Source organism: Cetorhinus maximus, chromosome 5, assembly GCF_964194155.1.
Source record: "Cetorhinus maximus chromosome 5, sCetMax3.hap1.1, whole genome shotgun sequence".
Classification (NCBI taxonomy): Eukaryota; Metazoa; Chordata; class Chondrichthyes; order Lamniformes; family Cetorhinidae; genus Cetorhinus; species Cetorhinus maximus.
In genome coordinates this window covers 150,617,887-150,689,975 of record NC_135883.1, presented here as the reverse complement: position 1 = coordinate 150,689,975, position 72,089 = coordinate 150,617,887, and the positions used below count along the sequence as shown (strand labels likewise).

Here is a 72,089-nt window from a genome sequence, read left to right as displayed (position 1 = left end):
CAGCTACAACATGGCATCTACCCGGTTTTATGGAAAATTGCCCAGGTACGTCCTGTACACAAAAAGCAGGACAAATCCAAACCAGCCAATTACTGCTCCATCAGTCTACTCTCGATCATCAGTAAAGTAATGGAAGGGGTCATCAACAGTGCTATCAAGCGGCACTTGCTTAGCAATAACCTGCTCACTGACGCCCAGTTTGGGTTCCGCCAGGGCCACTCAGCTCCTGACCTCATTACAGCCTTGGTTCAAACATAGACAAAAGGGCTGAACTCCAGAGGTGAGGTAAGAGTGACTGCCCTTGACATCAATGCCACATTTGATCGAGTGTGGCATCAAGGAGCCCTAGCAAAACTAAAGTCAATGAGAATCAAAAGGAAAACTCTCCATTGGTTGGAGTCATACCTAGCACAAAGGAAAATGGTTGCGGTTGTTGGAGGTCAGTCATCTCAGCTCCAGGACATCACTGCAGGGGTTCCTCAGGGTAGTGTCCTCAGCCTAACCAACTTCAGCTGCTTCATCAATGACCTTCCTTCTATTATAAGATCAGAAGTGGGGATGTTCACTGATGGTTGCACAATGTGCAGCACCATTCGTGACTCCTCAGATACTGAAGCAGTCCATGTCCAAATGCAACAAGACCTGGACAATATCCAGGCTTGGACTGACAAGTGGCAAGTAACATTCGCACCATGCAAATGTCAGGCAATAACCATCTCCAACAAGAGAGAATCCAACCATCACCCCTTGACATTCAATGGCATTACAATCACTGAATCCCCCCCACTATCAACATCCTGGAGGTTACCTTTGATCAGAAACTGAACTGGATTAGCCATATAAATACTGTGGCTACAATGGCAGGTCAGAGGCTAGGAATCCTGCGATGAGTAACCCACCTCCTGACTCCCCAAAGGCTGTCCATCATGTACAAGGCACAAGTCATGAGTGTGATGCAATACTCCTCACTTGCCTGGATGAGTGCAGCTCCAACAACACGCAAGAAGCTCGACACCATCCAGGACAAAACAGCCCGCTTGATTGGCACTGCATCCACAAACTTTCACTCCCACCGTCACCAACACACATTAGCAGTACTGTGTACCATTTACAAGATGCACTGCAGAAATTCACCACGGCTCTTTAGAAAGCACCTTCCAAACCCACAACCACTATCATCTAGAAGGACAAGAGCAGCAGATCGATGGGAACACCACCACCTGGAAGTTCCCCTCCAAGTCACTCACCATCCTGACTTGGAAATATATTGCCGTTCCTTCACTGTCGCTGGGTCAAAATCCTGGAACTCCCTCCTTAACAGCACTGTGGGTGTACCTATACTACATGGACTGCAGCGGTTCAAGAAGGCAGCTCACCACCACCTTACCAAGGGCAACTAGGGATAGACAACAAATGCTGGCCCAGCCAGTGAAGCCCACATTCTGTGAATGAATGAAAAATAAGATTGGAAAATGGCAAACGTAACTCCTTTATTCAAAAAGGGAGGCGGAAGGCAAGAAACTACAGGCCAGTTAACCACCAGTCATAGGGAAAATGTTAGAAGCTATTATTAATGATGTCATAGCAGGGAAACTTAGAGGCAATCAGGCAGAGTCAACATGGTTTCGTTAAAGGGAAATCATATTTAAACAATTTATTGGTGCTCTTTGAAGGAGTCACATGTGCTGTAGATAATGGGGAACCAGTGGATGTACTGTACTTAGATTTCCAGGAGGCTTTTGATAAAGTGCTACATCAAAAGTTACTGTGGAAAATAAAAACTCATGATGGAGGAGTAACATATTGGCATGAATATAAGATTGGCTAGCTAACAGGAAGCAGAGGGTTGGCATAAATGGGACTTTTTCTGGTTGGTAGGATGTGATGAGTGGTGTACAACAAGGATCAGTGCTGGGGCCTCAATGTTTTACAATTTATATAAATTATTTGGATGAAGGGACCAAAGGAATAGTTGTTAAATTTCCTGACGACACAAAGATAGGTGGGAATGTAAATTGTGAAAAGGATGTAAGGAGGCTACAAAGGGACATAGATAGGTCAAGTGAGTGGGCAAAGATCTGGCAAATGGAGTATAACGTGGGAAGATGTGAAATTGTTCATTTTGGCAGGACGAATAAAAAAGAAGCTTATTATCTAAATGGTGAGAGATTGCAGTGCTCTGAGATTCAGAGGGATCTGGGTGTCCTAGTGCATGAATCACAAAGGGTTAGTATGCAGGTACAGCAGGTAATTAGGAAAGCTAATAGAATGTTATCATTTACTGTGAGGGGAATTGATTACAAAAGTAGGGAGATTATGCTTCAGTTGTTCAGGGCATTGGTGAGACCACATCTGAAGTATTGTGTACTGTACTGGTCTCCTTATTTAAGGAAAGATGTAAATATGTTAAAAGCAGTTCAGAGAAGGTTTACTAGATTATTACCAGGAATGGACAGGTTGTCTTATGAAGAAAGTTTGGACAGGTTAGGCTTGTATTCACTGGAATTTTAAAAAAGTTGAATAATTTCAGTGAAGTGGAAATGTCTAACAGTTCCTCGCTCAACTCAGGTAAGGGAATTTCTCCTTTAATACCCTGGGCCAATACGGCCTCTCACTGAAAGCCCTCCTCCCCTCCTCTTACTCCCTCTTCCAATGTCTTATCATGTTCTGTGCCACCTCTGCTCATTCTTCATGTCATGTTGTAGGGCAATGGGGATTCAAACTATTGCATCCATGGGCAGGATCTTCCCACTGTCGAGGGGTTGTGCAGGAGCGGGCACGAGCGGGCGGGACGCCACCATTTTGCGTGGGCGGGCCAATTAAGACCCGCCTAGCGTGACGTCTGCCAGGGAACGCTATGTGCTCCCTGTGTGGGCGGGAGGGATTCCCTGAGCCAGGACTGCGCTCTTCTGCACACAGATCTCCCTGAGGCAAAGTGCTGCCTCAGGGACATCGACTCAGGTTTGAAACATTAAAGATGAAAAAAAAAATTACTGACATGTCCCCTCATGTGCCACTGTCACATGAGCTGGGTCATATCAATTTCTCTCATTTAGAGATTTCATAAAAATTTTAATACCCTCATGAAACCTCATCCTGCCCGTGGATGAGGTTTCATTTTTTTTTCAGAAGCCCGCCGGGGCTCCTGGCCTGCCCGCCAACCTTAAGGTTGGATGGGCAGGTCCATTGATCAGTTTTATTACTTTATTAATGGCCTTAAGTAGCCGTTGACAGGTCAGCAGGCACACAGCCAGCTCAGCTCCGTGCCCACCGACCTGAAAATGTAAATGACACGGGGTGCCGTCGGGATGCCCGCCCGGCGTCACCCCGTGTCATTTTACACGTCAGCGAGCGGGCCCCGCCCCCTGCTTGTGTCATTTTACACGTCAGCGAGCGGGCCCCGCCCCCTGCTTGCCGACCAGAAGATGCAGCCTCATGTCTGGGAGCAATGGGTTTGTGCAGAATCCTTGAAGTCAGGACAAACTCTGTCAGCACCATTCTCTGTAGACTTCAGCAACTTCAAACAACTCTGGGAACCATCAAATACTTCTAAAATTGCAGCAACAGCCAGTAGAAATTAATCAGATAGTAACCTGAATGCAATTGACAATCCCTTTAATTGGGGCTGGATGGGGGTCCTTCCTGCTTTTGAATGTATATTCAGCTGTGTGCGTTGAAAACAAGGCGTTAACTGGAGCATTGAGCTTTAGAATTGCAACGCTGGCATCAAATCAGTGTTACACTCAGATTGATATCATAATCTGCCTACCCTGCTTACTTCCAGTAGATGCTCCCAACATGCATTAACATCGTCACCAAAATGGTGTCCGGTACGGTCAGAACCAAAGATGTGCATACAAACTGTGGAAGCCATTTTTGGAGGCATACGGCACATATAGCACCAAAATACACACGCTAAGCATCCAGGTTTTAAGGCCTACCTTACTATTTATGAAGTCACAGATCGCATATGCATTTTTAGCAGCCTTCTCAACTTGTCCTGTCAAACACTTCTATATGTAAACCCCCAGGTCTCTCTTTTCCTGTATGCTTTTAAATTTGTACCATCTCATTTATATTGCCTCTCCTCATTCTTCCTATCAAAATGAATCACTTCATTATACTCTGCATTAAATTTCATCTACCATATGTTTGCTCATTTCATCAATCCTCCTGAAATCTGTTATTATCCTCCTCACTGTTTACTACATTTCTGAGTTTCATATCATCTGCAAACTGTGTAGCTTCTAAAATTATGCCTCATGTACCCAAGATCAGGCCATTAATATATGTCAAAAAGTGCTGATGCCAATCCCTGGGGAATACCACTGTTATAGTTCCCTCCAATCAAAATCAAACGTTCTCTACTATTCGCTGCTTTCTGTCCCTTAGCCAATTTTGCATCCACACAACCACTGCCATTTAATCTCATGGGCTTTAATTTTGTTAACAAGTACTTTATCAAACGCTTTTTGAAAAACTATATACTTAACATCGTCCATGCTACCCTCATCAATCCTTTTCGTTTCTTCATCAAATAATTTAGTCAAGTATGATCTGTCTTTAAAAGGCCTGTACATTGTCATTGATTAACTCATGTTTTTCCAAGTAACAACTTATTTTGTCCTGGACCTACCAAACATTCCAGTCCTCTGACATCCCTCCCATATCTAAGGAGGATTGGGAGATTGTGGTCAGAGCTTCCATTATTTTCACCCTTGCTCAGCAACTTAGGATGCATCCCATCTGGATGGGGCAATTTTTCAACTTTGAACACTGCCAACATTTTAAGTGCCTCCACTTTATCTATTTTTGCCCTATCCAATAAAGGTACTGCCTCATCCTTTACAATGAGATTGGCAGCATCCTCTAAAGACAGATGCAAAGTGTTCGTTTAGTACCTCAGCCATGCCCGCTGTCTCCACACAATCTCCCTTTTGGTCTCAAATTTAGGCAACTCTTTCATTGATCGCCCTTTTACTATTTACATGTTTATTAAAGACACTTGGGCCAAAATTTTATGTTGAATGAATGGGCGCACACCCAACCCGAAATCACATGAAATAGTGTGAGAAGATGTAGGGTGCGTGCCCTCACGCTCGCACGCAATATTACGGTCAGCTGGCGCGTGGGGAGTTGAAAGCCCGCCTGTCAACAATTAAAGGAACAATTAACACCATTAACAACCCAATTGATCCTAATTTTATTTTGCACGTGCAATTTAGTGCTCATCGTAGCAGGGTGACTAGGTGCCTCATCCATCTCTCACACTGGCAGTGGCCTCTTGAGGTCACAGCCAGTGTGTGGGCTTACAGCTCCGAGCGCAACCCCAGGGATCCCTGTTCGCCACTCTGTCAATGGATGAGGCTGTGCACTCAGTGTTCAGGATTGACGCAGTGCTCAAGCTCCTCATGGGCTCCTCCATGACAGAGACCATGGCACATAGACTCTCAGAGATCTCTTGCCAGATCTTCCTGTACATCCCACCGGACATCCCACATCTGTCGCCTGACGGACAACTCCAGAGGCACGTCATCTGTCTCAGATTCAGCATCATCCTGGCCTCCAGCAATCCTCCATTAGCTGGTGCCCTGGGCATCTCTGCCTCCGCCAGCTCCTCATGTGAATGTACCGTGCCCCCCCCCCCCCCCACAGTGCACTGCCATCTAAGCCGATGAACTAATGTCCACGATGTGCCTGTATCTGCACTGGTGTCTGGCAGAGGGTGGGACACTGGTGGATCTGTCTGCAGCTCCTCCTCAGGTGCCAAGGGAGGGTGCTCGGGGACAAAAACAGAATTACCTGGAAAAACTCAGCAGGTCTGGCAGCATCAGCGGAGAAGAAAAGAGTTGACGTTTCGAGTCCTCGAGGTTCTGGCAGCCTCTGGAGGATGGCTCATCTGAGGGATGAAGACAATATGTCAGTATTGTCAATCATCATATAGTCAATGTGCATGCTAGGTGGGCAGGTGAGACTCTGGACAACTGCATCATAGTGGTATTGTGATTGCTGGATCACTGGGGACTCTTGCTTAGAAGTGCTCATTTGAGATGAGGTGACCCTACATTGTTTGCACTCTCCACCAGTCTCACATCTGCCCACTGGACTTTTACCTTCCTCTGACACCCCGGTCTCTCCACGACCTAAGGACTTTGCTTCTTGCTGGCACTCTAGCTCGAGGGCGTCCATTTCAAATTTGGTCAGTATGAGCAGGTTGGCCACCCCATCACTTGTTCATCTGCGCTCCACAGCATTATGGCTCCTCTTCTCCTGTGCACTCATTAGTCCACCCTCTACCTTTAACACCATTCCAGCCTTGCTCCCGCACCTGACCCTGGTTGAGGAGCCCGTCAAATTTGTACATCCCACCCTTCTATGCCCCCAAGGCCAGCAGCCACATTTCCTAGCCTTGGTCGGCACAGGTTTCACGCTGGCTGGCCCTTGATTTGGCACTCTGATTCTTACATCCCTGAGCACCACAAAGGATGGCCACCCTTCACAACATCCTTCAAAGTACCATGCCAACTCAGTACTCACCCTTGCCAAGTGCAGAAGATCATTAAACTGTTTGCGGCACTGGCCTTCAGGGAGCTGCCTCTGCTGTTTTTAAATGCCCCGCTGGGTCCCCAATGGACCCGGCACCCGCCACGCTCCCGCCCCTGCTGCCAGTGCATTGCCAATGTCTGGGAGCATTTCACATTGGCCAGCCCTTACATCATGCCCGCTGACCTGAGCTGCCACCTCTGACCAGCCTTCTTTGTCCAGTGTGGTGCCTCCTCTTGTCATCCTGTGACATCAGAATGTCCTGCCTGGCACTCACTGCCTCCATTAGAGTGTGCAGGCACTCATCTGAGAACCGGGGGCAGAGTACCCAACAGCATTGCTGTCCTACTTTGCGTGCCCACCGGGTGCTGAGCCACAACTCCTGCAAATTTCAAATGTCTGTCCAATACAGCTCCCTGAGGCTCCTCAAAATCTCCTGGCAGCCTTCAGGGAGCTGCCTCTGCTATTTTTAAATGCCCCACTGGGTCCCCAATGGACTCGGCACCCGCCACGCTCCCGCCCCTGCTGCCAGTGCATCGCCAATGTCTGGGAGCATTTCACATTGGCCAGCCCTTAATTGGCCAGTCAGCGTGAAATCGCATTCAAGGTTCAATCGTGGCCGAAAACAGAAATCTCGGCCATTTCCGTGCCCGCTGATCAAACGCACCCACCAAGCACAAAATTCAGGCCTTGGGTTCCCTTTTATATGACCATTCAATCATATTCTCTTACTCTCTTTTTCCCTCTTATTTCCCTATTTCAGTTCTCCTCTATACTTTCCATATTTAGCTTAGTTCTCTACCATATTATGGGCCTGACATTTATCATGAGTCTCCTTCATCTGTTACATTTTAATCTCTATATCTTTAGTCATCCAGGGAGTTTGCTTTGGGTACTCTTCCTTTCTCTCTTGTCAGAATGTACTAGTCTGTATTCAAACTATTCATCTTTGAAGGTCTTGCATTGCTATTTACTGTTTTTATCTGTCAATCTTTGATTCCAATCCAATTGAGCCTAATTCCAATTCAGTTCACTGAAATTAGCCCTTCTCCAGTTGAGCAATTTCATGTTTAATTGTTGTTTTTCCTATTCCATAGCTGTTCTGAACTTAACAATATTTTGATCACTATTTCCTAAAAGCTTGTATACTGTAACATGCTGCACTTGCCTACTTCATTTGCCTATCTTCAGGTATTAAAGATATCAAGGGATATGGGGATAATGCAGGAAAATGGCATTGAGGCAGATCACCCATGATCTAGCTGAATGGCAGAGCAGGCTCGAGGGACCGAATGGCTTTCTCCCATTCCTTTTTCCTATGTTCCTATTTGGTGCATAATAATATACACCTGGCAGCGTAATATTTTCTCTTTTGTTCCTTAATTCTAACCAAATAGATTCTGTATTCAATCCCTCTACAATAATTTAACACTAGAAAATTACACCATTACCTAAATTACTTTGTGGCGGATAATTTTAATATAAATAACTATAACTGTCATACAATTCAGATCACAGTGCATAAACAAATCAAAAAACTGGATTAGTTGCTACATGGGAAAAAATATCTGGTATGATAAGAGGTGTGGCCCAATGGACTCTATCCATTTTTTGTTAATATATTGTGCCCACCTTGTGTTCGTTAATAGAATTTAAACGATCAGAAAATCTTCCTTGGGTGGTCAGACAGGTAACTCGAGGTAAAAAGATAATCCATGCATTTTATACAATTCTTCTGTGATTCCAAGGAAGATTATAGTACAGCCAGGGCAGCCAAGATCCTCCAGATCCTCCAGGTTGATAATGGGCACCTATATTAAACAACTTAGATAATTATGTAGTCAATTCAGCCCAATATGAATCAGTAAGCTTTCATGTGTTAACAGTTCAAAAATACAAAGGTATGCCTAAACAATTAAGTTGCAAATACATGTAACAACTTTCCTGCAGGAGCATGGTTACACCAGCTAGCCTCAAAGATTTGTAGATGCCTATTTTCCCTCAAAGACAAAGGGATCCTTTAGGAATATAATTAATTAAAAAGCAATTTCAAATTCACAATATTTTGCATAGATGAGATGAAAAAGCTTTTACCAACATTTTACTGATTGACCATTACGCTATCCTTGTCCAGATTGTTGCTAGTCAGAGCTCTCCAAGTATTGTGAAGGTATTTCTAATGCCTACAGCTGACTTTAAACCCCATGCACTATAGCATCTTATAATGGACCCTCTAAATGCTGGTTCTCCCAACGTTCAGTGGCATGAGCTTTTTAGATCTGTAAATAGAAAAAGTTATCTAAATTTGCTACACACATATGTGTTGTGTATATGTTGAGAAAATAATATCCTTGCTTAAATAGACTTTTGTTGTTGCACATATATATTGCTCCATTGGTGAACTTAATATTGTGATACTGCTTATATTGCAAGGAAATGTATTTAAATCTTGTTACAGTATTCAGATTGTAGCAAAGTTAACCACATTATGGGGTAATTTTCACAGGCAAGGGGAGTTAAATCCCCTAAAAATGACATTGGGTTATGATCCCGGCGTCATTTTGCCCACTTCCACTGGACAGGTTTGAAGGCAATTGGGGAACCCTTGTGCAGCTGTCGGGTAAGTAATTAAAATATTCTACTAGGCAATCACCGACGTACAGTAACAGCAGTGTGTACCATCTACAAGATGCACTGCAGAATTCGCCAAAGCTCCTTCGACAGCACCTTCCAAACCCACGACCACTACCATCCAGAAGGACAAGGGCAGCAGATACATGGGAACACCACCACCTGGAAGTTCCCCTCCAAGTCACTCACCATCCTGACTTGGAAATATATCGCTGTTCCTTCACTGTTGCTGGGTCAAAATCCTGGAACTCCCTTCCTAACAGCACTGTGGATGTACCTACACCACATGGACTGCAGCGGTTCAAGAAGGCAGCTCACCACCACCTCCTCAAGGGCAACTAGGGATGGGCAATAAATGCTGGCCCAGCCAGGGAATCCCACATCCTATGAATGAATTTTTAAAGATTAAGTACTCTTTTAACCAAGTATTCTGGCTTTAACAGGTAGCAGACCCATTTCCCAAGCTGTCAGCAACTCACCATGGTCACTGAGGGGAGTACGAAGCAGGGGGTGCTTCTTCAATGAAACTGACAGGCTGGGAAGGCTGAAGAGGTCCAGTCACGGCCAGATGAGAGGCTATTGTTCATTGCACTCCTCAGTGAGTGTTTTCAGTGCTTGGCAGGTTATTGCAAACTTCTTGGAAGTCACTTCACTTGTCTTGCACTTCACTCACCTTCATCTGCTCATCCCTGCTGCTGGCCTTCGCCACAACATAGGAGCAGCTTATCCAGCTCCACCTTGCACTTCTGATAAGGAACAAAATGAACAGCAACAGCACCAGCAACAGATGGAATACGAGCAGCTGCCTTCTCCTCAATCGCATGCTGCTCCACAGGGCAGAGGTGATGGACATGGGGATCTAGTTTGAAGGAGGCAAGACCCCCAACACAGGGTCTCCAGAGGATCAGCTTTCTCGACATGTGCCTCTCACCAGCTCCTCAGGAGGCTCAGGCCTTTATGGCATTGCTGACATCTGCAACCTTCTTGAACAAGGTCTCCTTCCCACTGGACCCGGTGGGCATGCATTGCCAGTGGCAGTCAAGGCTGCCCCTTAGGTCTCTGCCTCAGCCCAAGGCTACATTCTCTTCTCCTGCAAGCCAAGAGAGCAGAGAGTTATGAATGTTAATAGTGGCCATATGGATAGGAGGGAGGGGCAACATTTGTGAAGGGTGAGGCATGGGTGCAAGGGGTAAATAGGATGAGGTGAGCGTGAGTGTTGGCTGTTCAGGTTGGGATATGAGGTGCCTGTTGAGAGAGAAATGAGTGGAGCTACAAGGTGTGTTGCCCTGAGGAGTGCCGTGCAGGAAAATGCTGGGAAAGGCAGAATGTGGGGCTTGGCACCTAAAGTGTTATGCCATTCGCCTTTCCTGCCCTCCTGGGTCTTGGGTCCTCTTGGTGCACTGGCTCTAGGTTGGAGGGACACTTATGCTGCTGATTTCCTCGGTTATTTCATCCACGCCTGCTTGGTTGGAGAGGTTGTCCCCTTCCTCCCATCCTACAGAAAGATCACCCCACTGCAGTCCCTCAGATCCTACAGCAGGACTTCAAGGTTAAAGTGAAAGACCCAAGGAGCAGCCTCCCCAGATCTACTCTCCATTCCTGTGGTTGCTGCAATCTCAAAATTCCATTTGCAGGTAAGTCATTCATGTGGTGGTTTCTTTAATTAGAAACCTTTCCTTTGACAGATCCAGCGAGTGATCCCGCCTGCTCCTTCTGACTATTCAGGGAATCCGGAAGCAGAATGCTAATGCCATGGCTCAGTTAAAAAAACCACAGCAAAACCTGCTGGAGATTCCGATGGGTTCCCGACTCGCTAGTGGTCTCATCATCTCAGCAGGGCCTAAGTTTTAAAAATTCCACCCTTTATGTTTATTAATTTGAAATACGTGGATATTTTTCTCTAATATATTTCTGTCTCTTAGAAGTAAAATAAGTTGATTCTTCTCCCATGTTTCTGCTTTGCAATTACACTCCATTTATGGAGAGGAAGCTATCAGCCTATTGACTTCTCATGCTCTGGGGTAAATCTTTTAGCGTTTCTGTATAGATTCCGTCATTTAGAGTCATAGAATAGTACAGTTCAAATTAGCCCATTAAGTCTGTGCTGGCTCTTTCGAAGAGCAATTCAGATAGTCCCATTATCCTGTTCTTTCCTCCATAATCTCTGCAGTCACTTTTTCTCCTTCAAGTATTTGTGCAATTCCTTTTAGAAGGCTACTATTGAAACTGTATCCACCATCCTATCAGGCAGTGCATTCCAAATCCTAACCACTCGTTGCATGAGAAAGTTTTTCTTGAGTTTGCTGGTTCTTTTGCCAAGCACCTTAAATCTGTTTCCCCTGCTTATTAACTTTTAAAGCATCGGAAACTGTTGGATACACTACTCAAGTTGGGGCTGAACCAGTGTTTTATATAGAATTAGCATAATTTCCTGGCTTTTGTATTATGCTTTCTATTTACAAAGCCCAAGATCCTACTTGCATCACTAACTTTTTTTTATTCTTTCACAGGATGTGATGTCACTGGCTAAGCCAGCATTTTTATCGCCCATCCCTAATTGGTAACTGCTTTGTTAAACCTGTCCTGCCACTTTCAAAGGTTTGTGCACAAACAACTCCAGGGAAAGAATTTTGAGGTCGTCGGGCGGGTGTAGTGGGCGGGCCCGGGAGCGGCCAGGAAATGGCCCACCGCCCGCGATTGGCCCCCGACCGCGATTTCACGCTGGCTGGCGTGAAATGCACGCTGAAAGGCTCAGCACTGCCAGGGTGGGGGCGGGAGAAGGGCATGCGCTGAAGTCAGCGTGGGCATGGGAGAGTGCACAGTGAAAGCTCCCTAAAGGCAGAGAGCTGCCTCAGGGGGGCTGAAAAATTTGAAACCATCAAATAAAGATTTTAAATTGCGAAAGAAAATGCCCACACATCGGACTCACTCACCTAAACATATAGATTATAAAAATTCCACCCAAATGTTTTTATTTTATTTTAATTAATATTGGAAACCTCAGCCTGCCCTTGGATGAAGTTTCCTCAAAAATCTAAAGGCCGCCTGGCCGATTCGCCTGCCTGGCAACTGTAATGTTGAACAAGCAGTGGAAAATCCAGGTTAACTAATACACTAATGTCCTTAATAGGCCTTTTAATTGTTGGCGGGCACGCTGCCAACTCTTGTGTGCGCCCACCAACCAAAACATCGCGCGAGTGCACAATGGCGTCAGGACGCTCAGCCAACGTGCGCTATTTTATGCCGGGGCGTGTAGGGCGCACGTCCACACGCCAAGCGAAAACTCCTGCCCCAGGTCTCTGCTTGCGCCCTCTTTAACATTTCATCTTTTAGGATGAATGACCTCTTCTCATTCTTCCTACCAAAATGTATCACCTTCCACTCTTCCACGTTGAATTTTATCTGCCATGTATCCACCTAATTCACCAGCTTGTCTATGCCCTCTTGAAACTTATTACTATCTTCCTCACTGGCCAGTGTACTTTCAACTTGCTGTTCTTTGCTATCTTGTGTGTCCAACTATCATTAATAAATTCATGTGGCGGGTATCCTGAATTATGCTAGTTGCAACAGAGAATTTACTTGCACATGTGAAGGGGAAATCATATTTAACCAATTTATTGGAGTTCTTTGAATGAGTCACATGTGCTGTTGATAAAGGGGAACCTGTAGATGCAGCATACTAAGATTTCCAAAAGGCATTTGATAAGGTGCCACATCAAAGGTTCTTGAGAAAATAAAAGCTCATGGTATAGGAGATAAAATATTGGCGTGGAAAGAAGATTGGCTGGTTAACAGGAAACAGAAAGTAGGCATAAATGGGTTATTTTCTGGTTGGCAAGATGTGACTACTGGTGTGCCACAGGAGTCAGTGCAGGGCCCTCAACTTTTTACAGTTTATATAAATGACTTGGATGAATGGATCGAAGGTATGGCTGCTAAATTTGCTGATGACACAAAGATATGTAGAAAAGTAAATAGTGAAGAGAACATAAGGAGGCTACAAAAGGACATATATAGGTTAAGTAAGTGGGCAAAGATCTGGCAAATGGAGTATAATGTGGGTAAGTGTGAAATTGCCCATTTTGGCTGGAAGAATAAAAATGAAGCTTATTATCTAAATAGTAAGAAATTGCAGAGCTCTGGCATTCAGAGGAATCTGGGTGTCTTAGTTCATGAATCGCAAAAGGCTAGTATGCAGGTACAGAAGTAATTAGGAAAGCTAATAGAATGCTATTGTTTATTGCAAGAGGAATTGAATATAAAAGTAGGAAGTTATGCTTCAGTTGTACAGGTCACTGGTGAGATCACATCTGGAGTAGTGTACAGAATTGGTCTCCTTATTTAAGGAAGGATGTAAATGCATTAGAAGCAGTTCAGAGAAGGTTTACTAGACTAATACCAGGAATGGGCAGGTTATCCTATGAGGAAAGGTTGGACAGGCTACGTTTGTATCTGCTGGAGTTTAGAAGAGTAAGAGGCGATTCAGTTGAAACATATAAGATCCTGAGGGGTCTTAACAGGGTGGATATGGAGAGGATGTTTCCTCTTGTGGGGAATTAGGAACTAAGGGTCACTATTTAAAAATAAGCAGTTGCCCATTTAAGACAGAGATGAGAAGAAATCTTTTCTCTCAGAGGGTAGTGCGTCTTTAGACTCCCTTCCTCAAAAGGCAGTGGAAACAGTCTTTGAATGTTTTCAAAGCAGTGGTAGATAGATTCTTGATAAACAAGGGGGTGAAGGGTTACCGGGGGTAGGCGGGAGGTTACAGTCAGATCGGCCATGGTCTTATTGAATGGTGGAGCAGGCTAGAAGGGCCCAGTGGCCTATTCCTACTCCTGCTCCTAGTTTGTATGCTCATATGTCTATTGTGCCTGCATCCATTTTCAATGAATGCATTAAGACTTAAACATTAATGAAACGTTATACACAAGGAGCTTGTTGCAGGTATTGCAATTTGCACTAATGCGGCTGAAACTCAACACATGTTATGCACATACATCCACATAAATGAAGAACGTGCATTTATATAATGCGTTTCATGGCCTCAGGATATCTTAAATTCCTTTACAACCAATAAAGCACTTCTAAAGTGCATCCACTGTTGGAAGGTAGGAACTACATCAACATGGTAGCAGATATGCAGTTTAAGGATTTGTCCAAGAATTTTTTTTTTATTCATTCACTGGGCGTGGGCTTTGCTGACTGGGCCAGCATTTATTGCCCCTCCCTAATTACCTTTGAGAAGGTGGTGGTGAGCTGCCTTCTTGAACTGCTGTATGACTCATATAGTGCTGGCATGCTACAATTGAGAACCGGACTGGCACTGTGACTTAGGTTAATTGGTTCCAGCCTAAATTATGGTCTTAATTGTTACTATTTATAGTCCAGTAACGTAAGCCATTTACTCCCACGTTAAATTTTAAATTGATGCGTCCAAACTCACATTCAATATTGTAAAAAAACTCTAAACAATTAGTTTTTTTTCTACATAGTAGTAAGTGATCCTAAAAGGGAACAGCAGGCTTTGATATCAACATTATCCCTGTGAGAAAGGTCAGTCTTAGTAATAGTGTACAACAGCTACTGTTAATACCGCAATGGCAGGAGAATTCTTACTAGGAGCTGAGACAGAACTGCAATAATGTTGCATTCAAGAAATAGCTCGGGTCCTCAGGACTGTGCTGGTGCTTCCTGAAGACAGGCTTTTGCTGGGATATTGTTATTTAAATAACCCAAACTATGTTCAAATTCAAACAGTTGGAAAGGAGTTATTTCCAGTCCTGAATAATTAACAAGAAGAATTTAATTCCTGGTACCTAGCTTTAGCATTGAAGTGAGTGATCTGACACAAGGTTCTGGTTAGAACGCATTTATGTTCCCAGGTACATTAACGACTTTCATTCAACAAAGAAAGCCAAACAATATAAAGAGAAACATGAAAGGGAAACAGTTATTGGCTTTCCTTTGTGAGATATCTGGTATTGTGTCTATTTCAATAAGTAAGTTAACTTTTCAACCTTGACTCAATATATTGCCTCAAATTTAACAGGCTAACAGACAGAAATAATCCCCATAAACAGTTTAGTGCTTGATTCTGCCCTTTTATCAACCGGATGCGATTAAAATTTTATTTTGCCAAAAGGGAATAAATGCCAGAAATATTTTTTTTTTCGGTAAAATAAACCAGATATTGCATAAGGAAGTACATCCATTTAACAAAATTCAAAAACTGCTGCAGCCAGACAATTAAAACTGACTTGTAACATACAGCACAATGATAGGACTTTCTGGATTTCCAATGCAGCGTATCACAAAGCCAGGGGCACTTCTGTGTGAAACCAAGCAGAAGCCAGACATTCCACAATCACAGACTGACTTCTCTTACTGGTCAGTTTCAGAGGGACAGTGAGAGGACATTTCCACCCACATTATTATTGTAACTCTTCATACTGACTCAAAACATTGTCTTTCTCTCCACAGATGCTGTCAGACCTTCTGAGTTTTTCCAGCATTTTATGTTTTTGTTTCAGGTTTCCAGCATCTGCAGTATTTGGCCTTTACCAGTGTTCATCTAAACCAATTGTGTATCCTATTCCTTTCCAATGTACTTATCAAGCTTTCCCTTACAGGCATCTGAACTATTCATTAATCTTGACCTTTATTTTATTTTTTCTTTATTTATTCATTTGCAGGATGTGGCACGTTGCTGCGGAGGCCTTTATTTATTGACCATTCCTAATTGCCCTTGAGAAGGTGGTGGTGAGCTGCCTTCTTGAACCGCTGCAGTCCATGTGGTGTAGGTACACCCACAGTGCTGTTAGGAAGGGAGTTCCAGGATTTTGACCCAATAACAGTGAAGGAATGGCGATATAGTTCCAAGTCAGGATGGTGTATGGCTTGGAGGGGAACTTGCAGGTGATGGTGTTTCCATGCATCTGCTGCCCTTGTCCTTCTAGGTGGTAGAGGTCACAGGTTTAGAAGGTGCTGTCTAAGGAGCCTTGGTGAGTGGTTGCAGTGCATCTTGTCGATGGTACACACTACTGCCATTGTGTGTTAGTGGCGGAAGGAGTGAATGTTGAAGGTGATGGATGGGGTGCCAGTCAAACAGGCTGCGTTGTCCTGGATGGTGTCAAGCTTCTTGAGTGTTGTTGGAGGCAAGAGGGGAGTATTTTATCACACTCCTGACTTGTGCCTTGTAGATGGTGGACAGGCTTTGGGGAGTCAGGAGTTGAGTTACTTGCTGCAGAATGTTGATAGTGAGGGATTCAGCGTTGGTAATGCAATTGAATGTCATGGGAAGATGGTTAGATTCTCTCCTGTTGGAGATGGTTATTGCCTGGCTCCAGTAGGTTTGCCAACCCCCTCGCCAGAATGGATGGGACTCTACTGGAGTCAGCATCAATCTCCCAGTGGCCAAAGAAAACAAGCTGGGAGATTTTAAAACTATATTTTAAACAAATCAGTCCCATAATTCGACATTAGCAACCACCAAGAAAGGGAAAGGAACTACAACTCCCATCATCATGAGGCATTGCCATGGGGTGACATTACATCCAGTGTAGCACCTCACAATCAGAAGCATGATCCCAGAGGAACCAAGTTCCTGTAGAGACTCCCTATGAGGGCAAACAATGTGCTCCTCCTTCCTGACTTTGTCTGCACTGGAGTGCTGCTTTGAGCTGCAGTAGAGTGCTTAAGTTGGAGTTTGGTGACTGAGGGAGTTCAGTGATGAGGGAATGAGGTGATCCTTTGAGTACCGTGAGTACAGTCAGGTAAGTATTTACTGCTTTTATCGCTTATACTTTTTAAAGTCTTATTTTGTGGTTGTAACAACGAGAAGCAGGGAAGAAGGGCCCTAGAGTAATTGATTTTATTTTTAATTAAGTAGCTTCCAAAAGGTTTAATTTAATTTAAAGGAGTAAGTCATGGCAGGAGAACTCAAAGCCATGGTATGCTCCTCCTGCTCTATGTGGGAAGCTGGGAACATTTCCAGTGCCAGGTGCCAGCATGTGTGCAGGAAGTGTCTCCAGCTGCAGCTCCTGGAAGCCTGGGTTTCGGAGCTGGAGCGGCAGCTGGGGACACTGTGGAGCATCTGCGAGGCGGGGAGTATCATGTATAGCATGTAAAGAGAGGTGGTCACACTGCAGGCTAGGAGTCCACAGGCAGGAAGGGAATGGGTGACTATCAGACCTGACTTGAGGACAAGGCAGGCAGTGCAAGAATCTCCTGTAGCTATTCCCCTGCAAAACAGATATACCGCTTTGGATACTGTTGAAGGGAATAGCCTCTCAGGGGAAAGCATCAACAGCCAAATTTGTTGCACCAGAGTTGGCTCTGCTGCACAAGGGAGGAGGAAAAAGTGTGGGAATGCAATAGTTATAGGAGATTCAATTGTAAGGGGAATAATAGGTGTTTCTGTGGCCGCAAATGAAACTCCAGGATGGTATGTTGCCTCCCTGGTGCTAGGGTCAAGGATGTCTCAGAGCGGCTACAGGACATTCTGAAGGGGGAGGGTGAACAGCCAGTGGTCGTGGTACACATTGGCACAAATGACATAAGTAAAAAAAGGGATGAGGTCCTAAAAGCAGAATATAGGGAGTTAGGAAGTAAGTTGAAAAGTAGGACCTCAAAGGTAGTGATCTCAGGATTACTACCAGTGCCACGTGCTAGTCAGAGTAGAAATATCAGGATATATCAGATGACTATGTGGCTGAAGAGATGGTGTGAGGGGGAGGGTTTCAGATTCCTGGGACATTGGGACCGGTTCTGGGGGAGGTGGGACCAGTACAAACTGGACGGGTTACATCTGGGCAGGACCGGGACTGATGTCCTAGGGGGAATATTTGCTAGAGTGGTTGGGGAGTGTTTAAACTAAAATGGCAAGGGGATGGGAACCTATGCAAGGAGTCAGAAGAGGGGGAATCAAGGACAGGAACAAAAGACAGAAAGGGAATAAGAAAATTGATAGGCAGAGAAATCAAGGGCAAGAATCAAACAGGTCCTCAGTTAAAAATAGTGGGAACGGACAAGTAATGTTAAAAAGACAAGCCTTAAGGCTTTGTCCCTTAACGCGAGGAGCATTCGTAATAAAGTGGATGAATTAACCGTGTAAACTGATGTAAACAGGTATGATATTGTCGGGATTATGGAGACATGGCTGCAGGGTGACCAGGGATGCGAACTGAACATCCAGGGATATTCAGTATTTAGGAAGGACAGACAAAAAGGAAAAGGCGGTGGAGTTGCATTGCTGGTTAAAGAGGAAATTAACGCAATAGTGAGGAAAGATAATAGCTTCGACAATGTGGAATCTGTATGGGTAGAGCTGAGAAGCACTAAGGGGCAAAAAATGTTAGTGGGGGTTGTATATAGACCCCCAAACTGTAGTGGTGATGTTGGGAATGGCATTAAACAGGAAATTAGAGATGCATACAATAAAGGAACATCTGTAATTACGGGTGACTTTAATCTGCATATAGATTGGGCAAATCAAATTAGTAACAATACCATAGAGGAGGAATTCCTGGAGTGTATACGGGATGGTTTTCTGGACCAATACTTTAAGGAACCAACTAGAGAACAGGCCATCCTGGACTGGGTGTTGTGTAATGAGAAAGGAACAATTGGCAATCTAGTTGTGTGAGGCCTCTTGGGAAAGAGCGACCATAATATGATAGAATTCTACATCAAGATGTAGAGTGACGTAGCTGATTCTGAGGCTAGGGTCCTGAATCTTAATAAAGGAAACTATGATGGTATGAGGCGTGATTTGGCTATGATGGATTGGGAAACGTTACTTAAAGGGATGACGGTGGATAGGCAATGGCAAACATTCAAAGAGCGCATGGGTGAACTGCAACAATTGTTTATTCTTGTCTGGCGCAAAAGTAAAACAGATGGGCAAACCATGGCTTACAAGGGAAATTAGAGATAGTATTAGGTCCAAGGAAAAGGCATACAAATTGGCCAGAAAAAACAACCTGAGGATTGGGACCACTTTAGAATTCAGCAAAGGAAGACCAAGGGATTGGTTAAGAAGGGGAAAATAGAGTACAAGAGTAAGCTTGCGGGGAACATAAAAACTGACTGTAAAAGTTTCTATAGATATGTGAAGAGAAAAAGATTGGCAAAGATAAATGCAGAGTCAGTCTTAGTCAGAAACAGGGGAGTTTATAATAGGGGACAAAGAAATGGCTGACCAACTAAATACATCCTTTGGTTCTGTCTTCACAAAGGAGGACACAAATAACATACCAGAAATGTTGGGGAACACAGGGTTTAGCGAGAGGGAGGAACTGAAAGAAACCAGTATTAGTAGGGAAATGGTGTTGGGGAAATTGATGGGATTGAAGGCCGATAAATCCCCAGGGCCTGATAATCTACATCCCAGAGTACTTAAAGAAGTGGCCCTAGAAATAGTGGATGCATTGGTAGTCATCTTCCAAAATTCTATAGACTCTGGAACAATTCCTACAGATTGGAGGGTAGCTAATGTAACCCCACTATTTAAAAAGGGAGGCAGAGAGAAAACAGGGAATTATAGGCCAGTCAGCCTGATGTCGGTAGTGGGGAAAATTCTAGAGTCCATTATAAAAGATTTAATAGCTGAGCACTTGGAAAACAGTGGCAGAATTGGATAGAGTCAGCATGGATTTATGAAAGGGAAATCATGCTTGACAAATTTACTGGAATTTTTCGAGGATGTAATGAGTAGAGTTGATGCAGGGGAGCCAATGGATGTGGTTTATTTGGACTTTCAGAAGGCTTTCGACAAAGTCCCACATAAGAGCTTAGCATGTAAAATTAAAGCGCATGGGATTGGGGGTAGCATATTGAGATGGATAGAAAACTGGTTGGCAGACAGGAAACAAAGAGTAGGAATAAATGGGTCTTTTTCCAAATGGCAGGCGGTGACTAGTGGGGTACCACAGGGATCAGTGCTAGGACCCCAGCTATGCATAATATATATTAATGATTTAGAGGAGGAAACTAAATGTAATATCTCCAAATTTGCAGATGACACAAAGCTGGGTGAGATGGTGAGCTGTGAGGAGGATGCAAAGATGCTTCAGTGTGATTTGGACAAGCTGTGTGAGTGAGCAAATGCATGGCAGATGCAGTATAATGTAGATAAATGTGAGGTTAGGTAGCAAAAACAGGAAGGCAGATTATTATCTGAATGGCTATAATTTGAGAGAGGGGAATGTGCAATGAGACCTGGGTGTCCTCGTACACCAGTCGCTGAAGATAAGCATGCAGGTGCAGCAGGCGGTAAAGAAGGCAAATGGTATGTTGGCCTTCATAGCCAGTGGATTTGAGTACAGGAACAGGTATGTCTTGCTGCAATTGTACAGTGTACAGGGCCTTGGTGAGACCACACCTGAAATGTTGTGTGCAGTTTTGATCTCCTTATCTGAGGAAGGATGTTCTTGCTATTGAGGGAGTGCAGCGAAGGTTTACCAGACTGATTCCTGGGATGGCGGGACTGACATATGAGGAGAGATTATGTCAGTTAAGGTTATATTCGCTGGAGTTCAGAAGAATGAGGGGGATCTCATAGAAACCTATAGGGCAGGATTTTACCGTTGGCGAGCGGGGGCAGGGCTCACTCGCTGACGCGTAAAATGACGCACGGTGACATCAGGCGGAACTCCCGACGTCACCGCGCCCCATTTAAATTTTCAGGAAGGCGGGGACGCAGCAAAATCAGCTGCGCGCCCGCCGACCTGTCAATGGCCAATTGAGGCCATTGACAGATCAATTTAAGTAATTAGTGGACCTGCCCATCCAACCTTAAGGCTGGCGGGCAGGCCAGGAGCCCCAGTGGGAAGGAGAAAAAACATGAAGCCTCATCCACGGGCGGGATGAGGTTTCATATAGAGTTTTAAAAATTTTAATAAAGTTTTGTTGGAAATTATGAACATGTCCCAACTCATGTGACATTGTCACGAGGGTACATGTAAGGGAAATTTTTTTTTTCTATTTTTAATATTTTTGCACATAGAGCCGATCTCCCTGAGGCAGCACCTAGCCTCAGGGAGATGAGTGCACTCTTTTGTGCGCATGCGCAAAAGAGCGCGTTCTCGATTTTAGGAATTCTCCCCCCCCCACCCCCGCCAGCACAGGGAGCGCATAGCGCTTCCCTGCGGACGTCACGCTGGGCGGGCCTTAATTGGCCCACCCACGTAAAGTGGCACCACGCCTCCGATTGGGGGCGCAGATCGGAAACATGCCTGCATGCACCCGCCCATCAACTTCCCCCCACAGTGAGGGGAAAATTCAGCCCATAAAATTCTCACAGGACTAGACAGTGTAGATGCAGGAAGGATGTTCCCGATGGTGGGGGAGTCCAGAACCAGGGGTCACAGTCTGAGGATATGGGGTAGACCATTTAGGACTGAGATGAGGAGAAATTTCTTCACCCAGAGAGTGGTGAGCCTATGGAATTCGCTACCACAGAAAGTAGTTGAGGCCAAAACATTGTATGTTTTCAAGAAGGAGTTGGATATAGCTCTTGGGGCAATAGGGATCAAGGGATATGGGGAGAAAGCGGGAGCAGGCTATTGAGTTGGATGATCAGCCATGATCATAATGAATGGCGGAGCAGGCTCGAAGGGCCAAATGGCCTACTCCTGATCCTAGTTTCTATGTTTCTATGTTTCCCTGGAGGAGCTAGCTTGGAGACATGGGGTCTCCTGGAGCCCATGGTCAGCGATTGAGATCAGAGGTCTGGAGGAGTTGATGCCTTCCCTTCCCCAAAGTCCACAAGTCCATCTCCAGCCCAGAGTCTCACAATGTAGGGAGACCGTTGGCAGTCAATGACTTGTCTCGCTTTTTCAGGCAGAAGGCCAGGCAAATGTGTGGGTGTTTTCCCCTCCCAGAGGGTGCATTGCTCCAGGTGACCCTACAAGCTCTAAGCAGTCTGGCGGAGGACAAGTCCTCTGTGGTGACCTTCAACCTGCAGTAGGAAACTCCTCAATGAGCGGGCTGAGGAATTGCTGTTGCCCAAATGGCACAGAGGTCTGTCTCCTGGGACAAACCGGCCAGCTCCTCCTGGGAGGATACCACATGCTCTTGCATTGGGGAAAAATACAAGCAGAGCAAACATCCAGCGGGAAGCATCCTAACATTTTTTATTCGCATACAATGAAAAAGAATGAATTAAAAATATCAATGGGAAAGAAAATGGTTCATTGTTTTCATTAGGCCTTAAATTCACCATTAAACAATTTCTCCTGCATGATCCCCAGAGATACCAGCCTTAGAACCCATTTGCACCACACCTCTGGCATTCCATGATGCCACTTCCGACAGCGTCTCCCAGAATATGTCCAGCCAGAGTTGGTAACATTTGTGTAGCACAATTGCTACTTGCCAATTATCAGTCCACATCAGGGGCAGATTTGCAATGAAGCACACCGTGCAGTGGCACTGGGACTAAAAGACAGGGGGGAGCACCAAAATATTGCCATCACTATATGATAAATATTGTTACGCAATTCTCAGGCGAATACAATAAAAAAAATTATTCCGAAGTTAGGGACTGCTGCAGCAGGTCTGTTGACATTTACCTACTGCTGAGGTTAAAAATCGAAGCAAATTGGCTGATACAACATAAATGGGAAATATCAGTCAACATATGAACATAGCAACAAGGAGCAGGAGTAGGCCATTCAGCCCCTCGAGCCTGCTCCACCATCTAATAAGATCATGGCTGATCAGGTAGTAACTTGAAATCTGCATCCCACCTACCGCCGACAACCCTTGCTTACCAAGAATCTATCCACCACTTTGTTTTTCATTTAGTCTTTCCATCTCTAACGAAGTTATGAAACTTATTGTGCAAGTGTTGGGAAATCATCCCGTGGAAGCTCTAATCTTAATAATTTCTGTTTAACTGAATTGTTCATTTCAATAGAAGATCGAAGCATGAAACTTGTTTCACGACCCCGATGAAGCCAGTGCTGTTTTTTGGCAATTGCTTTTCGTTCAATCGTGTGGCCCTTGCATCCTGCCTCATTCTGCATCTTCCTGCCTCTGTGGTCGAATTATTAACAAAACTGTATTTATACTTAAGGGGTCCGTCCATTCTACCAATCTTCATTTTGGGTTCGTGGTTATCATGTGGCTTTTCAATTTCCTGCGTTTCTAAAAAAAAACCTATCAGGCCGGATGCGGTTACGATGCATTTTTCAATCTCTTCGTGTGCTGCAGAGGTGTAGTTACCAACCATTTAATCGGAACAAGGTTTACAAAATTTGTTGATACGGTGTTAATGTTTAACCTTCCAGGGGCTTAATTGGAGAGTCCTTTCCAACAGCTAGCATCAAGTATGATGGGCCGAACGACAATTCTTTCGCATAGCGTTCGTGGCTGTTCATAATGAAGCGGAATTCACTTCCTGCTTCATGCAGTGAGAGTTGTGTTTTTTGGGGGGATTAATGTACTTTATTACAACTTAAATGTTAAAACAATGCACCCATTTCTGATTATAAATCAGCTGGATGATGCCAGTCCAGCTTTATAGCAGGTAAAGTGGTGAGCAACAGGCCTTTAAGATCGATGAATTCAACATGATGAACTGCAGGCAGCAGATTTTTTTCAATTTCCAAACCATCCTTGAAGAAAACAATGTATGGAGTAAAAACAAAAAGCTAAAAGCTACTGCGGATGCTGGAAATCCAAAACAAAAACAGAATTACCTGGAAAAACTCAGCAGGTCTGGCAGCATCGGTGGAGAAGAAATCAGTTAACGTTTCGAGTCTTCATGACCCTTCGGCAGAACTGAGTATAGTTAGGAGAAAGGTGAAATATAGGAAATATAATGTATGGAGTAACACCACCTTCACGATAGTTTAACAATCCAACCATGTCATCATGGTTCATACCCTCGCCTAAGAAAAACTGATAATTTACAAAATTGGATAGAATCTCTGTAATTGGAGCACGTTACTTAAAAATAAACACCTTGGTTTTATCTGTAAATACAATTGTCAACTCTGTTTATTTGGAGTGGGCCCGCCCTGCTAAACAAACAACTGTTGGTTGTGGCCGCTGCCTATAGCTCAAAGTCACAAGAAACCCGGTCTTCCTTCAAGTGTTAGCAGCGCGTCACCGATCCGAATCGATAGTCTTGCTGTATTTGGAAGTGCCCATCCTTAAGATGTGTCAGTAACAGTAAAGGCATTGAAACACCGCTACTAAGCAAACACTGCATTGCAAAGACCAGGTACCGTACTGACCAGTTATTTGAATGCCTCATATGCATTTCACCACTTTCCCATAAACGTTTTAGGACCACGAGGAACAATTTAAAATATGTCATGTGATCTAAACAGGTTTACTGACTGACGAAAACAAAAACAAAAATACTTGGAAAAACTCAGCAGGTCTGGCAGCATCTGTGGAGAGGAGCACAGTTAACGTTCGAGTCCGCATGACTCTTCAACAGAAGGAAGGAAAGATAGAAAAGGGGTGAAATATAAGCTGGTTTAAGGTGGTGGGGGGGAGGTTGGGACAAGAGAGCTGGATACAGGGCCAGTGATAGGTGGAGATAACCAAAAGATGTCACAGACAAAAGGTCAAAGAGGTGTTGAAGGTGGTGATATTATCTAAGGAATGTGCTAATTAAGGGTAGAAAGCAGGACGAGCAAGGTACAGATAGCCCTAGTGGGGGTGGGGTGAAGGAATCGAAAAAGGCTAAAAGGTAGAGATAAAACAATGGATGGAAATACATTTAAAAATAATGGAAATAGGTGGGAGAAGAAAAATCTATATAAATTATTGGAAAAAACAAAAAGGAGGGGGAAAAATCAGAAAGGGGGTGGGGATGGAGGAGAGATTTCATGATCTAAAATTGTTGAACTCAATATTCAGTCCGGAAGGCTGTAAAGTGCCTAGTCGGAAGATGAGGTGCTGTTCCTCCAGTTTGCGTTGAGCTTCACTGGAACAATGCAGCAAGCCAAGGACGGACATGTGGGCATGAGAGCAGGGTGGAGTGTTGAAATGGCAACCTCCACCTATCACTGGCCCTCTATCCAGTTCTCTTGTCCCAACCCACCCTTTAAACCAGCTTATATTTCACCCCTTTTCTATTTTTCCATAGTTCTGTTGAAGAGTCATGCGGACTCGAAACGTTGACTGTGCTCCCTTCCACAGATGCTGTCAGACCTGCTGAGTTTTGCAAGGTATTTTTGTTTTTGTTTTGGATTTCCAGCATCCGCAGTTTTTTGCTTTTATCTTCGTGTTTAATTGACTGCCACTTCTCTTTAAGGAATGCCTACCTTGAAGAAGTTTTGTCCTTCTCTCCGTCAGGATTTCTGTATCTCTCTTTTGCCTTGTTCACCTTCATTGCTTTTCATTTCCCTCCTGGTGTTTGACAAGGTGTTTACTAAAACCCACTTTCACAGCCATATTTCCTTTCTCAGTGACTGTCTCCATCTCCGACTTACCCCACATGGATTTCAACTGAAGTTCCATCCCTCATGTTTCGAACCCACCCAGGATTACAGGTATCTCCGGGACATACAACACTCCTCGGACTGCTGTTCTCGTTGCATTCTGAGATCCACACTCAGTGCCACGCGCCGCCATATGAACACACTCAACCTCTCCCTCCAGCAGCACCGCTGCACCCTTTTTCAAAGCTGCGCATGCCCCCAGTTTCATTTTATTCTTCATCTCATCCGACGCCTCAACAAGAAACTTTGTCTCTTTCTTTCAGGTGCAAAGGAATGCAAGCTCCAACAACTCATCAACACCAACACCCATCCAGGACCCTCCACCCCTGCCTGTCCCTCTGTCCCCATCCCGTCTTCCAATCCCAGCCGTGTATTCACCAGACGCCCTGACCTTCCCCTCTCCGACGCTGAATGTTCAGTGCTCAGCAAAGGACTTAGTTTCATACCCTTACGCCCTCATCTCATTTCGGGCTCGACACGATGCTAAACTCTTCTTCCGCCACCTTCGTCTCCGTGCTCACTTCTTTGGGCAGGAGTCCTCTCCCCGATCAATGGATCCATTTACCCGCCTCCAATATTCTCCCTCCACCTGGAACCCTCCCTCTGGATTCTTACCTTCTCTTGATCTTTTCATTGAGAACTGTCGGCGTGACATTAGTTGTCTCAATGTCTCTGCTCCTCTCACCCATTCTAACCTGTCTCTCTCTGAACTTGCTGCACTCCGTTCTCTCAGGTCCAACCCTGACATTGTCATCAAACCAACTGACAAGGGCAGTGCTGTTGTTGTCTGGTGCACTGACCTCTACCTTGCAGAGGCTGAGCGTCAACTCACAGACACTTCCTCCTACCTCTCCCTGGACCATGACCCCACCACTGAACATCAAGCCATTGTTTCCAGGACTGTCACTGACCTCATCTCCTCTGGAGATCTTCCTTCCACAGCTTCCAACCTGATAGTTTCCCAACCTCGGACGGCCCGCTTCTACCTCCTACCCAAAATCCACAAACAGGACTGTCCCGGCAGACCGATTGTGTCAGCCTGTTCCTGCCCCATGGAACTCATTTCTTGCTATCTTGACTCCATTCTCTCTCCCCTTGTCCAGTCCGTTCCCACCTACATCCGTGATTCCTCTGACACCCTACATCATATCAACAATTTCCAGTTCCCTGGCCCCAACCACCTCCTCTTCACCATGGACGTCCAATCCCTCTACACCTCCATCCCCCACCAAGATGGTCTGATGGCTCTCCGCTTCTTCCTCGAACAGAGGCCCGAACAATCCCCATCCACCACTACTCTCCTCCGTCTGGCTAAACTTGTTCTCACACTGAACAATTTCTCCTTAAACTCCTCTCACTTCCTCCAGATAAAAGGTGTGGCTATGGGTACCCACATGGGCCCCAGCTATGCCTGTCTCTTTATGGGGTAAGTGGAACATTCCTTGTTCCAGTCCTACTCCAGCCTCCTCCCACAACTCTTTCTCCGGTACATCGATGATTACTTCGGTGCTGCTTCATGCTTTTGTCTGCACCTGGAAAAATTTATTAATTTTGCTTCCAATTTCCACCCCTCCATCAGTTTCACATGGTCTATCTCTGACACTTCCCTTCCCTTCCTTGACCTCTCTGTCTCAATTTCTGGTGATAGGCTGTCCACCAAATCCATTACAAGCCTACCGACTCCCACAGCTACCTCGACTACAGCTCCTCACACCCCGCTTCCTGTAAGGACTCCATCCCATTCTCTCAGTTCCTTCACCTCCGTCGTATCTGCTCTGATGATGCCACTTTCAAAAACAGTTCCTCTGACATGTCCTCCTTCTTCCTTAACCGAGGTTTTCCACCCACGGTGGTTGACAGGGCCCTCAACCGTGTCCGGCCCATCTCCCGTGCATCTGCTCTCACACCTTCTTCTCCCTCCCAGAAACATGATAGGGTCCCCCTTGTCCTCACTTATCACCCCATCAGCCTCCACATTCAAAGGATCATCCTCCGCCATTTCCGCCAACTCCAGCATGATGCCACCACCAAACACACCTTCCCTTCGCCCCCCTTGGCAGCATTCCGTAGGGATCGTTCCCTCCGTGACACCCTGGTCCACTCCTCCATCACCCCCTACACCTCAACCCCCTCCCAAGGCACCTTCCCATGCAACCGCAGAAGATGCAACACCTGCCCCTTTACTTCCCCTCTCCTCACCGTCCAAGGGCCCAAACACTCATTTCAAGTGAAGCAGCTTTCACCTGTACTTCCCTCAACTTAGTCTATTGCATTCGTTGCTTCCAATGCGGTTTCCTCTACATTGGAAAGACCAAACGCAGACTGGGTGACCGCTTTGCAGAACATCTTCGTTCTGTCCGCAAGCATTACCCAGACCTCCCTGTCGCTTGCCATTTCAACACTCCACTCTGCTCTTATGCCCACATGTCCGTCCTTGGCTTGCTGCATTGTTCCAGTGAAGCTCAACGCAAACTGGAGGAACAGCACCTCATCTTCCGACTCAGCACTTTACAGCCTTCCGGACTGAATATTGAGTTCAACAATTTTAGATCATGAACTCTCTCCTCCATCCCCACCCCCTTTCCGTTTTTTCCCCCTTCTTTTTGTCTTTTCCAATAATTTATATAGACTTTTCTTCTCCCACCTATTTCCATTATTTTTAAATGTATTTCCATCCATTGTTTTATCTCTACCTTTTAGCCTTTTTCGATTCCTTCACCCCACCTCACCCCCACTAGGGCTACCTGTACCTTGCTTGTCCTGCTTTCTACCCTTAATTAGCACATTCCTTTAGATAATATCACCACCTTCAACACCTCTTTGTCCTTTTGTCTGTAACATCTTTTGGTTATCTCCACCTATCACTGGCCCTCCAACTAGCTCTTCTTGTCCCAACCTCCTCAAAGCACCCCCCCCACCCCCCCCACCACTTAAACCAGCTTATATTTCACCCCTTTTCTATTTTTACTTCGTTCTGTTGAAGGGTCATGAGGACTCGAAACGTCAACTGTGCTCCTCTCCAACGATGCTGCCAGACCTGCTGAGTTTTTCCAGGTATTTTTGTTTTTGTTTGTGGTTAGGCTGGACTTTGAGGTGCCAGACAGAGCAATAACATGCAGCCAGTCTGCTCAAAACACCAACCTCACTCTCCAAACAATCCTTTCTGAATGTCAAATGCGACAGAATTGTTTATTATCTCTGGGGAACTTGGTCAGATCATGTTCTCCACAGTAAACTTCATTCCAGTTAATGAGCGAGTTTTTCCACGCTGAATATACATCTTATATTAGTACCTTCAGCACGAATACATAGGATTCTGGCTTGTAGAATTATTTACCATTGCCATTTTGTCTAAAACTATTGAGTAGAGAGAAATGAGGAATTGTTTAAAATGTAAAATAAAGGAATTTGACATTATGGAAGATTTCTAGCAGGTCGCGATTGTTTAGGTTTGGACTCTGGTGAGTGTGCAGAACAAGTATTCTTCAGCAAAATGGTCCTGGGAGGGGATCGAGGCCACTATATAACAATCTGGAAGTAAATAAACCTAATAATTTATCAAGACTGTGACATGTACAAATCAATGTATCAAACGAGGCTGAAGCGTGATATTTGCGACAGGCAAGTTTTAATTAAGACGAATCTGTTGATGGTACAATCTTTGATGAGGTCCTCACAGTTACCACGGCATTAGCAACTGGTGTAAGTGCTCGCTTCAGCAGCACATATACTAAAATTGGAACGATACAGAGATTAGCATGGCCCCTGCACAAGGATGACATGCAAATTCGTGAAGTGGAAAAAACAATTGATGTAAATTGTGCAAAGTGATTCACACACTCCACCAAAGTGGGTTTCATGCCATTGCTTGGCTTCTGTTCTTTTTCTTGGCTGTGTGGTGGGTGGGGGGCAAAATGAAGCAGCGCACAGGCCCCCACCAACTCTAAATCCGCCACTGGCCCAAGCCTGAATGTCGTCCAGGTCTTGCTGCATATGGACGCGAACTGCTTCTGTATCTGAGGAGTGGTGAATGGTGCTGAACATTGTGCAGTCATCGGTGAACAGCCCCACTTCTGATCTTATGATGGAGGGAAGGTCTGAAGGAGAATTTGGTCTGTAATAGTGTGGCTCTTTAACTTAGTTTAACCACAGGTTATGTCTGAACATTTCCTTCAGTAGCTCAGGGTGAAATCAAATTAATATCACAAGTGATATTGGAATTGAAAATCAGTAAATGGCAGACTAGCTAAATATTTGTTTTGCATCAGTCTTTATAGAAAATGAGGATAAAGTGCCAGAGTTAGAAAAGAAAACTGAAAATAAATAAAGGGGAGGAACTAATTAGATTTAATGTAAGTTAAAAAGTGGTAATGGAGAAAATAATAAATACTTGGATCCTCAGCATGTGATGGTATCCCTCCAAGCTATTAAAGGAACTATGTAAATAAATTGTAGATGTGTTAGTCATGATCTTCCAGAATTCTCATGATTGGAAAATTGCCAAGATTGCTCCATTATTTAAGAAAGGTGGGAAAGATAAACTAGGAAATTATAGACCTTTTAGTCTCGTGTCTGTTGGAGAGAAGTTACTCGTCCTCATCCATGCCTTTGTTTCCTCTAGACTTGAACATTCGAATGCTTTCCTGACCTAACTCCCATCTTCCACCCTCCATAGTGAATAGTTTCCATGCATAGATGATTTGGTTATTGGTATTGTAATTGGCCCTAAAAGGCGCTCTTGTTTCACAAATAAACTGGTTTACTGTGGATATTTGGAGAGCAGCAGCCCCAGAATATTATGCACCTTATTTAAGACCTTTCACTATTTTACTTACATTGTAAGGATTCGCAATTTTCCCATGACTAACCCTTATCTTGGTTCTGAGAGTATCTGTCGACAATGCTGATAGAGGATCCTTTGTTGATCATTTTGAAATATTTTAATGGAAACATACCCAAAGAGCTGTTTCTATGCCACTCCTGACTGGAAAGTGGGCTGGCAAATAATTTACTTGTAGGCCTCTACCAATTTTCTTCTTGCCTTTGAGGTTATGTCGAGCAGTGTGATTGATCAAGTCAAGGTGGTGTGTGACCTAGAAGAAAACTAGGTGCCTTTCTTGGTAGCGGTGTTCTCATGTTTCTGTTGCCCTCATTCTTCCAGCTGCTGGAGGTAGTGGTTTAAAAGGTGCTTTGAAGGAGCAATGATTGATGCAGTGCATCCTGTTGATATTACACACCGCTGCCACTGTGTGTTGGTGGTGGAGTGAGTTAATGTTGAAGGTGGTGGATGGTGTGCCAGTCAAGCGGTCTGCTTTGTCCTGGATGGCATAGAGCTTCTTGAGTGTTGTTGAATCTGCACCCATTCAGGAAAGTTGAGTGTTCCATTATGCTCTTGACTTGTGCCTTGTAGATGATGGACAGACTTTAGGGAGTCAGGTGATGAGACACTCGCCACAGAATTCCCAGCCTTTGGCGTGGAGGAGCCATAGTATTTTGTGGCTGCTCCAGTTAAGTTTCTGGTAAATAGTAACCCTGGGATGTTGATAGTGGGGGATTCAGCAATAGTAATGACACTGAATGTCATGGGGACATAGTTAGATTCTCTCTTGTTTGAGATGGTCATTGGCTGATACGTGTGGTGTGGCTGTTACTTGCCACTCATCTTCCCAAGCCTGAATGTTGTTCATGTCTTGCTGCATGCGGACAGCAGTGTCTGAGAGCTTATGAGCAGAACTGAACGTAGTGCTATCATCAGCAAACATCCTGGGCTGGATTTTACATCCAGCATGTGGGGCCCGTGGTAGATGTGGAAGTGGGTATAACATCCGCTCCTGTTCAGTCCCGTATGATTTAACATCTTGTTGGGACCTTAATTACCTTGAGGTGAGATTTCAGCCCCCACCTGGGGAAGAAGTCTCACCCCCAGAGCTGCTGGCCAATCAGATGGCTGGCAGCTCCTTGATTCAAGCAGCTCCACTGGGATTGGTGGTCATAGTTGGGACTGCAACCCATCCCCAGCAATATTCGTCATTGGATGCAAGTTAAGTGATGGGGTTCTCGCTAGGGCAAGTCGGTTAGGCACCAGGAAAGGCATCTATGGACCCTCCCTGCCTGGAAGCCTGCCTCAGAGTGTAAGATCCTGCCCCCTGTCTTCTGACCTAATGATGGAGGGAAGGTCATTGATGAAGCAACTGAAGATGGTTGGGCCCAGGACTGCCCTGAGGAACTCCTACAGCGATGTCCTCGAGCTGAGGGGATTGGCCTCCAACAACTACCACCTTCCTTATGCTAGATTTGGCCTCCTTTGGCTGAATTACTCTGAAAAATACAGCACAACCCAATAGAAACCCCAAGCCATTGTGTTTAACAATTTGAAGGTTAAATAAGAAAGAAACAAACACTTTGCATTAACGCCTTACCATGTAAAACATCTGAAAATGCTTCATACAAGTTTTGTAATGCAATGTAGCCAAATCATCAGATACTGCCGTCCACTTGCAGCAAGACATGAATAACATTCAGGCTTGGGATGATAAGTGGCAAGTAACAGCCACATCACAAATGACCATCTCAAACAAGAGAGAATCTAACTATGTCCCCAAGAAATTCAGTGTCATTACTATTGCTGAATCCCCCACTATCAACATCCTGGTGGTTACCATTTACCAGAAACTTAACTGGAGCAGCCACAAAAATACTATGGCTACTCCATGCCAAAGGCTGGGAATTCTGTGGCGAGCATCTCATCATCTGACTCCCCAAAGCCTGTCCATCATCTACAAGGTACAAGTCAAGAGCATAATGGAACACTCTCAACTTTCCTGGATGTGTGCAGATTCAATAACACTCAAGAAGCTCTATACCATCCAGGACAAAGCAGACCACTTGATTGGCACCCCATCAACCACCTTCAACATTCACTCCCTCCACCATCAACACACAGTGGCAGCGGTGTGTAATATCAACAAGATGCACTGCATCAATCATTGCTCCTTCAAAGCACCTTTCAAACCCACTACCTCCAGCAGCTGGAAGAATAAGGGAGCAGAAACCTGGGAACACCACTACCAAGAAAGGCACCTAGTTTTCTTCTAGGTCACACACCACCCTGACTTGGAAATATCTCACTGGGCGGAATCGCCCCAGATCTGCACTGAGTGTGATAGTGGCAGGACGTTTTAACCAATGACCGCAATCGTACCCTTCCCGCCGCATTAATCATGCATTCCCAGGAAACACGTCGTTTCGCTGGCGGGAGGCCTCCACTTCCTCATGCCAGTGCCATATTTAAAGTGCAGCTGCACGCACACCTCTCAGTGCTTCCAGCCTAGGACTGCTGCACAGAAGGCATGGCCCCAAAAGGCAAGAAGACTGCAGCCCCCCGATTCAGTGACGTGTCTCCTGAGACGCCTTCTGGACACCGTTGGAGCCAACCATGATGCCCTCTAACCCTGCTCTGGCCGCAGGAGGCCCATCAGTGTCACCACTCCGGCTTGGGAGGTGGTGGCAGTGGTGGTCAGTGCCAACGCCGCACAGAAGTGGTTCACCATCCAGTGCAGAAAGAGGATGAATGATCTCATCCGTGCTGCCAGGGTAAGGCAACATCTCATCACTCTAAACTCTCACACTCACAAGCCCATCACACACTCACTGGCATCTCACTCCCTGCCAGCTCAAGGGACATCCCTGCTCACTCTCTCACACACACCCTCACATCTCCACTTGGACTCATCTCCTCTGGAGACTGCCTCCTCAGCCCTCACCCTCTTGAGGCCACTTGCACAGATCAACATGTGTCCCCACACACATCCTGGGATACCGTCCTGTCCCCAGTAATTCCCTAGCCCTGCAGCCTCTTCCCTTGCCTGAGGACACCTCTCCCCCTTCCCCAAGCAAGCCCTAGCCCTGCAGCCATTGAAAAGCCACCTCTGCCTTATGGTTGGTCTAATAATTAGAGACCTGCCCATAAGCCCCCCTAAAAGTGATGTGGTGCTGCCTGTGAAGCCTGGCGATGATGACCACGAGTGCTGCCCGAAGCAAGGTGGGCAAACAAACCTCAAAGTCCTGAGTGAAGTGCAGCTCAGCAGGTGCACATCGCTTATGTTCATTTGTGAAGCACGCTGATGTGCCCAGATGATCCAGCGTGGGGTGATGATTCCCACGAGCAGGACTTATAATGATATGCAGATGTATTAAAATGACGTTCCTGACGCCTGGCAGCAGGAAACGTGGCCTGCCATTGACAGGCAGAGCAGACGTTCGCAAACTAGTTTCACGACGGTGTGAACCAATTTCTGTCCTTCCCGCCATATTGTCCGCTCACGCCTGCCATGATTTCCGACGCCAATGGGGACAGAAAATTCCGCTGTTTCTTCACTGTCACGGGGCCAAAATCCTGGAACCCCTTCTCTAACAGCATTGTGGATGTATCTACACCACAAGGACTGCAACGGTTAAAGAAGGTGGCTCACATCTATCTTCTGAAGGACAATTAAGGATGGGGAAAAGGTTCTGGCTTTGCCAGCGATGTTCACATCCCATGGGCAAATAAATAGGATTGAGGAATTTCAAGGCAAGTTGCGTTTAGGGCAAATTTAGTTTCCATGATCTTTTTGCATTGCTTCAAAAAAAAACATTGCACTAGAAGACAGGCCTTCTCATAAAACCTCACACACCCCCAGATCAAGTTAATTACCAGAAAGAGTTAAAGCTAACTGTGCCTGCTTGCAAACCTTTGAAACGGCTCATAAAGTTAAGATTTTCTTTAGATGTAAGGACACTAACAGATATATTTTAAAAGCTTTTAAATATTTTTAAAATTTACTGAGAAATTGACTGCAGTACACTAATGTAACTAATAACAGGATCTGCATAATTTTTAAAAGTTACTTTCAGTTCTTTAAAAATTGGGTTACTCACAGCTCATGAAATAGACACTCTGATTAAAAATGCGTATTCTTTTTGACAAGCCCACTTGCAGTGTATTAATAAAACTGTAACAAGGTACCTCTCTTAAATAGATCAAGGAATATTATGAATGCAATTTTCTTTTTATGTTACATTTTGAAACACTATCTAGTAGCGCTGGTTCATGGAAGATTTTATGCTTTGTGATATGCAAATGAGTTTGAGCAGAAAGTTGAGCAAAAAACAAATTCTGAAAACGAGCAGAATTTTAGCGCAGATTGCCGATTGCATCTAAAGCATAACCTCCGTTTTTGGTTTCTAAAAATGAACTGACAGAGGAAACCTTTGGCCCATCAAGTTTATTTTGCACTGATTACCCTTCACAGCATTTAACTGCCTCAAGGAGGATCTCATGTGCCTCTGTTATCTGACCCACAATACCATTCCCAAGTATGGCTCACACTTTGCATGTATATGTCCTGTCTGAAATTACTCTTTTCACAAGATAACAAGATAATCATGAATGAAATGCAATTTTTTCCCTTTTTTGTTGTTGGAATGTGATCAATGCTGACAAGGACACATTCATTGTCCATCACCAATTGTCCAGAGAAATTTGTAGTGAGCCATCAACATGAACTGCAGCAGTCCTTGGAGTAACGGTGCAGTCACAATGACATTTGGTAGGGATTCTTCAATTCTGGCCAAGCCATGATGAAGGGGCAGCATAATAAATTCAGAAATGACACCAAATTGGATAGAATAGACCTTTATTTCATGCACAAGAATTAAGACATTTCAGTATTAAAGCAGCAATTTACAGAGAAGTTAAATGATATTACCCTGCTCATCCTCTGGTTACAGCAAATAGTCTAGCTGGCTCCATCCAGTGTGGCATTTTGACCTCTACAACTAGAAGCTGCTTCATCTGTGTTATCATAACCCTTTCAGTCATGTGATGCCTGAACTATCAAAATAGTTGTGGTTATTACCTTCTCAACTTCATCTTCCCTATCAGGCAGTGTGTATATTGTCTGTTTCCTGACTCGTCTGTTTGATCAAGTTAACCTTTCCTTCCTTGGGCGTATTAAAAGAGCATGAGATGTCTCACTCACAGGCCAGATGTTTAATGTGATCAAGAGCTATCTATTTACCAGTTCTGCCTTTCTCATTGTTGCAGGTAATCACAAAATACATGCATGTCCTTATTTGATGATGACCTCTTGAGATTATGTAACTTTCAAGAGTCTTTATTTCCATGGGGAGATGGTGGTGAAGTGGCAATGTCACTGGACTAGTAAGCCAGAGGCCCAATCAAATGCTCCAGGCACATGGGTTCATAAACCCACCACAGCAGCTGCTAGAATTCAAATTCAATTTAAAAAATCTGGAATTAAATGCTAGTTTAATGGTGACCATGAAAACACACATCTACTTGACTTTCAGAAAAGAAATCTGTCGTCCTTACCTGGTCTGGCCTATGTGTCATTCTAGCCTAATGTGGTTGACTCTGAAATGGCCTAAACGACTCAGTTGTATCAAACCACATGGACTACAGCAGTTCAAGAAGGTGGTTTACCACCACTTACTCAAGGGAAATTTGGGATGGACAATGAACACTGGTCTGGTCAGTGATGCCCACATCCTGTGAAAGAATAAATACATTTTTTTTAAATGCATTTGCAGTGATTATTAGGTTTAAACTAGGTCTATCTGACAATGATAATGTTAATTTCTAAATGCTTACAACTATAAGTGCCCAAATTGGGCTAGTGTGAGACTAACAGGAGAACTTTCAGGTAATGCTCCAACTGCCTTGCTCCTCAGTGGCAGAAGGCATGAGATTGGGAGATGCTGCCAACATAACCCTGGTGAATTACTGCTTCCTGTAGATGGTACTTACTGCAGCCACAGTGCAGTGTGGTGGGCCAATCAAATAGAATGCATTGTACTGGATGTGATGAGGTTCTTGAATGGAGTCACGGGTCCATCCATCCAGGTGAGCAGTCCACTATCACATGATACACCTGACTGAGCCTAAGGATAGTATAGAAAGGCCAGGAGATGAGCCATTTATTGCATAGTGTTATAGAGTTGATTTTCCAGGCAAACTTCCTTGGTGGACACTTTATTTACAGCAACAACAACTACGTGTGTGCATCAAACTCTATAACTAAAGAAGAACTCCCTCCTAGAGGTTCCCCACGCTGCTAGCCCATTGGTTTACACAGGTCATGTGATCTTACAGCACAAGATTATTCTTAAAGCTATTCTTAAACCTACGTTTATCAGAACTATAATTACTCCTTTCTTCCCCCTTTAACTTTTCTGTACATTTTGTATTTACAAGGATGTTCATCTCATGACATTACAATATTTATACAGGTCATGCAATTAAAAATTCAGTCTTTCAGGTGGTTTCCTGGGCCATGTGGAACATCATAGCTCCACGACTTCTGATTCTTTGGCTGAAACCACATTCTCTGGAACCGCATTAACATTAGGTACCTCATTAGGCACAGGCAGTTCAGAGTCGTTGATTCCGACAGAGACATCTATCTTTGGCTGAGCAACTTCAACAGGAACCACAGGTTCAGCAATGGTTACAGGTGGAACATCATTTTGTTGGAGTATCTCCCTTTTTCTTAAATGATCCACGTGCTTACAAATGATCAGGCCCGCCACCTCCACATGGTACAACAATGGTTTGGTCACAGAGCTTACTTTACCAGTTAACCACTTAAGTCCTCTACCAAAATTCCTTACATACACTGCTTCTCCAACAGTAAATTGTCACTCATGACTATGCAAATCATGATTCGCCTTTTGGTTCCCTTGAATTTTCACCACCTTCCCCTCCAAATTGGGAAGTATCAGGCTTAGCCTTGTTTGAAGACAGTGCCTCATCAGTAATTCTGCATCCTCTTTCTATGTGTCTTCTTTCTGCCACAGAATTTAGTCTCGGCCTTCTTTTTGACTTCACTGTCCGCCAGGCTTCTCTCAGATGCAACCTCAACTTGTCTTAGTTCAGTAGTTGAGCTACCCATGACTTCATTATCTACTCGCATCTTGGAAAGTTCTATGACTTTTGCTTTCAAAACCTCTTTAGTTTCATTCAGCTGATTCTTCAGCTCTTCTGTCTCCTTCTTGTATATGTTGGCTTCCTTCTGGAACCTTGAACATTGCTGCGTCTGCTCTGTCAACTGGTTCTTCAGTTTGTTCAGAGTGACGTTAAATTCTTCCTACATCTCTTCATAATTTTCCAGAGGTACAAACTTTGACCGGAGGGATCCTTGTAACGTGTGAAGGTCTTTCAACAGGTTTTCCTTCTCTTTGCGAAGCTCGCTTGCTTCATCTTGAATTCTGTAATTCAGCAGAGTCTCTTTAAGTTTCTTTGCTGTTCTTCCATGTCGTTGTTTAAGACAGTCTTCATTTCTTCAGGTTGCTGAATGTTTACGCACTCCTTTTTCATCCAGTTGCAGTTCTTGGACTCTCCGGGCTCTTTCTGAAGAACCTTGCCTTTTCCCTTTTCCAACTCAGGAACTCTTCCAGCTTCTTTTTGAAATCTCACTGGCCAATCGAGGTTAATTTCCCTCAACCAATATTGACTAGAAGGCTTGGCCCTCTACCTTCTAATACCATCACTGGTAGTTGTACTGTTTGGCGTCTATAATGGACAGTTACTCTGGTGATATCTTTTACTTGGATTTCTTCGCCTGTGTACGTTTTCAACATGGCAGCTGTTTGTTCCAAATTGAATTGTTGATCACCTTTATTTAGATATCTGAAAATGTGTTCTCCGATTACAGTGGTAGAAGCAACTGTGTCTACTTTCATTTTTAATGGTTTACCATTCTCTTGCACTGTGGCAATAATTGGCTCTGTCTTCCCAACTTTCACGCTGACTAAAGAATAAATGTCAGATTTGGTTGTTTCCGGCTCTTCTACACTATATATTTCATTGGACTTCAATTGTTGCCTCGAAGTCTGTTTAAATCTCGCTTTTGCAATGTTTCAATACGAGTACTCTTCTGTGGCAAAAATGACACTCTACCTTTTTAAATTGCCAATCGTTAGGAGAATGATTGTTTCCATGTCAATAAAAATTAGTTTTCAACTTTGCTGCTAAGCTGTTTCCTCTCATTTTTCAGCTAGCAGGTCTGTTTCCTGCTTCACAGCAGAGTCCTGACTTTTCATGATATTTTCAGCTGACTGTTCCCGCCCAACTAGGAGAACGGCCACCATTTTGCACACCCTGAATCACTTGTGAATCCCTTACAGTGCTTTCCATCGCCAGCACTATTTCTAACGCTTTCTTAAAATCAAAATTCACTTCAGCCAGCAACCTTTGCTGAATAGCATCCTCCTGCACGTCACATACCAAAAGATCCCTGAGCATATCATTCAAGGTTTCACCGAAATCACAATATTCTGTTAGTTGTTTTAATTCCACCATGTCGGTAGCAATGGTCTCTCCCAGGGCTGTATTCCATGAATTGAACCGGAACCTCTGCATTGTGACAGAGGGCTTGGGTTGGAAATGTCTCTTATTGAGGTTTACTAATTCACTGAAAGTCTTCGAATCTGGGGCACTGGGGGCCATCAAGCTTTGAATTAAATTGTAGGTCTTGCTCCCACAAATACTCAGGAGAATCGCTCTCCTCTTTTCCTCCCTGTGATTTCATTGGGTTGAAAGAAGAAGGTAAGACGTTCTATGTATTGAGACCAGTTGTCTGTGGCTGGTTCAAAGGGATCGATTCTGCCAAAGTGTAGCGTCTCGGATGAGTATATCTTCCTTTCTTTTTAATAAACTTATGTACTCATAATCGTTGGGCGAGGGACTGTACCGGACCTGATTTATCTTCAACGTCAGTTTGTTGGAGAGTTGATTTTCCGGGCAATTTTTCTTGGTGGACACATTTAACTTTATTTAGAAGATAGCAGCAGAAACATGTGTGCATCAAATTCTATAACTAAAGAAGAACTCCCGGCTAGAGGTTCCCCGTGCTGCTAACCCATTGGTTTATAGAGATCATGTGATCTTACAGCACAGGGTTATTCTTAAAGTTACAGCCCTATGTTTATTGGAGCTATGATTACCGCACAGAGTAAAAAGAAACGGCAAGACTTGCATTTCTATAGCATCTTTCACAACCTCAAGATTTCTCAGTGCTTCAGAGCCAATGAAGTGCTTTTGAAGTGTAGTTACTGTTATACTGTAGGAAATTCGGTAATCAATTTGCACACAGCAAACTCCTACAAATATCAATGTGATAATGACCAGATAACCTGTTTTCAGTGATGTTTGTTGAAGGATAAATATTGGTCAGGGCACTGGAGGAAACTTTTCAAAAAGGTGCCTTGGAATCTTTTGCAGACATTAACACCTCATCCAAAAGAGGTCCAAGAGTGTAGCACTCCCTCAGCACTGCACTGGAGTGTCAGTCTGGGTTTTGTTTTCAACCCACCCTGTAGTCTGCTCTTGTATCCACAGTGTTGATATGGCTGGCACAGTTATCAACTTCTTCTATCTCCCTTTTTAAATATAGGAATCACTTGTGTATTGGGCGTGATGTGAAAATGAATTTCCTGAGCTCAACTCTAAATGTGCCTTTCTACAGTTTGCACCGGTATACCCTTTCTCTACTCTAATTAGTTTAAAGATATCATATTAGCATCTCATAGATGCCTCTCTTCAAAGCTGGAATTTATTTTTGTTTGTGTACTGGGAATGGATAGAACTTCAGCAATTAGTGACACTTGCTGTTTGTGTACTACAAACAACTTGATGAAGCTGCACACAAAGGGCCCTTCAAACAAAAAATCTGAACTATAAAGCTGGTCTCAGTGATGGTGCCTACGACAACTATCACGGATTGTTGTGAAAACCCATTTGGTTCACTAATGTCCTTTAGGGAATGTCAGGATAATGTGACTTGTGCATAAGTGAAATCTGTAATTTCACCAGTTGACCAAACATATACTGAACTGTTTAAAAAGGACTTTCTTAAAAGCAAGAAAATAAACTGACTAAAGATGGCTGCCACAAGTCACCTGACATCTGGGGCAAAATCATCCCAGATTTGCACAAAGTGTGGTAGCGGGCAGGTTAAACGATATTTTACCCACTGGCCGCAATGGCGGGTTTTCACGCCGTATCATTCCAAATCCACGGCATTACTTATGCATTCCTGGGAAACACGTGGTTTCCATGGCGGTCGGCTCTAATTCACCCACCATGCCATCACCTTGCTGTTTCATCACGCCAAGCACCACATTTAAAGTACAGGTGCCCTCAGTGCTTCCAGCCCAGGATGCAGCTAAGAACAAAGGCACTAAGACTGCAGCCCTCAGGCACTTTTTGGATGCTGTGGAGGCCCACTGTGATGTCCTCTACCCCTGCTCACACATTCACTGGCATCTCACTCACTGGCAGCTCAAGGGACATCACCACCCATTCTCACAAACATACCCTCACATCTCCATCTGGCCTCATCCCCTCTGGAGACTGCCTCCTCAGTCCTCACCACCTTGAGGCCACTTGCACAGATCAATCTGTGCCCCCACACACACCCTGGGACTCCTTCCTCAGTACAGCTCTCACCCTACAGCTTCTCCCCTTCCCCAAGTAAGACCGCACCCTGCAGCCATTAAAAAGCCACCCACAAATGGCTGATCTGGTAGGTAGAGACTTACCTGTGAGTCCCCCAAAAAGAGATGTGGTGCTGTCTGTGAAGCCTGATGCTGAAGATTGCGAGTGCTGACCGAAGCAAGGTAGGCAAACAAACCTTGAAGTCCCGAGCGAAGTGCAGCCTACCAAAAGCACACCTTATATATATATCCTGTTGTGAAACACATCTGCGTGTTTTCCCGCTGACATGGGTGGACAATCCAGTGGAGGCAGGCTGGCCTTATAATGATATGTTGGTGTACTACAATGAGGTTCCTGACGTCCGATAGCCGGGAATACGGCCCGTTTTGGCGGGCTGAACGGACGATCGCAAACTGGTTTCATGACATTGTGAAACCGACTGTTGGCCTTCTCACCATATTTTCCGCTCATGCCACCGAACACGCCTGAAGCTGGCGGGCACGGAAAATCCCAGCCCTGGTATTGCCAGTGACCAGTTTCTGGAAAGTTCCAATGTGAATTGCATTTCAGATGTGCCACGACACCTTCTCTGGAATTTCACACCTGAGGATGTCAAGAACCACTTCAAAGGGATTTACAGAAATGTACTGGTCACAGCATTTGCATTTCGATAAAACCACCTCTCCAGCGGAGGCAGAAAGTCTGCTAGAACAACGGTTATATGGAGACATGTTTTCCTATCTCATCAAGATAGATAATGAGATATTCAGAGGGTTAATGGCTGGGACATTACAGAATCTACTCAACCACTCCCCTGGGCCAAGAAACGAAAGCAACCATTGGTTCAGATATTAGATAAACAAATCCCTTCTGAAATCATTATGGAGAGAGAGAGGTCATGTGACTGAAGTAACCATTTTGAAATCTCACTAATGCAAGCTGCTAAAGACAGAAACAATCAGTAGGCTGGAAAAGCTGCCAATGGAGCACTAATACTCTTCCTCTCTCAAGTTAAGGCCTTATTTCTTACAGTTCAAAAAGTCCAGCAAAGAGATAGTGAATTTCCATCGAAAGGAATCTCAGGTACAAAAATCATCAACTTCTGGAAGAGATGGATTACGTTTTAAAAAGAAAATTGTCTTCGGCAACTGTAGCTACGTGGGCTTCAACTCAACTCCTGGAATCCAAAGGCGAACCTGGAAAAATTTCTGTTGCAACCACAGTGGCCAACAAAGGACTCGTAAACCGTGAACTCCCATTTTTTTTACCTTCCAGCATTGAACTTTAATTTGGCTAAGAAAGTAACTACCTACAGTATAACTTGTAAATTTTGTGTGTGTGTGTGTGTGTGAGAACGTGTGTCGCGAAAGGTCGAGATGCAGGGGTTACCTTTTTAAATATTTTGTTATCTTTATTTACGTGGGTTTTTAACTCAATAAAAATTAACCCCTTTTTGTTTTAAAAATTCAAGAAAGCCTGCCAGATTTTCTTCTTTGCAATCAGCACATAAATGGCTAGATACAGACATTGAATAACATACCTTTGTCCTTCTACCTTCACAACAAACCCTGTTACGGTCAAACTTGGAGTGGTACCATAGGGAATTTATATTTTACCCCTCCTCACATGGCCGTAACAGGCTGGAAATCTGCCATCCTTGCACAACTTGGCCTACATGTAACTCCAGATCACAGCAGTGCAGCCGACACTTAATTGCCCTCTGAAATGGTTTAGCAAGCCACTCAGTTCAAGGGCAATTAGGGATGGGCAACAAGTGCTGGCCTTGCCATTGATGCCCATATCTCGTGAAAGAATAAAGAAAAAAAGAGAAGGTGGATGTTGGGTATATTTCTCCCCCTTTTATCAGGATATTTGTATGCTGTGTCCCTGCGGATATGCTCCACTTGCAATTTCCCAATAAAATGAAGCTTGGCTTGGGTGACTGCCATAGTGCAGGAGGCGGATAATTGGTCACACCTGCGTCACAGCAACACCTAAGAGCACGTCATGGTTGATGAGCAAGTTCTTATCATAAACCAGAGGGAGTGTCACTCTGAATTTTACTTGATTTTAATAAGCTCGTCCCAGTTCTTGATGCACGCCCACACCTCTCTGAAATATATTCCCAGCACCTTCAGGTAATCTGAACAGACGGTGAAGAGGCAAAGGATTGGCCTGCTCAGTTCCCAAAAAACATGGCCTCACAATCACTGTGATTTACTCTGGCTCCCGAGGCCAGTCGGAACTGTTTGCAGATGCTCATCAATCCGTAATAGCATGTCGTCATCATCCTCCTGCAATCGAGCAACTATTAGGGCATCCACTGCATCTCCATGACAGGAAAATTCTCACAGAGGTTCTGCCATAAACCAGACTGGAGTCAAACGTTCATAGATGTAATGTGATGATCTATGGGGTCACCTCATTGCATGTTGTCATCATCTTCTGCAAATCTAACAGCTATGAGGGCCTCCCGAGCACGTCTGCCACGTCAGGCCAGTGCAAGGGCCTTAGCCCTGTCATTGTTGTCTTCGAGGACCTCCTCAACCTCATCCCTGTCGGCGTCCTCCTCATCGGAGGAGACGTGCAGTTCCTCCATCTCCTCCTCAGTCTCTCCTCTCCCTGTTGCAGTGCCAGGTTGTAAAGGGCACAGCAGGCGACAATAAAGCGTGACTATATTGCAGGGCTCCACCAGATCAGTCCAGGCTCCAGAACCTCATCTTCAGCATCCTGATGGTTTGCTCCGCTAAGCTGCAAGTTGCAGCATGAGTCCCGTTATACCCCCGCTCTGGTGCAGTCTGACGCCACCGCATGGGTGTCATCAGCCACGTCCTCTGCGAGCAGCCCTTGTCCCCGAGAAGCCATCCCTGCAGCTTCCGCGGACCCTGGAAGTTGTCGGGGATCTGTGACCGACTGAGAATATAGGAGTCATGGACACACCCTGGAAACCGTGCGAGACTAGTCCAAACCGGGATGCTGACGTTGCAAGGGGCTGTGAGCACCTTCACCAGTGACTGCTCCATAGCCAGCTCTAGCAAAGAGATTGTATAACATACCCAGTCGTCCAACTGTTCTGCAGTCCACTAAAATGCTCATTACTTTGCAGTATGTGCCTGAGGGGTGAAAAGCTCTGGAACACTTGGTGGCATTTTGATGCCTCTGCATTGCTTGAGTTGGCAGCGAAGCTAGACGCCCGACTCCAATCATGTCAATGTGGCTGCGCCTGAACTGTCTCAGCTGCAGAGGAATGGTCACTTTATACAAGGTGTCCCTAATGCGTGGCCTCTTCCCTCACCCATCTCCCCCCACCTGCTTGTGCGCTACCTTCAACCACAGAGCAGCCCTTGCTGCTGCCGCCCCAATGCATGTCAACTGCAGGGCAGCCCTTGCCACCTCCCCCCCCCCCCGCCCCCACCAAAACGTCTTAATCTTGAAACCCAACAGGCGACCCGAGCGAGTGCTCGCAATGTTACTGTGTACTCACCTCTGAGTTCCCCTCAAAGTGCTTGCCAAGTGCTTGCCCACCAAGTGCATGCAATGCTGTTGCAAAACACATTGGCATGCAATGATGCCAACGTGGGCGGACAATACAGCGTGCGGGGACAATTCTAGCGGGCAGGGCTTATAATAATATGCAGATGTATTACAATGAGGTTCCCGATGTCCGGTGGTAGGAAATGTGGCCCATCATTGGCGGGCGGAGCGAACAATCTCAAACAGGTTTCATGATGCCGTGAAGCTGAAATATCTCTCCCCCCAACTATTGTCTGCTCACATGACTGAACACGCCCAACACCAGCGGGCATGGTATATATCTCCTATATCTCCCTGCCAACTTTCTAGTCTTCCTGTGAGTGGCAGTCTGCCAGTGGAAAGCAGTGGTCAGAGAAGAACATCGGCATGATATTGGTCGATCTGACCATGCGTGCTTGAGACACCAACAGAAAGGCTGTTCTGGCACGGATGGACCTACCTAGTAAAAATATGGACCGTTTCTCAAATTTGCGTGTCATCCTTGTGCTGGGGCCATGCTAATCTTCTCTATATCTTTCCAATGTTAAAATTATTTGAGGCCAAAGTGTGCATAGTATTTCTTCATAACTTTGTCCTTTGATACTGGAGGTCAGCCTCATCATGACCCTTCCTTTCATTGCCTTGAGTGTTTTGGTGTCTTCTTTATGTTGTAGTGACCAGAATTTGACACATTACATAGGTTTAGTCCAATGACAGCAGTATGAACATAGGAACAGGATGTCTGCCACAATACCCTTGCAACAAAAAAAATCTATTGATGGTTGGGGTCATACCTAGCACAAAGGAAGATGGTTGTGGTTGTTGGGGGGTCAATCATCTCAGTTTGGCCATAAGATGTAGGAGCAGAAGTAGACCATTTGGCCCATCGAGCCTGCTCCGTCATTCAATGAGATCTGATAATCCTCAACACTTTCCTGCCTTTTCCCCCAAAACCTTTGATTCTCTTACTGACTAAAAATCTGTCTATCTCCGCTTTGAATATACTTAACAACCCAGCCTCTATAGCCTCTGGTAAAGAATTCCACAGATTAACTACCCTCTGAGAGTAGAAATTCCTTCTCATCTCTGTCTTAAATGGGCGACCCCCTACTCTGAGATTATGCCGTCTGGTCCTAGACTCTCCCACAAGGGAAAACAACCACTCAGCATCTACCCTGTCAAGCCCCCCTAAGAATCTTATATATTTCAATAAGGTCGCCTCTCATTCTTCTATACTCCAATGAGTACATACCCAACCTACTCAACCTCTCCTCATAAGAAAATCCCTCCATACCCGGGATCAACCTAGTGAACTTCTCTGGAATGCCTCCAATACGTCTTTCCTTAGATAAGGGGACCAAAACCATTCACAGTATTCTAGGTATAGTCTAACTAGTGCCTTGTATAGTTTTAGCAAGACTTCCCTATTTTTTATACCCTTTGAAATAAAGGCCAAGGTTCCATTTGCCTTCCCTTTAACCTGTTGAACTTGTATGCTAGCTTTTTGGGATTCATGCACGAGGACCCCAAATCCCTCTGTGCTGCAGCTTTCTGCAGTCTTTCTCCATTTAAATAATATTCAGCTCTCCTATTCTTCCTGCCAAAGAGCATAATCTCACATTTTCCCTCATTATATTGCATCTGCCAAGTTTTTGCCCACTCACTTAACCTGTTTATATCCCTCTGTAGATTCTTTGTGTTATCCTCACCACTTGACTTCCCACCTATTTTTGTGTCTTCTGCAAACTTGGCAATAGTACATTCATTTCCCTCATCCAAGTCATTAATATATATCCAGGATATCATTTCAGGAGTTCCTCATGGTTGTGTCCTAGGCCCAGCCATTTTAGGCTGCTTCATCAATGACCTTCCTTCCATCATAAGGTCAGAAGCGGGGATGTTCGCTGATGATTGCACAATGTTCAGCACCATTTGCGACTCCTCAAATACTGAAGCAGTCCATATCCAAATCATCAGTGAACATCCTCACTTCTGACCTTATAATGGAAGGAAGGTCATTGATGAGGCAGCTGAAGATGGTTGGGCCTAGAACAATACCATGAGGACCTCCTGCAGTGATGCCCTGGAACTGAGATGATTGACCTCCAACAACTACAATCATCTTCCTTTGTGCTAGGTATGACTCCAACCAGTGGAGAGTTTTCCCCCTGATTCCCATTGACTCCAGTTTTGCTAGGGCTCCTCGATGCAACACGGTCAAATGCTGCCTTTATGTCAAGCGCAGTCACTTTCACCTCACCTCTGGAGTTCAGCTCTTTTGTCCATGTTTGAACCAAGGCTGTAATGCGATCAGGAGCTGAGTGACCCTGGTGGAACCCAAACCGAGTTTCAGTGAGCAGATTATTGCTAAGCAAGTGCCAATTGATAGCACTGTGGATGACTCCTTCCATCACTTTACTGATGATCAAGATAGACTGACGGGAGTAATTGGACGGGTTGAATCTGTCCTGCTTTTTGTGTACAGGACTTGGGTTGTTTTCGTTGGAGCAGAGAAGACTGAGAGGCGACTTGATTGAGGTGTACAAGATTATGAGGGGCATGGACAGGGTAGATAGGGAGCAGCTGTTCCCCTTAGTTGAAGGGTCAGTCATGAGGGGACAGAAGTTCAAGGTGGGGGGCAGGAGTTTTAGGGGGGATGTGAATAAAAACCTTTTTACCCAGAGGGTGGTGACGGTCTGGAATGCGCTGCCTGGGAGGGTGGTGGAGGTGGGTTGCCTCACATCCTTTAAAAAGTATCTGGATGAGCACTTGGCACGTCATAACATTCAAGGCTATGGGCCAAGTGCTGGTAACTGGGATTAGGTAGGTAAGTCAGTTGTTTCTCACGTGTCAGTGCAGACTCGATGGGCCGAAGGGCCTCTTCTGCACTGTGTGATTCTGTGACACACCTGGACAAATTTCCCCATTGTCTTGCAGATGCCTGTGTTGTAGCTGGACTGGAACAGCTTGGCTCGGGGTGTGGGAACTTCTGGAGCACAAGTCTTCAGCACTGTTGCCGGAATAGTGTCAGGGCCCATAGACTTTGCAGCATCCAGTGCCTTCAGGTGACATCACGTGGGGTGAATCAAATTGGCTGATGACTGGCACCTGTGATGCTGGGGACCTCCGGATCAAGCTGAGATGGAGCATTCACTTGGCACTTCTGGCTGAAGGTTGTTGCAAATGCTTCAGCCTTATCTTTTGCAATAATGTGCTGAGCTCTCCCATCATTGAGAATGGGGAAGAAAGAGGGCTCCCATGGTTTCCAATGCAGCACTAGAAGCATTAGTACAAGAGGCGGAAAGGAGGAGAGAAGCAATTTTTCCACAGGGATCCAGGAGGCACCCAAGGTACACCCTGAGAAAGGAACTGGAGGAAGTGACCAGGGAGGTCAATTCCAAGTGTCTGGCCCCAAGGACCTGGCAGCAGTGTCACAAGAAGTTCAATTACCTCACACAGGTGGTCAAGGTCAGTGAATGCATCTTCATATGACATCTCCTATCCACTTCACCACCAATCTCTCATGCTGCTCAATGCACCACGTCCTCATCATTAATCCATCAGCAATCTTCTCAAGGGTGATTACGGATGGGCAATAAATGCTTGCTGAGCCAGTGGTGCCCACATCCTGTGACCAAATAAAATTTAAGAATCTCTAGTCATCAGGACTCAGACCTAACATTCAGATGCTCCATCTCACGCTCACACACCTTCCAATGCTGCCAGCTTCACATTTACCTCGTTGCTTCCACGTACCTTCAGTCATGGAGTCACATCACCTAATACATTGCAACACAATCACTGACATTCTCACAAAAGCAAAATACTGCGAACGTTGGAAGTTTGAAATAAAAACAGAAAATGCTGGAAATACTCAGTTGATCTGGCAGCATCTGTAGAGAGAGAAATGTTAACTTTTCAGGTCAATGGCCTTCCGTCCGAACTGGCTGTTGTGATGAAATTCTCTACCCCAGAGGATTGTGGATGCTCCACTGTTGAGTATATTCAAGGCTGGGACTAATAGATTTTCATGTTCTCTTAGGGAATCAAGGCATCTGTGGAAGTGGAGGGGGTTGCTGGTGGCTGTTGTTATGATATGGCAGGTGGTAATTGCTGGGCTGACCAAATCCCAAAGGGAAACTTGTTCAAGCTATCACAATAATTTGCAATTTTTATTTATTATGAGAAGGTACATGTACTGAAGTCAGAAGTAAAGATTCCACTACCACTTTTGGAGATTATAAATATTAAATTAATATATTTATTAACAAAAGAAAAGAAAACTTAAACACATAAGATTCCAGTTACATAGTTAAATTTAGTCAAACAACATTTCCCAAAGGACTTCTACTTAGCTAGACTCACAAACGAACATCCTTTTCCTGGCAACAGTCCCTATGGATTCTTAACTATAAAACATCCAGTAATATTCCCGCAAGGCACCCACCGTTGCTTTAGGAGAGGTATCTCACAGGGCTTCTTCTCCCTCTCCTCGACAATGGAAATCTAAGGCTCATAACAAAATCTTGCTTCCTGGAACAACCAGGCATTTCTCTGGGGTGGCTAGAGGCTGCTTCCTTCACAGGTTTATCTTCGCACAGCACACTCTTCAAGATCTCATGGCCACACCTCCTACAATTTTCAATCTTTCTTTAAATATGTTTTTTTCTCTTTCACCTGTAAACCCATTGTTTTTAACTTTCTTGGAAGTTACCTTTCTCAGAATATAAAAATCTTTCATGTTGTCTTTATGGCCACCATTTTCAGGAAAAATAAACTTAATAACTTTGCCTCATTCATTTATAATCTTTGCCATTGTAAAGCTTCCTTTTCTTTCTCTTTGAAATTCAACAGCTAAAAATTCAACTCCTCATTTATTTCCTAATGCAAATTCCGATTCATGTTGTATTTACGTGTATCCCATCTTAGCTTGTCCATCTCCACTTCAAATACACCTAACCCTTTGATGATTTAAACCTTGCAATCTGACTGTCTTCAGTTTAATTAAGTTATACACACACACACACTCCAAAAGTCTGCTTCACATTATCCCACAGTAATATTGGAAAAATGATATTTTCTTTACACTGTGGAAAGTGGAGTTGAGGCAGGCGATCAGCCATAATCATATTTAGTGGCGATGCAGGCTCGAGAGGCCGTATGGTCTACTCCTGCATCATTCCATTGCAGCACAGGCTGAGGCCACCAAAAACCTTGTGCAGTGAAAATGTGGACACAGTTGTGAGATCCATGCTTGTTGCCATGCAGGCTCAGTCAGCTGTCATCTCAGTGTTCAAAGCGGCTTACAGGCTCTCACGTCAGTCCAACAATCTTGCTCCAATGATTACTAGGCTTACTGAGGCTCTGCCCTTGGGGAATGGCAGTGGCTTCATGGTGCACAAATCTACTGTCCTCTGAAGCTGGCAGCATTCATTCTCCTACCATTGACACTCTACCAGTGCCCTAGCTTTGGTCTATCAGGCAGCCCAGCCCAGGCCACTGCTGCCTATGCCAAGGTGATGCAGACCGAAGCCGGACCCTCAAAACCCAGAGCTGCTCGAAATCAGCCTCCAAGACCATCTGCAGTCTCCTCCAGTGAAAGTCAGCAGCCTTCCACCAGCCAGGTTGCAGCCCCTGGGGTCACATTGTATTGGAATACTAGGACAGACAAAGGCACCTCCAAGACCTGATCGCTTAGACAGAGCTAAGCGATTCCATAACCAACGGATCAGGTCTAAGCTCTGTAGTCCTGCCACATCTAGTTGTGAACGGTGGATCAATTAAACAATTGACTGGAGGATGGGTCTCCATAAATATCCCCATCCTCAAAGATGGGGGAGCCCAGCACATCAGTACAAAATATAAGGCTGAAACATTTGCAACAATCTCCAGCCAGAAGTGCCAAGTGGATGATCCACCATGGCATCCTCTGGAGGTCCCCAGCATCACAGTTGCCAGTCTTCAGCCAATTCAATTCATTCCACATGATATCAAGAAATGGCTGAAGGCACTGGATACTGCAAAGGCTATGGGCCCTGACAACATTCCAGCAATAATACTGAAGACTTGTGCTCCAGGACTACCTGCGCCCTTAGCCAAACTGTTCCAGTACAGCTACAATACTGGCATCTATCTGGCAATATGGAAAACTGCTCAGGTATGTCCTGTCCACAAAGAGCAGGACTATTCCAACCTGGCTAATTACCACCCCATCTACTCTCGCTCATCAGCAAAGTGTCGGAAGGGGTCATCGACAATGCTATCAATTAGCACTTACTCAGCAATAACCTGCTCACTGATGCTCAGTTTGGGTTCTTCCAGGGCCATTCAAACCCTGACCTCATTACACCCTGAGTCCAAACGTGGACAAAAGAGCTGAAATCCCAAGGCGAGGTGAGAGTGACTGCCTTTGACATCAAGGCAGCATTGATTGAATGTGGCATCAAGGAGCTGTAGCAAAACTGGAGTCAATGGGAATCAGGGGAAAAACTCTCGCTGGTTGGGATCATACCCAGCACAAAGGAAGATGGTTGTGGTTATTGGAGGTCAATCATCTCTGTCCCGGGGTATCACTGCAGGAGTTCCTCAGAGTAGTGTCCTAGGCCCAACCATTTTCAGCTGCTTCATCAATGACCTTTCCTCCATCATCAGGTCAGAAGTGGGGATGTTTGCTGATGATTGCACAATGTTCAGCACCATTCACAACTCCTCAGATACTGAAGCTATCCATGTCCAAATGCAGCAAGACCTGAGCAACATTCAGGTTTAGCTTGATAAGTGGAATGTAACATTTGCGCCACACAAGTGCCATGCAATGGCCATCTCCAACAAGAGAGAATCCAACCATCTCTCCTTGACATTCAATGGCATTACCATCGCTAAATCCCCACTATCAACATCCTGGGGGCTTGCCATTGACCAGAAACTGAACTGGACTAGCCATATAAATACTGTGGCTACAATACAGGGCAGAGGCTGGAAATTCTGTGGTGAGTAACTCACCTCCTGAATCCCCAAAGCCTGTTCACCATCTACAAGGCACAAGTCAGGAATGTGATGGAATACTCTCCACTTGCCTGGATGAGTGCAGCTCCAGCAACATTCAAGAAGCTCAACACCATCAGGACAAAGTAGCCTGCTTGATTGGCAACCCATCCACCACCATCAACATCCATTCCCTCCACCACAGATGCACAGTGGCAGCAATGTGCACCATCTACATAATGCACTGTACCAACTCATCAAGGCTCCATTGACAGCACCTTCCAAACCTGCGACCTCTACCACTTAGAAAGACAAGGGCAGCAGATTCATGGGAACACCACCACCTGGAAGATCCCCTCCAAGCCACACTTGGGACTATTTCACCGTTCCTTCACTGTTGCTGGGTCAAAATCCTGGAATTCCCGCCCTAACAGTACTGTAGGTGTACATATACCACATGGGCTGCAGCGGGTGAAGAAGGTGGCTCACCACCACCTTCTCAAAGGCAATTATAGATGGGAAATGCTGGCCTAGCCAGGGAGCCCACCTCCCATGAAAGAATAAAGTAAAAGTCAGGCAGTATGAGAATGTGTAATTGTGAATAGTTCAGTTTTTTATGTATTATTAAAGGTGTTGTTGGATTAAGTTGTTTTGGAAAGGATTTTGTTGGTGCCTTTTATTTTAGGATTTTGGCCAACAGAATTCCGGTTGGGATGCAACAGATAGATTGAAACATGGAGAATTGTGAACCACATCTCAGTAGGTGCTGATGGACAAGCCCTGCCAGAGTGAAAGGACCCCGGATGCCTCCTCCCTGCCTCCTTTTATTTCCCTTTCTTGTCTTCTTCCTGAGGTGGCCTCCAAATGTCTTGTGGCAATGGCTGTGCCCTCATGATAGCGAAGATGCCGTAGACCAACATAAATTTGGACACATGCTCTGGTGAATACTAGAGGGCTTCCTCTGAGCAGTCCAGTCAGTGTAACCATTGCTTCAGTGCACCAATGGTCTTCTACATGGTGTTGCTGGTGGCAACATGGCTCTTGTTGTAAGCATCTTCTCCACGAGTGGTCATGTGGCAGAGGGTTTTATGTGCCATGTGTACAGAGAGTATCCCTTGTCTCCAAGCAGCCAGCCTCTGGTTTTTGTGGGCATGGCTGCTGCCAGGATAGCGGGCATTTACTGACATGATGTTCTGGACATTGTTGCATGATGAGTGAAGTGGTAGCCTTTGAGGTCCCTGTAACTCTTCCTGTTTAGATGTGGGACCCACAGAGCCACTTATCTGCTTTCAATGGTACCCACAAATGGTAGCCTGGCAAAGTCATATGCCCATTCTGATTGCTTCTCTCCGGTAACAGAGGAGATGATGAAGTCCCTCTCCTGGTGTATAGGATCTTTGTCATCTTCCTGATGCAATGGTAAACGGCAAACTAGGATTTGCCAGCTATCTTGCCTACATCCACATGGAAGGATCCACTTCTGTAGAAGTAGAGGGCAATGGTGATCTGCTGTGCAGCTATATGTTCTATTGAAGGAGGGGGCACAGTTCTTGCTAAATCACAGGCAGCTAAAATATTTCACCTGGCAGAGATGAAGGTAGGAAAGGAGCTCCTTGAAGACCCTTCATGGTTAGGGCCTTCTGAGGAGAACATTCCTCCTGCATCCTGTGCGCAGTTGCCCATCTCTGCAGCCTGTGCACCAGGTCCCTGTTATCCAGTATACCAAGGTAGACTGCAACTATAATACCCGTTATTCTAGCAGGTATTCTGCTGACAGGCAGAAAATTCCACTGACCTCCCAGTCTGAATGCAACAACACTCCCTTCTAAATAAGAAGTGACCTAGGTTTTGCAAAGAACACACCACAGTGTTTCTTCAGCTATCCGCTACAGTGGTGTGGGTAAAATCTAATTTGGCAGAGTAATTCAGTAAGTAAAGTGCCCTCTCTCTCACAGCTTCCATTATGCTCCTGCGTTGACTCCAATACTGACAGGGTTACTCAGTGAATAAGCTACACTCCTCTCTCACATTTCCCTCTCTGTGTGTTTATTCCAGTACTGACAGGGTTACTCAGTGAATATATTGACCTCCTCTCTCACATTTCCCTCTCTCTGTGTGTTTATTCCAGTACTGACAGGGTTACTCAGTGAATATATTGACCTCCTCTCTCACATTTCCCTCTCTCTGTGTGTTTATTCCAGTACTGACAGGGTTACTCAGTGGATAAGCTGCCCTCCTCTCTCTCATTTCCCTCTCTCTGTGCGTTTATTCCAGTACTGACAGGGTTACTCAGTGAATAAGCTGCCCTCCTCTCTCACATTTCCCTCCCTCTGTGTGTTTATTCCAGTACTCACAGGGTTACTCAGTGAATATGCTGCCCTCCTCTCTCACATTTCCCTCTCTCTGTGTTTAATCCAATACTGACAGGGTTACTCAGTGAATAAGCTACACTCCTCTCTCACATTTCCCTCTCTGTGTGTTTATTCCAGTACTGACAGGGTTACTCAGTGAATATATTGACCTCCTCTCTCACATTTCCCTCTCTCTGTGTGTTTATTCCAGTACTGACAGGGTTACTCAGTGAATAAGATGCCCTCCTCTCTCACATTTCCCTCTCTCTGTGTTTATTCCAGTATTAACAGCGTTACTCAGTGAATAAGCTGCCCTCCTCTCTCTCATTTCCCTCTCTCTGTGCGTTTATTCCAGTACTGACAGGGTTACTCAGTGAATAAGCTGCCCTCCTCTCTCACATTTCCCTCCCTCTGTGTGTTTATTCCAGTACTCACAGGGTTACTCAGTGAATATGCTGCCCTCCTCTCTCACATTTCCCTCTCTCTGTGTTTAATCCAATAGTGAAAGGGTTACTCAGTGAATAAGCTGTCCTCCTCTCTCACATTTCGCTCTCTCTGTGTGTTTATTCCAGTAGTGACAGCGTTACTCAGTGAATAAGCAGCCTCGTCTCTGACATTTCCCTCTCTCTGTGCGTTAATTTCAGTACTGACAGGGTTACTCAGTGAATAAGCAGCCTCGTCTCTTACGATTCCCTCTCTCTGTGCGTTTATTCCAGTAGTGACAGGGTTACTCAGTGAATAAGCAGCCTCGTCTCTTACATTTCCCTCTCTCTGTGCGTTTATTCCAGTACTGACAGGGTTACTCAGTGTATAAGCAGCCCTCCTCTCTCACATTTCCCTCTCTCTGTGTTTATTCCAGTATTAACAGCGTTACTCAGTGAATAAGCTGCCCCCCTCTCTCTCATTTCCCTCTCTCTGTGCTTATTCCAGTAGTGACAGGGTTACTCAGTGAATAAGCAGCCCTCCTCTCATATTTCACCCTCTGTGTTTATTCTACTACTGACAGGGTTACTCAGTGAATAAACTGCCCTCCGCTCTCATATTTCCCTCTCTCTGTGTGTTTATTCCAGTACTGACAGGGTTACTCAGTGAATAAGCTGCCCTCGTATACCACATTTTACTCTCTTTGTGTTTATCCCAGTACTAACAGGGTTACTCAGTGAATATATTGACCTCCTCTCTCACATTTTCCTCTCTCTGTGCTTATTCCAGTAGTGACAGGGTTACTCAGTGAATAAGCTGCCCTCCTCTCTCACATTTCCCTCTATCTGTGTGTTAATCCCAGTACTGACAGGGTTACTCAGTGAATAAGCTGCCCTTCTCTCTCACATTTCCGTCTCTCCGTGTGTTAATCCCAGTACTGACGGGGTTACTCAGTGAATAAGCTGCCCTCCTCTCATGTTTCACCCTCTGTGTTTATTCCAGTAGTGACAGGGTTACTCAGTGACTAAACTGCACTCCTCTCTCACATTTCCCTCTCTCTGTGTTTATTCCCATAGTGACAGGGTTACTCATTGATTAAGCCGCCCTCCTCTCTCATATTTTGCTCTCTCTGTGTTTATTCCAGTACTGACAGGGTTACTCAGTGAATAAGCAGCCTTCGTCTCTTACATTTCCCTCTCTCTGTGCGTTTATTTCAATTGTGACTGGGTTACTCAGTGAATAAACTGCCCTCGTCTCTCACATTTCCCTCTCTCTGTGCGTTTATTCCAGTACTGACAGGGTTACTCAGTGAATAAGCTGCCCTCCTCTCTCACATTTCCCTCCCTCTGTGTGTTTATTCCAGTACTCACAGGGTTACTCAGTGAATATGCTGCCCTCCTCTCTCACATTTCCCTCTCTCTGTGTTTAATCCAATAGTGAAAGGGTTACTCAGTGAATAAGCTGTCCTCCTCTCTCACATTTCCCTCTCTCTGTGTGTTTATTCCAGTAGTGACAGCGTTACTCAGTGAATAAGCAGCCTCGTCTCTGACATTTCCCTCTCTCTGTGCGTTAATTCCAGTACTGACAGGGTTACTCAGTGAATAAGCAGCCTCGTCTCTTACGATTCCCTCTCTCTGTGCGTTTATTCCAGTAGTGACAGGGTTACTCAGTGAATAAGCAGCCTCGTCTCTTACATTTCCCTCTCTCTGTGCGTTTATTCCAGTACTGACAGGGTTACTCAGTGTATAAGCAGCCCTCCTCTCTCACATTTCCCTCTCTCTGTGTTTATTCCAGTATTAACAGCGTTACTCAGTGAATAAGCTGCCCCCCTCTCTCTCATTTCCCTCTCTCTGTGCTTATTCCAGTAGTGACAGGGTTACTCAGTGAATAAGCTGCCCTCCACCCTGACATTCCCTCTCTCTGTGTTTATTCCAGTACTGACAGGGTTACTTTGTGAATAAGCTGCCCTCCTCTCTCACATTTCCCTCTCTCTGTGTTTATTCTAACAGTGACAGGGTTACTAAGTGAATAAATGACCCTCCGCTCACATATTTCCCTCTCTCTGTGTCTTTATTCCAGTACTGACAGAGTTACTCAGTGAATAAGATGCCCTCCTCTCTCACATTTCCCTCTCTCTGTGTTTATTCCAGTACTGACAGGGTTACTCAGTGAATAAACTGCTCTCCTCTCTCACATTTCCCTCTCTCTGTGCTTATTCCAGTAGTGACAGGGTTACTCAGTGAATAAGCAGCCCCCCTCTCATATTTCACCCTCTGTGTTTATTCTAGTACTGACAGGGTTACTCAGTGAATAAACTGCCCTCCGCTCTCATATTTCCCTCTCTCTGTGTGTTTATTCCAGTACTAACAGGGTTACTCAGTGAATAAGCTGCCCTCCTCCCTCCCATTTCCCTCTCTCTCTGTGTTTATTCCAGAAGTAACAGGGTTATTTAGTGAATATGCTGCCCTCCTCTCTCTCATTTCCCTCTCTCTCTGTGTTTATTCCAGTAGTAACAGGGTTACTCAGTGAATAACCTGCCTTCCTCTCTCTCATTTCCGTCTCAATGTGTGCTTATTCAGTACTGACAGGGTCACTCAGTGAATAAGCTGCCCTCCTCTCTCACATTTCCCTCTCTCTGTGTTAATTCCAGTGCTGACAGGGTTTCTCAGTGAATAAGCTGCCCTCCTCTCTCACAATTTCGTCTCTCTCAGTTTATTCCAGTAGTGATAGGGTTACTCAGTGAATAAGGTGCCCTCCTCTCTCACATTTCCCTCTCTCTGTGTTTTTATTCCAGTAGTGACAAGATTACTCAGTGAATAAGCAGCCCTCCTCTCTCACATTTCCCTCTCTCTGTGTTTTTATTCCAGCAGTGACAGGATTACTCAGTGAATAAACTGCCCTCCTCTTTCACAATTCCCTCTCTCTTAGTTTATTCCAGTAGTGGTAGGGTTACTCAGTGAATAAGCAGCCCTCCACTCTCACATTTCCCTCTATCTGCGTTAATTCCAGTAGTGACAGTGTTACTCAGTGAATAAGATGCCCTCCTCTCTCTCATTTCCCTCTCTCTGTGCTTATTCCAGCAGTGACAGGATTACTCAGTGAATAAGCTGCCCTGCTCTCTCACATTTCCCTCTCTCTGTGTTTATTCCAGTAGTTACAGGGTTACTCAGTGAATAAGCAGCCCTCCTCTCTCACAATTCCCTCTCTCTGTGTTAATTCCAGTAGTGACAGTGTTACTTAGTGAATAAGCTGCCCTCCTCTCTCACATTTCCCTCTCTCTGTGTGTTTATTCCAGTACTGACAGGGTTACTCAGTGAATAAGCAGCCCTCCTCTCTCACATTTCCCTTTCTCTGTGCTTATTCCAATAGTGACAGGGTTACTCAGTGAATAAGCTGCCCTCCTCTCTCACATTTCCCTCTCTCACTGTATTTATTCCAGGACTGACAGGGTTACTCAGTGATTAAGCTGCCCTCCTGTCTCACATTTCCCTGTCTCTGTGTTTATTCCAGTAGTGACAGGGTTACTCAGTGAATAAGCTGCCCTCATCTCTCACATTTCCCTCCCTCTGCGTGTTTATTCCAGTAGTAATAGGGTTACTCAGTGAATAAGCTTCCCTCCTCTCTCACAATTCCCTCTCTCTGTGTGTTTATTCCAGTACTGACAGGGTTACTCAGTGAATAAGCTGCCCTCCTCTCTCACATTTCCCTCCCTCTGTGTGTTTATTCCAGTACTGACAGGGTTACTCAGTGATTAAGCTGCCCTCAGCTCTCACATTTCCCTCCCTCTGTGTGTTTATTCCAGTAGTGACAGGGTTACTCAGTGAATAAGCTGCCCTCCTCTCTCACATTTCCCTCCCTCTGTGTTTATTCCAGTACTGACAGGGTTACTCAGTGAATAAGTTGCCCTCCTCTCCCACATTTACCTCTCTCTATGTTTATTCCAGTACTGACAGGTTTGCTCAGTGAATAAGCTGCCCTGCTTTCTCACATTTCCCTCTCTCTGTGCTTATTCCAGGAGTGACAGGGTTACTCAGAGAATAGGCAGCCCTCCTCTCACACATTTCCCTCTTTGTGTGTTTATTCCAGTAGTAACAGTGTTACTCAGTGGATAAGCTCCCCTGCTCTTTCACATTTCCCTCTCTCTGTGTTTATTCCAGTACTGATAGGTTTACTCAGTGAACAAGTTGCCCTCCGCTCTCAGATTTCCTTCTCTGTGTGTGTTTATTCCAGTACTAACAGGGGTACTCAGTGAATAAGCTGCACTCTCCTCTCACATTTCCCTCTCTCTGTGTTTATTCCAGTAGTGACAGGTTTACTCAGTGAATAAGCTGCCCTCCTCTCCGACATTTCCCTCTCTCTATGTTTATTCCAGTAGTGACAGGGTTACTCAGTGAATAAGCTGCCCTCCTCTCTCACAATTCCCTCTCTCTGTCTTTATTCCAGTAGTATCAGGGTTACTCAGTGAATAAGCTGCCCTCCTCTCTCAGATTTCCCTCTCTGTGTGTTTATTCCAGTAGTTACAGTGTTACTCAGTGAATAAGCTGCCCTGCATTCTCATATTTCCCACTCTCTCTGTGTTTATTCCAGTACTGACAGGGTTACTCAGTGAATAAGCTGCCCTCCACTCTCACATTTCCCTCTATCTGTGTGTTTATTCCAGTACTGACAGGGTTACTCAGTGAATAACCTGCCCTCCTCTCATATTTCACCCTCTGTGTTTATCCTAGTAGTGACAGGGCTACTCAGTGAATAATCTGCCCTCCACTCCCACATTTCCCTCTCTCTGTGTTTATTCCAGTACTGACAGGGTTATTCAGTGAATAAACTGCCCTCCTCTCTCACATTTCCGTCTCTCTGTGCATTTATTCCAGTAGTGACAGTGTTACTCAGTGAATAAGCTACCCTCCTCTCTCACATTTTCCTCTCTCTGTGTGTTTAATCCAGTAGTAACAGGGTTAAACAGTGAATAACCTGCCCTCCTCTCTCTCATTTCCATCTCTATGTGTCCTTACTCCAGTACAGACAGGGTCACTCAGTGAATAAGCTGCCCTGCACTCTCACATTTCCCTCTCTCTGTATTCATTCCCTTAGTGACAGGGTTTCTCAGTGAATAAGCTGCCCTCCTCTCTCACATTTCCCTCTCTCTGTCTGTTTATTCCAGTACTGACAGGGTTACTCAGTGAATAAGCTGCCCCCGTCTCTCACATTTCCCTCTCTCTGTGCGTTTATTCCAGTACTCACAGGGTTACTCAGTGAATATGCTGCCCTCCTCTCTCACATTTCCCTCACTCTGTGTTTAATCCAGTAGTGAAAGGGTTACTTAGCGAATAAGCTGCCCTCCTCTCTCACATTTCCCTCTCTCTGTGCGTTTATTCCAGTAGTGACAGGGTTACTCAGTGAATAAGCTGCCCTCCTCTCTCACATTTCCCTCTCTGTGCGTTTATTCCAGTAGTGACAGGGTTACTCAGTGAATAAGCAGCCTCGTCTCTTACATTTGTCTCTCTCTGTGCGTTTATTCCAGTAGTGACAGGGTTACTCAGTGAATAAGCAGCCTCGTCTCTCACATTTCCCTCTCTCTGTGTTTATTCTAACAGTGACAGGGTTACTAAGTGAATAAATGACCCTCCGCTCACATATTTCCCTCTGTCTGTGTCTTTATTCCAGTACTGACAGAGTTACTCAGTGAATAAGCTGCCCTCCTCTCCCACATTTCCCTCTCTCTGTGTTTATTCCAGTACTGACAGGGTTACTCAGTGAATAAACTGCCCTCCTCTTTCACATATACCTCTCTCTGTGCTTATTCCAGTAGTGACAGGGTTACTCAGTGAATAAGCAGCCCTCCTCTCATATTTCACCCTCTGTGTTTATTCTAGTACTGACAGTGTTACTCAATGAATAAGCTGCCCTCCTCTCTCATATTTCCCTCTCTGTGTGTTTATTCCAGTACTGACAGGGTTACTCAGTGTATAAGCTGCCCTCCTCTCTCACATTTCCTTCTCTCACTGTGTTTATTCCAGTAATGACAGGGTTACTCAGTGAATAAGCAGCCCTCCGCTCTCACAATTCCCTCTCTCTGTGTTAATTCCAGTAGTGACAGGGTTACTTAGTGAATAGACTGCCCTCATCTCTCTCATTTCCCTCTCTCTGTGTGTTTATTCCGGTAGTGACAGGGTTAATCAGTGAATAAGCAGCCTCGTCTCTTACATTTCCCTCTCTCTGTGTGTTTATTCCAGTAGTGACAGGGTTACTCAGTGAATAAGCAGCCCTCCTCTCTCACATTTCCCTCTCTCTGTGTTTATTCCAGTATTAATCGCTTTACTCAGTGAATAAGCTGCCCTCCTCTCTCTCATTTCCCACTCTATGTGCTTATTCCAGTAGTGACAGGGTTACTCAGTGAATAAGCTGTCCTCCACCCTGACATTTCCCTCTCTCTGTGTTTATTCCAGTACTGACAGGGTTGCTCAGTGAATAAGCTGCCCTCCTCTCCGACATTTCCCTCTCTCTGTGTTTATTCCAGTAGTGACACGGTTACTCAGTGAATAAACTGCCCTCCTCTCTCACATGTCCCTCTCACTGTTTATTCCAGCAGTGACAGGTTTACTCAGTGAATAAGCTGCTCTCCTCTCTCTCATTTCCCTCTCTGTGTTTATTCTAGTAGTGACAGGGTTACTCAGTGAATAAGCTGCCCTCCTCTCATATATCACCCTCTGTTTTTATACTAGTAGTGACAGGGTTACTCAGTGAGTAAGCTGCCCTCCGCTCTCATATTTCCCTCTCTCTGTGTTTATTCCAGTAGTGACTGGGTTACTCAGTGAATAAGGTGCCCTCCACTCTCACATTTCACTCTCTCTGTGTTTATTCCAGTAATGGCAGGTTTACTCAGTGAATAAGCTGCCCTCCTCTCTCACATTTCCCTCTCTCTATGTTTATTCCAGTACTGACAGGGTTACTCAGTGAATAAACTGCCCTCCTCTCTCCCATTTCCCTCTCTCTATGTTTATTCCAGTACTGACAGGGTTACTCAGTGTTTAAGCTGCCCTGCTCTCTCACTTTTCCCTCTCTCTGTGTGTTTATTCCAGTACTGAAAGGGTTACTCAGTGAATAATCTGCCCTCCACTCTCACATTTCCCTCTCTCTGTGTTTATTCCAGTAGTGACACGGTTACTCAGTGAATAAACTGCCCTCCTCTCTCACATGTCCCTCTCACTGTGTTTATTCCAGCAGTGACAGGTTTACTCAGTGAATAAGCTGCTCTCCTCTCTCTCATTTCCCTCTCTGTGTGTTTATTCTAGTAGTGACAGGGTTACTCAGTGAATAAGCAGCCTTCGTCTCTTACATTTCCGTCTCTCTGTGCGTTTATTCCAGTAGTGACAGTGTTACTCAATGAATAATCTTCCCTCCACTCTCGCATTTCCCTCTCTCTGTCTTTATTCCAGTAGTGACAGGGTTACACAGTGAAAAAGCTGCCCTCCTCTCTCACTCCGTGCTCACTTCTTTGGGCAGGAGTCCTCTCCCCGTTCAATGGATCCTTTTACCCACCTCCAATATTCTCCCTCCACTTGGACCCCTCCGTCTGGATTCTTACCTTCTCTTGATCTTTTCATTGAGAACTGTCGGCGTGACATTAGACGTCTCAATTTCTCTGCTCCCCTCACCTATTCTAACCTGTCTCTCTCTGAACTTGCTGCACTCCGTTCTCTCAAATCCAACCCTGACATTGTCATCAAACCCGCTGACAAGGGTGGTGCTGTTGTTGTCTGGCGTACTGACCTCTACCTCGCAGAGGCTGAGCGTCAACTCGCAGACACTTCCTCCTACCTCTCCATGGACCATGACCCCACCACTGAACATCAAGCCAATGTTTCCAGGACTGTTACTGACCTCATCTCCTCTGGAGATCTTCCTCCCACAGCTTCCAACCTGATAGTCTCCCAACCTCGGACGGCCCGCTTCTACCTCCTACCCAAAATCCACAAACAGGACTGTCCCGGCAGACCGATCGTGTCAGCCTGTTCCTGCCACATGGAACTCATTTCTTGCTATCTTGACTCCATTCCCTCTCCCCTTGTCCAGTCCGTTCCCACCAACATCCGTGATTCCTGTGACACCCTACGTCACATCAACAATTTCCAGTTCCCTGGCCCCAACCGCCTCCTCTTCACCATGGACGTCCAATCCCTCTACACCTCCAATCAACACCAAGATGGTCTGATGGCTCTCCGCTTCTTCCTCGAATAGAGGCCCGAACAATCCCCATCCACCACTACTCTCCTCCGTCTAGCTGAACTTGTTCTCACACTGAACAATTTCTCCTTAAACTCCTCTCACTTCCTCCAAATAAAAGGTGTGGCTATGGGTACCCACATGGGCCCCAGCTATGCCTGTCTCTTTATGGGGTATGTGGAACATTCCTTGTTCCAATTCTACTCCGGCCCCCACCCACAACTCTTTCTCCGGTACATCGATGATTACTTCGGTGCTACATCATGCTCTCGTCTGGACCTGGAAAAATTTATTAATTTTGCTTCCAATTTCCACCCCTCCATCATTTTCACATGGTCCATCTCTGACACTTCCCTTACCTTCCTTGACCTCTCTGTCTCAATTTCTGGTGATAGACTGTCCACCAATATCCATTACAATCCCACCGACTCCCACTGCTACCTCGACTACAGCTCCTCACACCCCGCTTCCTGTGAGGACTCCATCCCATTCTCTCAGTTCCTTCGCCTCCGTCGCATCTGTTCTGATGATGCCACTTTCAAAAATAGTTCCTCTGACATGTCCTCCTTCTTCCTTAACCGAGGTTTTCCACACACGGTGGTTGACAGGGCCCTCAACCGTGTCCGGTCCATCTCCCGCGCATCCGCCCTCACACCTTCTTCTCCCTCCCAGAAACATGATAGGGTCCACCCCCTTGTCCTCACTTATCACCCCACCAGCCTCCGCATTCAAAGGATCATCCTCCGCCATTTCCGCCAACTCCAGCATGATGACACCACCAAACACATCTTCCCTTTACCCCCCCGGCGGCATTCCATAGGGATCGTTCCCTCCGTGACACCCTGGTCCACTCCTCCATCACCCCCTACACCTCAACCCCCTCCCACGGCACCTTCCCGTGTACCTTGCTCGTCCTTCTTCTACGCTTAATTAGCACATTCCTTTAGATAATATCACCACCTTCAACACCTCTTTGACCTTTTGTCTGTGACATCTCTTGGTTATCTCCAACTATCACTGGCCCTCTATCCAGCACTTTTTGTCCCACCACCTACGTTAGTCCAGCTTATATTTCACCCCTTTTCTATTTTCCTTAGTTCTGTTGAAGAGTCATGTAGACTCGAAACGTTAACTGTGCTCCTCTCCACAGATGCTGCCAGACCTGCAGAGTTTTTCCAGGTATTTTTGTTTTTGTTTCACATTTCCCTCTCTCTGTGTTTATTCCATTAGTGACAGGGTTACTAAGTGAATAAGCTGCCCTCCTCTCTCACATTTCCCTCTCTCTGTGTGTCTATTCCAATAGTGACAGGGTTACTCAGTTAATAAGCTGCCCTCCTCTCTCACATTTCCCTCTCCCTGTGTTTATTCTAGTAGTGACAGGATTACTCAGTGAATAAGTTGCCCTCCGCTCTCATATTTCCCTCTCTCAGTGTGTTTACTCCAGGACTGACAGGGTTACTCAGTGAATAAGCTGCACTCCCCTCTCACATTTCCCTATCTCTGTGTTTTTTCCAGTAATGACAGGTTTACTCAGTGAATAAGCTGCCCTCCTCTCCCACATTTCCCTTTCTCTATGTTTATTCCAGTACTGACAGGTTTACTCAGTGAATAAACTGCCCTCCTCTCTCACATTTCCCTTTCTCTGTGCTTATTCCAGTACTGACAGGGTTACTCAGTGTATAAGCTGCCCTCCTCTCTCTCATTTCCCTCTCTCTGTGTTTATTCTTGTAGTGACAGGGTTACTCAGTGAATAAGCTGCCCTCCTCTCTCACATTTCCCTCTCTCTGTGTTTATTTCAGTCGTGACAGGGTTGCTCAGTGAATAAGCTGCCCTCCTCTCTCTCATTTCCCTCTCTCTGTGTTTATTCTTGTAGTGACAGGGTTACTCAGTGAATAAGCTGCCCTCCTCTCTCACATTTCCCTCTCTCTGTGTTTATACCCGTAGTGACAGAGGTTACTCAGTGAATAAGCAGCCCTCCTCTCTCTCATTTCTCTCTCTCTTTGTGTTTATTCCAGTACTGACAGGGTTACTCAGTGAATAAGCTGCCCTCCAATCTCACATTACCCTCTTCTCTGTGTTTATTCCAGTACTGACAGGGTTACTCAGTGAATAAGCTGCCCTCCTCTCTTACATTTCCCTCACTCTGTGTGTTTATTCTAGTAGTGACAGCGTGAGTCAGTGAATAAGCTGCCCTCCTCTCTCACATTTATTTTTGGTACTTCTGTTTTTGTTTTGGATTTCCAGCATCCGCAATTTTCTGCTTTTATCTTAGCGTTTAATTGACTGCCACCTCTCTTCAAGGAATGCCCACCTTGAAGAAGTTTTGCTCTTCTCTCCGTCAGGATTTTTGTATCTCTCTTTTGCCTTGTTCACTTTCATTGCTTTCCATTTCTCTCCTGGTGTTTGACAAGGGATTTACTAAAACCCGCTTTCGCAGCCATATTTCCTTCCTCAGTGACTGTCTCCGTCTCCGACTTACCCTACGTGGATTTCAACTGAAATTCCATCCCTCATGTTTCGAACCGACACAGGATTACAGGTATCTCCGGGACATACAACGCTGCTCGGACTGCAGTTCTCATCGCGTCTGAGATCCACACTCAGTGCCATGCGCCGCCATATGAACACACTCAACCTCTCCCTCCAGCAGCACCGCCGCACCCTTTCTCAAAGCTGCGCATGCCCCCAGTTTCATTTTATTCTTTGTCTCATCCGATGCCTCAACAAGAAACTTTGTATTTTTCTTTCAGGTGCAAAGGAATGCAAGCTCCAACAACTCATCGACACCAACACCCATCCAGGACCCTCCACCCCTGCCTGTCCCTCTGTCCCCATCCCGTCTTCCAATTCCAGCCCCGGCCGTGTATTCACCGTACCCACTGACCTTCCCCTCTCCGACGCTGAACGTTCAATGCTCAACAAACGACTTAGTTTCATACCCTTACGCCCTCATCTCAATGAATTTTGGGCTCGGCACGATGCTGAACTCTTCTTCCGCCGCCTTCGTCTCCGTGCTCACTTCTTTGGGCAGGAGTCCTCTCCCTGTTCAACGGATCCTTTCACCCACCTCCAATATTCTCCATCCACCTGGACCCCTCCCTCTGGATTCTTACCTTCTCTTGATCTTTTCATTGAGAACTGTCGGCGTGACATTAGACGTCTCAATTTCTCTGCTCCTCTCATCCATTCTCACCTGTCTCTCTCTGAACTTGCTGCACTCCGTTCTCTCAAATCCAACCCTGACATTGTCATCAAACCCGCTGACAAGGGTGGTGCTGTTGTTGTCTGGCGTACTGACCTCTACCTCGCAGAGGCTGAGCGTCAACTCGCAGACACTTCCTCCTACCTCTCCATGGACCATGACCCCACCACTGAACATCAAGCCAATGTTTCCAGGACTGTTACTGACCTCATCTCCTCTGGAGATCTTCCTTCCACAGCTTCCAACCTGAGTCTCCCAACCTCGGACGGCCCGCTTCTACCTCCTACCCAAAATCCACAAACATGACTGTCCCGGCAGACCGATCGTGTCAGCCTGTTCCTGCCCCATGGAACTCATTTCTTGCTATCTTTAAGGAGAACAATTTCTCCTTGAACTCCTCTCACTTCCTCCAAATAAAAGGTGTGGCTATGGGTACCCGCATGGGCCCCAGCTATGCCTGTCTCTTTATGTGGTAAATGGAACATTCCTTGTTCCAGTCCTACTCCGGCCCCCTCCCACAACTCTTTCTCCGGTACATTGATGATTACTTCGGTGCTGCTTCATGCTCTCGTCTGGACCTGGAAAAATTTATTAATTTTGCTTCCAATTTCCACCCCTCCATCATTTTCACATGGTCCATCTCTGACACTTCCCTTCCCTTCCTTGACCTCTCTGTCTCAATTTCTGGTGATAGACTGTCCACCAATATCCATTACAAGCCTACCGACCCCCACAGCTACCTCGACTACAGCTCCTCACACCCCGCTTCCTGTAAGGACTCCATCCCATTCTCTCAGTTCCTTCGCCTCCGTCGCATCTGTTCTGATGATGCCACTTTCAAAAACAGTTCCTCTGACATGTCCTCCTTCTTCCTTAACCGAGGTTTTCCACCCACGGTGGTTGACAGGACCCTCAACCGTGTCCGGCCCATCTCCCGCGCATCCACCCTCACACCTTCGTCTCCCTCCCAGAAACATGATAGGGTCCCCCTTGTCCTCACTTATCACCCCACCAGCCTCCGCTTTCAAAGGATCATCCTCCGCCATTTTCGCCAACTCCAGCATGATGCCACCACCAAACACATCTTCCCTTTACCCCCCCGGCGGCATTCCGTAGGGATCGTTCCCTCCGTGACACCCTGGTGCACTCCTCCATCACCCCCTACACCTCAACCCCCTCCCACGGCACCATCCCATGCAACAGCAGAAGATGCAACACCTGCCCCTTTACGTCCCCTCTCCTCACTGTCCAAGGGCCCAAAAACTCATTTCAAGTGAAGCAGCATTTCACTTGCACTTCCCTCAACTTAGTCTATTGCATTTGTTGCTCCCAATGCGGTTTCCCCTATGTTGGCAAGACCAAAAGCAGACTGAGTGACCGCATTGCAGAACACCTTCTGACTGTCCGCAAGCATTACCCAGACCTCATTAAGCAGCCCTCCTCTCTCACATTTCCATCTCTCTGTGTTTATTCCAGTAGTGACAGGGTTACTCAGTGAAAAAGCAGCGCACCTCTCTCACATTTCCCTCTCTCAGTGTTTATTCCAGTACTGACAGCGTTACTCAGTGAATAAGCTGCCCTCCTCTCTCACATTTCCCTCTCTCTGTGTGTTTATTCCAGTACGGACAGGGTTACTCAGTGAATAAGCTGCCCTCCTCGCTCTCATTTCTCGCTCTCTGTGTGTTTATTCCAGTCCGGACAAGGTTACTCAGTGAATAAACTGCCCTCCTCTCTCACATTTCCCCCTCTCTATGCGTTTATTCCAGTAGTGACAGGGTTACTCAGTGAATAAGCTGCCCTCCTCTATCACATTTCCCTCTCTCTTTGTTTATTCCAGTAGTGACCACGTTAGTCAGTGAATAAGCTCCCCTCCTTTCTCACATTCACCTCTCTCTGTGTGTTTATTCCAGTAGTGACAGGGTTACTCAGTGAATAAGCAGCGCTCCTCTCTCACATTTCACTCCCTCTGTATTCATTCCAGTAGTGACAGGGTTACTCACTGAATAAGCAGCCCTCCTCTCTCACATTTCCCACTCTATGTGTGTTTATTCCAGTAGTGACAGGGTTACTCAATGAATAAGCTGCCCTTCTCTCTCACATTTCCCTCTCTCAGTGTTTATTCCCATAGTGACAGGGTTACTCAGTGAATAAGCAGCCCTCCTCTCTCACATTTCCCTCTCTCTGTGTTTATTCCAGAAGTGACAGCGTTACTCTGTGAATAAACTGCCTTCCGTTCTCACATTTCCCTCTCTCTGTGTGTTTATTCCAGTAGTGACAGGGTTACTTAGTGAATAAGCTGCCCTCCTCTATCACATTTCCCTCTCTTTGTGTTTATTCCAATACTAACACGGTTACTCAGTGAATAAGCTGCCCTCCTCTCCCATATTTCCCTCTATCTGTGTTTATTCCAGTAGTGCCAAGGTTACTCAGTCAATAAACTGCCCTCCTCTCTCACATTTCGATCTCTCTCCGAGTTTATTCCAGTAGGGACAGGGTAACTCAGTGAATAAGCTGCCCTCCTCACTCACATTTCCCTCTCTCTGTGTTTATTCCAATGCTGACAGGGTTACTCAGTGAATAAGCTGCCCTCCTCTATCACATTTCCCTCTCTCTTTGTTTATTCCAGTAGTGACCACGTTACTCAGTGAATAAGCTGCCCTCCTTTCTCACATTCACCTCTCTCTGTGTGTTTATTCCAGTAGTGACAGGGTTACTCAGTGAATAAGCTGCCCTGCTCTCTCACATTTTACTCTCTCTGTGTTTATTCCAGTAGTGACAGGGTTACTCAGTGAATAAGCTGCCCTGCTCTCTCACATTTCACTCCCTCTGTATTCATTCCAGAAGTGACAGGGTTACTCAGTGAATAAGCAGCCCTCCTCTCTCACATTTCCCACTCTATGTGTGTTTATTCCAGTAGTGACAGGGTTACTCAATGAATAAGCTGCCCTCCTCTCTCACATTTCCCACTCTATGTGTGTTTATTGCACTACTGACAGGGTTACTCAGTGAATAAGCAGCCCTCCTCTCTCACATTTCCCTCTCTCTGTGTTTATTCCAGAAGTGACAGCGTTACTCAGTGAATAAACTGCCTTCCCTTCTCACATTACCCTCTCTCTGTGTGTTTATTCCAGTGGTGACAGGGTTACTCAGTGGATAGGCAGCACTCCTCTCTCACATTTCCCTCTCCCTGTGCGTTTATTCCAGTAGTGACAGGGTTACTCAGTGAATAAACTGCCCTCCTCTCTCACATTACCCTCTCTTTGTGTTTATTCCAATACTGACACGGTTACTCAGTGAATGAGCAGCCCTCCTTTCCCATATTTCCCTCTCTCTGTGTTTATTCCAGTACTGACAGGGTTACTCAGTCAATAAGCTGCCCTCCTCTCTCACATTTCCCTCTCTATGTGTGTTTATTGCACTACTGACAGGGTTACTCAGTGAATAAGCTGCCCTCCTCTCTCACATTTCCCTCTCTCTGTGCGTTTCTTCCAGTAGTGACAGTGTACTCAGTGGATAAGCTGCCCTCCTCTCTCACATTTCCCTCTCTATGTGTGTTTATTGCACTACTGACAGGGTTACTCAGTGAATAAGCTGCCCTCCACTCTCACATTTCCCTCTCTTTGTTTATTCCAGTAGTGACAGGGTTACTCAGTGAATAAAGTGCCCTCCTCTCTCACAATTCCCTCTCTCTGTGTGTTTATTCCCGGAGTGACAGGGTTACTCAGTGAATAAACAGCCCTCCTCATTCACATTTCCCTCTCTCTGTGTTTATTCCAATGCTGACAGGGTTACTCAGTGAATAAGCTGCCCTCCTCTATCACATTTCCCTCTCTCTCTGTTTACTCCAGTACTGACAGGGTTACTCAGTGAATAAGCTGCCCTCCTCTCTCACATTTCCCTCTCTTTGTTTATTCCACTAGTGACAAGGTTATTCAGTGAATAAGCAGCCCTCCTCTCTCACATTTCCCTCCCTCTGTATTTATTCCAGTAGTGACAGGGTTACTCAGTGAAGAAGCAGCCCTCCTCTCTCACATTTCCTTCTCTATGTGTGTTTGTTCCAGTAGTGACAGGGTTCAGTGAATAAGCATCCCAACACTCTCACATTTCCCTCCCTCTGTATTTATTCCAGTAGTGACAGGATCTGTCAGTGAATAAGCTGCCATCCTTTCTCACACTTCCCTCTCTCTTGTTTATTCCAGTACTGACAGGGATACTCAGTGAATAAACTGCCCTCCTCGGTCTCATTTCCCTCTCTCTGTGTTTATTCCCATACTGACAGGGTTACTCAGTGATTAAGCATCCCAACTCTCTCACATTTCCCTCCCTCTGTATTTATTCCAGTAGTGACAGGATCTGTCAGTGAATAAGCCGCCCTCCTCTCTCACACTTCCCTCTCCCTTGTTTATTCCAGTACTGACAGGGATACTCAGTGAATAAACTGCCCTCCGCGCTCACATTTCCCTCTCTCCGAGTTTATTCCAGTAGTGACAGGGTTACTCAGTGAATATGTTGCCCTCCGCTCCAACAGTTCCCTCTCTATGTGTGTTTATTCCAGTACTGACAGGGTTACTCAGTGAATAAGCTGCCCTCCTCTATCTCATTTCCCTCTCTCTCTGTTTATTCCAGTACTGACAGGGTTACTCAGTGAACAAGCTATCCTCCTCTCTCACATTTCCCTCTCTCTGTGTTTATTCCAGTAGTGACAGGGTTACTCAGTGAATAAGCAGCCCTCCTCTATCACATTTTCCTCTCTCTCTGTCTTTATTCCAGTACTGACAGGGTTACTCAGTTAATAAGCTGCTCTCCTCTCTCACATTTCCCTCTCTCTGTGCGGTTATTCCCGTGGTGACAGGGTTACTCAGTGAATAGGCAGCCCTCCTCTCTCACATTTCCCTCTCTCTGTGCGTTTACTCCAGTAGTGACAGGGTTACTCAGTCAATAAGATGCCCTCCTCTCTCACATTTCCCTCTCTTTGTGTTTATTCCAATACTGACACAGTTACTCAGTGAATAAGCTGCCCTCCTCTCCCATATTTCCCTCTCTCTGTGTTTATTCCAGTAGTGTCAGGGTTACTCAGTGAATAAGCTGTCCTCCTTTCCCACATTTTCCTCTCTCTCCGTGTTTATTCCAGTACTGACAGAGTCACTCAGTGAATAGTCTGCCCTCCTCTCTCAGATTTCCCTCTCTCTGTGTTTATTGCAGCAGTGACAGGGTTACTCAGTGAATAAGCTGCCCGGCTCTCTCACATTTCCCTCTGTGTGTTTATTCCAGTACTGACAGGGTTATTCAGTGAATAAGCTGGCCTCCATTCCCACATTTCCATCTCTCTGTGTTTATTCCAGTAGTGACAGGGTTACTCTGTGAATAAGCAGCCCTCCTCTCTCACATTTCCCTCTCTTTATGTTTATTCCGATACTGACAGGATTATTCAGTGAATAATCTGCCCTCCTCGCTCTATGTTTATTCCCATAGTGACAGGGTTACTCACTGAATAAGCAGCCCTGCTCTCTCACATTTCCCTCTCTCTGTGCGTTTATTCCAGTAGTGACAGGGTCACTAAGTGAATAAGCTGCCCTCCTCTCCCACATTTCTCTCTGTGTTTATTCCCAGAGTGACAGGGTTACTCAGTGAATAAGCTGCCCTCCTCTCTCACATTTCCCTCTCTATGTGTGTTTATTGCACTACTGACAGGGTTACTCAGTGAATAAGCAACCCTCCTCTCCCAAATTTCCCTCTCTCTGTGTGTTTTTTCGAGTAGTGACAGGGTTACTCAGTGAATAAGCAGCCCTGCTCTCTCACATTTCCCTCTCTCTGTGTTTATTCCCATAGTGACAGGGTTACTCAGTGAATAAGCTGCCCTCCTCTCTCATATTCCTCTCTCTCTCCATGTTTATTCCAGTACTGGCAGTGTTTCTCAGTGAAGAAGCTGCCCTCCTCTCTCACATTTCCCTCTCTCTGTGTTTATTCCAGTAGTGACAGGGTTACTCAGTGAATAAACTGCCCTCCTCGCTCACATTTCCCTGTCTCTGTGTGTTTATTCCAGTAGTGACAGGGTTACTCAGTGAATAAACTGCCCTCGTCTCTCACATTTCCCTCTCTTTGTGTTTATTCCAATACTGACAGGGTTATTCAGTGAATAATCTGCCCTTCTCTCTCTGTTTATTCCAGTAGTGACAGTGTTACTCAGTGAATAAGCAGCTCTCCTCGCTCACATTTCCCTCTCTCTGTGTTTATTGCAGTAGTGACAGGGTTACTCA

General features: G+C 45.4%; 1 non-coding gene and 1 pseudogene across 1 annotated transcript; one reads left to right on the top strand and one right to left on the bottom strand.

Moving 5' to 3' along the window:
• The first annotated feature begins 29,343 nt into the window (after window positions 1-29,343).
• LOC144681168 (U6 spliceosomal RNA) lies at window positions 29,344-29,447 on the top strand. Its single transcript, XR_013576702.1, has one exon. It is a non-coding gene; the product is annotated as a U6 spliceosomal RNA (small nuclear RNA).
• A 15,667-nt stretch (window positions 29,448-45,114) lies between these two features.
• On the bottom strand, window positions 45,115-45,214 carry LOC144681167 (U6 spliceosomal RNA; annotated as a pseudogene).
• Window positions 45,215-72,089: the final 26,875 nt, after the last annotated feature.